This window comes from Homo sapiens, chromosome X, assembly GCF_000001405.40.
Source record: "Homo sapiens chromosome X, GRCh38.p14 Primary Assembly".
Classification (NCBI taxonomy): domain Eukaryota; kingdom Metazoa; phylum Chordata; class Mammalia; order Primates; family Hominidae; genus Homo; species Homo sapiens.
Genome location: NC_000023.11, coordinates 15,908,338 through 15,980,426, shown reverse-complemented (window position 1 = coordinate 15,980,426; position 72,089 = coordinate 15,908,338). Strand labels below are relative to the sequence as shown.

Sequence of the window (72,089 nt, the reverse complement as noted above, 5' to 3'; positions counted from 1 at the left end):
CATGAGATAAAGGCAGAAATTCCTGAGCAGAGTTACTTTACCTGAAGAAAAATAGGAGAAGCCCTTTGTCCTTCCCTCTTTTCCTTGCCTGGAACATAGAAGTAATGCCTGGAACTACAGCAGTCATCTTGCAACTCTGGGGCAAAAGCCACTTCCTAAGAATGGCAGGATAGGAAGCTAGAAGGATCGTGAATCCCTAGACATCATGCCTGAGCCCTGGACAACAGCCTGGACTGGCTTCCTTGCTAATTCTTATTTTATGAGAATAAGAAAATTCTTTCTTACTTACACAGCCACTATTTGCTGGGTTTTTTGGGGGCTTGTTGTTTCTTGTTTTGGCAGCTAATTGTATTTGTAACTGATAAATAAGTAAAACAAAGCAGGATTTACTTGCCGTCTATGACACACTAGTGGTTCAAATTAGAGCATGGCTCAGAATCACCCAGAGGACTTATCCATTAGATTGCTGGGCTCCAGCCCCAGAGTTTCTGATTCAGTAGGTCTTGGATGGCTCACAAAAAAATTGCATTTCTAACAAGTGCCCAGGTGATGCAGCTGCTGCTGTACCAGGGGCCTCACTTTAAGGATCCACTGGATTACACAATAGCATTTCATGACATAAGATAAAACATAACGCTACATAATACAGCATAGCAAAGCATAGAATACCACAGCACAGCATAGCACAACACAACATAAACACAATTACAGTCACTCATCAATAAAGGACAGGGATATGTTCCAAGAGATGCATCATTAGGTGATTTTGTCATTGTGTGAACATCATAGAGCGCACTCACATAAACTTAAATGGGACAGCCTACTACATACCTAGGCTATATGGTACACAGCCTATGGCTCCTAGGCTACAAACCTGGAAAGCATGGTACTGTACTGATTACTGTAGGAAACTGTAACACAATGTGAAGTATTTGTGTATCTAAACATATCTAAACATAGAAAAGGCACAATAAAAATACCGTATAAAAGATACAAAATGGTTCACCTGTATAGGGCACTTACCAAGAATGGAGCTTTCAGGACCGGAAGTTGCTCTAGGTGAGTCAGTGAGTGAGTGGTAAATGTGAAGGCCTAGGATGCTACTGTAAATTACTGTAGACTTTGGAACACTGTACACTTAGGTTACACTAAATGTATTTTTTTATTTCTTTCTTTTTAAAAATTCCAATAGAGTTTGGAGTACAAGTGGTTTTTGGTTACATGGATGAATTGCATAGTGATGAAGTTGAAAATTTTACTGCATCCATCATACAAGTAGTGTATGTAGTGTACATTGTACCCCATATGTAGTTTTTTATCCTTCACTCCCTCCTCAGGCCTTTCTGAGAGTCTCAGAAAGACCCTCCCCCTTTCTGAGTCTCCAGTGTCCATTACTCCACCCTGTATGCCTTTGTGTACCCACAGCTTAGCTCCCACTTATAAGTGAGCACATAAGGTATTTTGTTTTCCATTCCTGTGTTACTTCGCTTACAATAATGGCCTCCAGCTCCATCCAAGTTGCTGCAAAAAAAAAACATCATTTTTTTCTTATTTATAGCTGAGTAGTATTCCGTGGTGTATATATACCATATTTTCTTTATCCACTCATCAGTTGATGGGCACTGAGGTTGGCTCCATATCTTTGCAATTGTGGATTGTGCTGTGATAAACATATGCATGCAGGTGTCTTTTTGATAGAATGATTTCTTTTCCTTTGGGTAGATACCCAGTACTGGGATTGCTGGATCGAATGGTAGACCTACTTTTAGTTTGAGAAATCCTCATACTGTTTATACTGTTTTCCATAGAGGTTTTACTAATTCACATTCCCACCAGCACTGTATAAGCATTCCCTTTTCACCCCATCCATGCCAACATCTATTGTTTTTTGACTTTTTAATAATGGCCATTCTGTCTGGGGTAAGATCGTATCTCACTGCGGTTTTAATTTGCATTTCCCTAATGACTGATAATGTTGAGCATTAAAATTTTTCTTTATTAAATAATAAATTAACCTTAACTTACTTAAAATTTTTACTTTATAAACTCTTTAATTAAACTAATTTTGACTCTTTTATAATCACACTTAAAACACAAACACCTTGTACAGCTGTACGAAAATGTTTTCTTTATGTTCTTATTCTATAACTTTTTTCTGTTTTTATGTTTTTCTAAAAAAAATTTTGAATGTCTTTTGTTAAAAACTGAGACACAAAAACACACATTAGGCTAGGCCTACACAGAGTCAGGATCATCAAGACGTCACTAGGCATCAGGAAATTTTAGCTCCATTATAATCTTAAGGGACCACCATAATACATGTGGTCTGTTGTTGACTGAAATGTTGTTATGCAGCATATGACTGTGTAACGTAAACATCCTACTTTTCAACTTCCTATTACCCCTTGCTTTGCTTTTTTAAAAATAAATTTCTGCCCCAGTTCTGATTTCCAGACCAAATACTCCTTAGTAATCTGCACTTCAAGTGTAACATAAGTCGCAAAAAGATCAGCAGATATTATAGTTCTGCTCCTGCCTGAAGCTAAAAGATAGGGAAGAAGCTCTCTAGCACTTGCTAAGCTAGACTATTTGCCATGTCATTTCCTGGCACATAATTATACTGCTTGCTCACGACTATTCTACTTTCTGTCCTTCCGTAAATTGTAAATGACAGTTTGGAAGCTGTTGGCTGAAAATTCTGAAAAAGAAACCTTTACAAAGAGAGGCAAGGATAAAATCATGGTCAATTTAAAGTGGTTGCTGATAAGCTGGCCCTGAGAAGCATCCTCAAGTTAGCATGCTGTGAAAGAAATGGAATTTCCTGTCTCTTCCTCTTCCCCACCTGCACTCCTACCACCTAGAGTCTCAAAGCATGTGATCCACTCAAAAATCCAAATTTCACTGGAATGAATTGGAAAGCCCAGTGTTTAGAAGCCTTTCCCTGTCTGCTAGAGTAACATACAGCAGACTTTTACACTTAGGGCAGACAGAAAAGCTTCTACCATGTCCAGATGTTGCCCTATACTCACAGCCTTCACCCCTCCCCACAAATGGCATGCATCAAAAGACCATCAAAAAGAGCCATTCTGTGAAAAAGAAAATCTGCCATTTTCAGGGTCTAATATCTGGTCTGCTTTGGTTTCCTTCCCGGGAACTGGTGAAAAAAAAAATCCCTTCTGCCCTAGTAGCTACATGATTTAAGACATATTTTGTTAACCTCCTAGGGGAGATGGATCCACCTAATTCACCAATCGCTCATCCACTCTCCATTGTGTCCAGGATCTCAGCAAGTGGGATGAGATAGCTAGCCTGAGTTAAATAACTAAGTCTGGCCAGCTTTCATGGAAATACAGAATGTGGAGACCAGAACAAAGTTCATAGTCCTTATGGGAATGACATCCAAGACCTTGACCTTTTACCACTACCCAGCCCACTGAGCTAATAATCCATAGATACCCAGCATAGACTTTCATAATTGTCTATATTTCTTCAAACACATGCAGACCTCAGCACCTTCAGGAATTTCTGGTTTTAAACCTCCAACATCTAATTTTTATTTCCCAAAAGGTTTTCATTCTTTGCCCTTCCCCATAAGAAGCCTGAGAATAAGGACCAGGGCACAGAACCATCTCTCACTGATCCTCCTTCTTGATCTAACTTACCTTTTCAACTACAGTCAAAGATCTAAGATTCCCTGTAAACCAACCACAGCTGCAGACTTCTGAGGATATTCTCTATGTATGGTACTGTGCTAAGAGTACAATTGTAAGAAGTCAAGCATTAAATGGGAGGCGAAAAGCTTCAGTGCAGAGTGACTGTAAAGGAGGAAGTTATCCTCAAATGCTGGGCAAGGCAGAGAAGGCCTCACAGAGGACATGACCTTTGCTGTCTGTTCTCCTTCCCCCAAAACTGCTTTTAACTTCTTGGACAGGCCATTCTCTTCCCACCCCAAGTACCTTGCAGATACTATTGCCTCTCCCTAGACCCTGATCCCTTCCCACAGTTCATCTCTACACAACTTTCAGACAGGGGCTCTTTTGTTTCTATCTCAAGAAAACATTTTCTGAGCAAGATGTTAATGTTACTGTAGTTCAGAAAATCTAAGATGACATTAACTGTAAGATCCACAAAAAATTCATATACCACTAAGAAAAGCATACCAAAAATTAATTTCTGACCTACTATCAATCATAATGCACATCCAATTTCACAGATGTCAAATGTACAGCAAGGGGGATATATACCTTAGAACGAATGAAATCTGCAGTTTGGTACAAGTTAGCGATTTTTCAGAAAGACTTAATACTTGAGCTGAATTAGGACAAATACCTAATGCATGCGGGGCTTAAAACCTAGATGACGGGTTGATAGGTGCAGCAAACCACCATGGCACATGTATACTTATGTAACAAACCTGCATGTTCTGCACATGTATCCCAGAACTTAAAGTAAAATTAAAAAAAAAAAAAAAGAAAGAAAGAAAGAAACTAAAAAAAAAAAAAAAAAAAAGAGAAAGAAAGGAAGTATACCAAAACATCAAATGTGAGATTATCCCTGGGTGGAAGGATAGCAGTTGATGTTTTAAATCTTATTTTAATTATTTTCTTGGGATTTCCAGAACTTTCTACAATCAATATATTATCTCTTTTACAAAACAAACAAACAAAAACCACCTGAGCTGAAAGGTGATGTCACCTCCCATGATGTTGTCTTTCAGTGTGAGACAGAGAATTTTGCTCATGAGAATTCCTAGGGAAGTCGCAAGTGATGGGAAGACCCAGAAGGCCTGCTTTTTGTTAGAGAATTTGGAAGTTTGCCTAACATTTGGTGGAGAGAGACAGGGGTCGGGGGTGGAGAAATCAGCTAAGAGCTTCTGAGGCAATGGAGAGTTGTGCAGGATGCATGTAAAACCCTCCTCTATGTGAGCCCCAAAGCTGTATAAAATCTCCAACCCAACCAGCCTGCATGGATGATTTTTTGAAAAATGGTGGAGGAGCCTTGAACTCTGGTAAGCTCAGAGCAGAATCAAGGTGATCAACATGAATTCAGTTATAGAGATGGAAAAGATCCTGTGGAAGTCCGGCCTGGAATTGAGAATACAGTGGGAAGAGCCCTGCATTTGCTCAAGCTGTGCCATTGGGGGCTCTCAGCCACAGTAATCTCCCGGAGAGGGAGGTGGACTCCAGGTGAACTGACACACATAGCTTCATCTTCTACCTGCCTGGGGAGCAGGGGAACTGCCACCAACAGAATGCGCATTAGAAATGATCAGGAGGTCAAGACTCTAGAACCCAGAGAAGTTAAAGAAATTTGACCCATCGAATGCCATGTAGGGTTACATAGCTGGTGGGCGCTAATGTTTGCTAGAAATGTTTATGCTTTGCTTTGCAATATAACAAAATGTGTTTACGAGACCCAGACAGCTTTGGAAGGATTGATCAAGCTGTCCTGTGCAGGTCACTTGGGCTGAGATGGCAGAATAAACTTGTTTTCCAGCCAGTCTCAAATCAGTCTCCTAATGACTTTAAGTAGAAATGAAGGCACAGAGTGTCTTTGCAATAGGACCCAGGAGACTAACCCCAGTCAGAAGGGAAACAAAGAACACCCCAAGAAGTAGAAGACATAGGCCCTGTGGGCTGTTTATACTTTCCCTAAATGTGGGTAGCAAAGGCTCAGTGGCATGGGCTGGCAGTCCTGCAGAGACAAAGTCCTCTAGCACTGCAGGCTCTGGATTGACATTGGGGTTTCAATGCAGCATGACAAACTAAGGGTAAGCAGTAAAGCACTTGTGCAAAGCAGGCTAGGTGGGGGCTGTGGGAGCTCCACTGAAAGGGGAGCCAGGATCAGCAATTGCTGATTATTGCCGCATGAAGAAGTAAGCATGCGCCTCTAGATCTTCCAGTGAAGGAGATAAATGGAATCCTGGTGTTCGTGGTAATTTTCTGGATCTGTAAATGTTGGTAACTAACATAATTTTTAATTCTCTGAGAACAGTCTGAAGAATTGATTTATCCATCAGGCTTCCCCTTTACTACCTCCAGGTGAGGGCTTTCAGGGAGGTCTAGCCTTCCACCTCACCCTCCTAACCTCACAGGAATCCTCTATAATTGCTGAAGGAGCTGCTCTAAATTAATGGCCACAGAAGAGAAGTGCCTGCTGAATGCACTGAGTGCTGCTTGAGGCAGGGAAGGAGGAACCAGCAGAGGATGTTCTAGTAAATTGGTCACCACGTGGTAGCAAGTGCAATGGATTGCTCCATCTCAAGGGCTCTCTTCCACCAGCCCAAAACAGCCAATTCCACCCAATTCCCATGAGGAAGGGAAGCTATCCAAGCACAGCTAGGCAGGCACGGTTCCAGCAGCCGGAAGAGCCTGTGTAAGGATTTTGAGGCAGCCAAGTATTTGGTCTTCTTGGGAAACCAAAGGAATACCCATGTGGCTGGATCAGGGTAAACTAGCAGGGTGAAGAGAAGGCAGGTGACAGTAGTGTGAGATAAGGCTAGAGCAGTGGGTTGGATCCCAGGGCCTGGGAGTCTGCAGCTGGGGTTGGTTTACAGGGAATCTTAGATCTTTGGCTGTAGTTGAAAAGGTAAATTAGATCAAGAAGGAGGATCAGTGAGCCGTATCCCAGGGCCTGGGGGTGCCATGTTAAGGATTTGGGCTTTATCCAAGAGCTATGGGGAATTACTGGGTGGATGCAAACAGGGGAACAGACTGACTTTATTTGTGTTTAAGAAAGATCATCATTTTAGAGCAGAGTTTCTCAACGTGGGCACTATTGATATTTGGGGCCAGATAATTGTTTGTTGTGGGAGGCTGTCCTGTACATTGTAGGAGGCTTAGCAGCATCCCTGGCCTCTACCCACTAGATGCCAGTAGTAACGCCTTCCCCAGTTGTGACAAGCAAAAATGTCTCCAGGCATGTCCAAGTGTCCCCTAGGGGACAGTATTGCCCCAGTTGAGATCCACTGCTTTACAGGATGGGTCCTAAGGACATCAGTGGTTGTAGGGAGACCAGTTAGGAGGTGATTACAGAAGCCCAAGGAAGAGATCATTGTGACTTGGACAAGTGTGTGGTTTTGAGAAAGAATAATGCTAACTTTCCTCACAACAACCTATTTGGTAGGTACTATCGACTACATTTTACAGATGAGGAAACTGAGGAACAGAGTTCAAGAAACTTTCCCATGATAAGAGAGCCAGGATTCAAGCAGACAGTTGGGATAGAATTGGGATATATTTTAGAACCAGAATCAATAGGACTTAGTGATGGTATAATGTGAGAGAAGGAAAGGGGAAATGACAAGGTTACTCCAGTTTGGGGCTTAAGTTGTGGTGGGTGAAGGTGAGATTTACTGAGTACAGCATACTATAAGAGGAACAGATTACTGGGGGACAGGAGAGGGAGTCAAAAATTCCATTCCAGGCAATGTTATATGGGGGACCAGAACACCAAATATGAAGGATTGTTGAGCTGAAGATAATTAAGAAGAAGCAGATGCAGGAAAGCTCTCTGCCCTCCCTCTACTTGCCTAAAAGCAGGATATAGATTTACGAAGACAAAAGGTATCCTGCCTCCACCCCTTCTACCAAGAAAAACAAAGATTAATCACTGAAGAAAATGGCAGATCCATACTGGCCAAGAGATGGTACCAGAGCTTTACTTACTAGCCTTTAACTGCAGTTTGCCTTTCCACAAGTTGCCACACCCATAGAGATTCAAGATCCTTTTCCTTTGACTTTTAATTTCTCTAAAAGTTTACTATTCTTTACTGAAGATGCTATTTAAGCTGGAATTCAAAGCCACCTCTTTGAGAACTCCTCACTTTCTGGGTGTCTCCTATGTACATGGAAAATATACATGTTTTAAAAGTTCTGTTTTTCTCTTGTTAATCTGTCTTTTGTCAAAGGGGTCGAATCCAACTAAGAACCTATAAGGGTTATTCTTCCTTTACCGTTCCAGCGATGAAGGTGAGACTTTTCTGGGACATCCCACTCGTTCCAGGGCCTGTAGATAGGATCCTCAGAAAACTGGCTGAAGCTAGCAAAAGGGTAAGAAATTGTTACCAAAGTCAGCTCTCCTAGATCTCTCTCTGTCTATAGTGCTCAGTTGAGAGAAGGAGGCAAAAATTTCTCCTGGCCCTTTCTTTTCAAATTCAGATTGGCAGGAGAAAAACTTTTATGAGAATTAGCTTGAATTGTGACTTTTGGTCTTGAGGCATACGTTTGTTATTGATCTCTTCCCTCCCATGGACAGCTATTATTTTCCCTTTTGTCTCATTTTATTTCCTGAGAACTTGGCTTGGCTTTTTGCCTGTTGAGGGCACATGGGTTATCAGTCCTGCATATGCAGGCAGCCCACCGAAAGGCTGGATATAAATGTGGGTTGTACCCCATTTGCAGCTAGTATACTGACTGTTGCCAGCTCTCAAAGAGTCTAAGTCTTTCTTTCTTCCGACTGTCTTTGGGAGTGGCTCTGGATCTTGAGAGGGCTGCGTCTTTTCACCTGTTTGGAGATGCCTTTTATGCCTGTGGTTAAGCCATAAAAAGCTTATTGGTTTTAGTCTAGAGTCACTTGGTAGATATGCCTTTGGTTTAGAAAGTTTCACTTAAAAGTTTGGTTTCTGATCATCAGAGCTTGAAAGGAGCAATTTTCTTTTTCTTTTCTTTTCTTTTTTTTTTTTTTTGAGACAGAGTCTCGCTCTGTAGCCCAGGCTGGAGTGCAATGGCCTGACTGACCTCAAGTGATTCTCCTGCTTCAGCCTCCCGAGCAGCTGAGGTTACAGGCGCCCGCCACCACGCCTGGCTAATTTTTGTGTTTTTAGTAGAGATGGGATTTTGCTATTTGGCCAGGCTGGTCTCGATCTCTTGACCTTGTGATCCACCCGCCTCGGCCTCCCAAAGTGCTGGGATTACAGGTGTGAGCCACCACACCCAGCAGAAGCAATTTTCTTTAAGAGGCCACTCTGTTCTCTCCATCTGATACTGCTTCTCCTGTAAGAACTTCTTTGTGAACTGAAACCCCTCTTCTTCAATCCCTGCTGACTATGTTATCTGACCCCTCTGTCTGCTTCTTTTCTTGTGGGCACAATTTTTCTTAAGAACAATATGGAACTTCATTGGCTCCTTTAGAAAACTTAAGATCTCCCCAGATTGGTTCCTCTAAGCCTCAGTCACTTGGACTTTAGGATCCAGCTCTCCAAGGACTTTGGGGCCGCAAAAAGCAACTACTTGAAGCTGAAAAGGAAAAAGATTAATTAGAAATAAACTGGTACCTAAAATTTAGTCCACAGCCTCCATGGGATTGACCTCTGATGTTAAGCAATTTGCCCCAAGACTCCTTCTTGGAGGAAAGCTTGTATTCTTTGTGTGTGCCTTTGAAACTGAATTTTCTACCTCATCTTAACTGAGAGCCATCCCTTTTAAAGTGCTAACTTCAGTGAGATGACTCATCAGAAGGAAAAAAGCTTTCTGGAAATTGGGCAAATGAAAAACCTCAAAGGTGTTTTCCACAAATATTAGAAAAAGCTTTGGCTATCTGAGCAGGTAACCTTAATTTGTCCCATTTGCCAAAAACATAATTTGGTTCCAGCTTTTCTTTTATAAGCTAGTGACTTTTGTATTACTGTACCTGGCACATAGTTAAAGTTTTAGCATGAAAACTATAAGGTCTTTGTGCCTATCTGGATGTGTAGGTATGTTTACATATGTGTATATGTTTCTGTGTTATGTATGCATATTTTCTACCTGCAGATGGTATTGCCAAAATTAATTTGTAAAAGAGCCCTATTTAGTTGGCTTAAAGAAAAATAAGTGTAAATTACATATTCTTAAAACTTCTAGAAATATAGGAACTAACCCAAAAACTTTTCAAGTTCACATGACATGGGTAAATCTTTAGTAAATAAGACTAGTTCAACATTGTTGGTTTAATAAAAACAGCTGTGTCTTACAAGTTATCCGCTTTAAAAATAATATGAAAATTAACATTTTTATTCTTGTTCTACCTGGATTCACTACTCAAATAAGTTTATGTTATCTTTACTAGAGGTTTAAGATTATGAAACTATGAGATCAACCTAAGAACAAATGTGCAAGTGGATGTGTAGTGCTCATTACTCCATGTATATCAAGCACAGCAGAAAAAAAACATGTATTTAACTTTCAGGTTCTTGCTTTGGTGATGACTGCCTAACATGCACATGCTGTAAAAAAGTTAAGAGGGAAATAACTTGAGATGATGGCTAGCTTTGTGTAATGTCTCATGAAATTTTCATGAGCAATCCAAGCATAATTGTTATGAATAGGTAAATTAAATAGATGTAAGTGGGATGGAATTTATAAATGTGCTTTTTAATTATATTATATTATATTAATTATATTATATATTATATTATATATATATATATTTTTTTTTTTTTTTGAAACAGAGTCTCACCCTGTTGCCCAGGCTGGAGTACAGTGGCACAATCTCAGCTCACTGCAACCTCCGCCTCCCGGGTTCAAGCAATTCTTGTGCCTCAGCCTCCTGAGTAGCTGGGATTACAAGCATGAGTCAACATGCCTGGTTAATTTTTGTATTTTTAGTAGAGACAGGGTTTCTCCATGTTGGACAGGCTGGTCTTGAACTCCTGACCTCAAGTGATCTGCCCACCTCGACCTCCCAAAGTGCTGGAATTACAGGCATGAGCCACTGCGCCCAGCCTAACGTTAATTATATTTTATAATATGTCTATTTAAAAGCAGATTTCCAAATCTCTTTGGTAACTTACACCCTTAGAGTGTCAGTAAGTTAAATAGCAGATACCTATTGAATATCTAGACCATTTCCAAATAAGATAAAATGCTGATAATTGCTTACATAAGCTTTACCACTTTTGGCATCTTATTATAAGAAGAACTAAAGATATTTGAGCCTATTAGCAAACATGTCCTGTGCCACATTGAAAAATGGTAATATGAGGGAGCACATACTTTTAGAAATTAAAATGACTAAGAGTTAAGAATTCGAATTAATACATGTGATTAAAACTACTAGAAATTATAAGAGAAACAGCTCTATATACAAGGAAGATAAGATGTATTTTTGATAAGGAAAGTTGTAAGGTATGAGGATATATTTTTGCTAAAGAAAAGAGAGTAATGAATTCTATGCTAAAATAGGCTGACAGATTGTTTTAGGATGAAAAAGGAGAATGAAGGACAAAAACTGAATGCATATAGAAAGCTGGAAGAGAGAGATAAAGAGAGAGAATATCTCATGGCTAAAATGGAATTAATGTATTATAAATGTTTTAAAAATGAGCCTTAATAGGCCGGGCGCGATGGCTCACGCCTGTAATCGCAGCACTTTGGGAGGCCAAGAGGGGAGGATCACGAGGTCAGGAGATCAAGACCATCCTGGCTAACACGGTGAAACCCCATCTCTACTAAAAATACAAAAAAATTAGCCGGGCGTAGTGGAGGGCGCCTGTAGTCCCAGCTACTCGGGAGGCTGAGGCAGGAGAATCGCTTGAACCCAGGAGGCGGAGGTTGCAGTGAGCCGAGATCGCGCCACTGCACTCCAGCCTGGGCGACAGAGCGAGACTCCGTTTCCAAAAAAAAAAAAAAAAAATGAGCCTTAATATTAAAAGTACATTGGTATAAAACTAGAAGCTGGTTTTCTCTCTGTTAAAAGGACAAAGGTTTTTTGGAGCATTGGTCTTCTCTTGAAAGGTTTTCTTTACCTTTTGAGTGAGCTGGCTAGAAAACAAAGATTTTATGTCTTATCAAAATAATTTCCTTTGCTTCATGTTGTCTTTTATCAGGTCTTTGGTGACTTAAGAAAACTGAGTCCCCTCTACTAAAATAGCCAAGGTTTTTTTCTACAACTATTTAACTTTCTGTATTTGCCTTTGAAGTCTTTTAATTATCACTCTGGTTACATGAATGACTATTGTTTCACAGTGACCTGTGATCTTCTTTAATCAACTGTTTTAAACTTTTTGACATTTTTGACAACCTCCCAAAGGCAAATTCTAAATTAAGTCTTTTTAACCTCAAATTAACTTTGGGATTTTTTAGATGGGCCCCAGGAATATCACAAAAGAATTTGTTCTATCTCCTTATATTAATACAAAGAGAGATGTTAAACTAATTAAGTTTATTTTACATGTTAAATTGTATGGAAAGTATTGTCAAATAACAAGTGATGCTAAAGCTTCTACATGTTGCTAAAATGACACTTCAGTAACTGTATGTAACTCCTAGAAATCTGATACATCCTGACATAATGTTTTCAGTCATAATTTTAGTTATTATCTCAAAATATTGTATTTCACAGAAATAAAATTTCCTTGCCAATTACATTATAATGAACTTTTATCTGATCTTTCACCATTGCCATTTTAAGTCTTGTCATCCACCGTCAATTGTTTTACTCTGGTTCTTTCATGAAAGCTTTTGCAAGCAACTATAACCCTGAAGTGTTTCATCTTCAAGGAGATTCATGGAAAGGACTCTGACAAGTACAGGTTTCTAATAACTCTAAGATCATACCATTGAACTGGGGAGAATTTCTAGAACTCCAATGAAGAAACTGATTGGTTGATAAAAGTACTAACCCAATATCAAGCAGAATATGAGTTAATTACATGGGACCAAATGAACTGTTGAAAAAGAATTATGTTTTCTTGTAAACTTGTTGTTTAAAACTGCACTGATTCTTTAATGTTTTTCTAGGTTTGTTTTTTTTTTTTTTTGAGATGGAGTCACGCTCTACTGCCCAGGCTGGAGTGCAGTGGCACGATCTCAGCTCACTACCACCTCCGCCTCCCGGGTTCAGGCAATTCTCCTGCCTCAGCCTCCTGAGTAGCTGGGATTACAGGCACACGCCACCATGCCTGGCTAATTTTTGTATTTTTAGTAGAGACGGGGTTTCACCATGTTGGTCAGGCTGGTCTCAAACTCCTGACCTCATGATCCACCCGCCTTGGCCTCCCAAACTGCTGGGATTACAGGTGTTTTCTAGATTTAAGAAAACTTTTTCTTTTATTTTAAGCTATCTATAGCTTATAACAATTTGGCAAATTATACTTTTGTAAAGAGAATTAAAATATTGACTTTTTCTCCCTACCTGATCCCTCCAGAATTCAGAAGCTATTAGTGGGTATTCTGTTTTTATGGCAATGTAGTTATTTGCATAAGTTCAATAAGAATCTGTTTTCTTTTTTAACAGGACATAATTGGAAACATTGATTATATTACCAAGGCATTTGACTAGAACATCATATTTGAGAATGTGCATAGAACTAGATATGATCAGTTTTTAAGGAACTAAGGTTAACTTCATGGAGACAATAACCATTCCCTGACCCCCCAGAAAAACTGCCTTGGTACCCAATTTAAATGCGTTTCCAGCGTTACAGGTGGGTAAAGAATGCCACTTCCTAGAAGGCCCAGGAACCTCAAGATACCTTGGAGACAGAAAGAAGAGAGGAATTCACCCAAATCAATAAGCATTGCAGGCAAAGTCTGATGGCAAGTCCTAGGCTTGGTTTCTTAGCCTCAAGAGGCTTTTAAAAGTTTAACCTGAGATTTCATATGAAATCTTCCAGGAAAGCGGAGTGTAGATGGTCAATCACTATTCTTGCTGCACTTATATAAATAATCAGGCCAAGTTTAATGAGACTAGACTTATTTTGCAAATAAATTAATCCTACTCCGATTGTCTTTGGCAAAAATGGGGGTGACCATACAGAGAGGAAAATATGTTTCAGAAGAAGACTGTAGTGCAGTCATTATTAGACTCTAGCTTTTTTTGTTTGTTTTTTTAGAGATGGGGTCTCACTCAGTTGCCCAGGCTGGAGTGTGGTGGTGCAATCATAGCTCACTGCAGCCTTGAACTCCTGGGCTCAAGCAATCCTCCCGCCTCAGCCTCCCAAAGTGCTGGAACTGCAGGCATGAACCACCACACCCAGCCCCCTATTCACTGTTTTCGAGGTTTTAGTATCTATCTATAAACTAAACTGGATCCTGAATTCTTTTAGTTTCCTCCAATATCTAATTGCGACTCTCCAAACTAACATTTCTAACTTTCTTCCATCTTTCTAACTTAGAATCGCTAAGAACAAAAACTGCCCTTTTCTCAAAGCCCTGCAAGCTGAAGCTGGATGACTTGATATAGACTTCAAAGAAACCACCACAACAGTTTAGGTATGGGCAACCTTCATGCTTATTGCTGTTATGGGCCATGAAGAAAGTTTACCAGAATACCTCATGCAAACTGCAAACCAGAAAAATCCATCAAATTGCCACTGCCTGCCCTCAGTCCAACTAAAGACACTTTGTGCTCAGACCTAGAAATCTTCTCAATTGGCTGCCATCTGGAATTAAAAACTGAGTTTATAGTTTGTTCTATTAACCGTTGTTTTTCTTTTGTTTCCATAGAAATGCCTCTTATTAAATACCTGTTTGCTCACACACTATAGAGGCCTAACTTTGATAGGAGCTCACCTGAAATACCACTTCTTCAAATGAAACACAACTATTTAACTGAACTGATCTATTCTCAGGACTGAGACTGATTCAATAAGAAATGAGACAATGTACTCAAGTTTGTTCTTTTCTTTTCTTTTTCTTTTTTTTTTTTTTTAAGACAGAGTTTTGCTCTTGTTACCCAAGTTGGAGTGCAATGGCTCAATCTCTGCTCACTGCAACCTCCGCCTCCTGGGTTCAAGCGATTCTCCAGCCTCAACCTCCCAAGTAGCTGGGATTTCAGGTGCGCCACCAGCACGCCTGGCTAATTTTTGTATTTTTAGTAGAGACAGGGTTTCACCATGTTGGCCAGGCTGCTCTTGAATTCCTGACCTCAGGTGATCTGCCCACCTGGGCCTCCCAAACTGCTGGGATTACAGGCGTGAGCCACTGGGTCCGGCCAAGTTTGTTCTTTTCTGCTTGTTCCAATCTATGCTTTTCTCTCCCTTTGCCAATCCCTTATTTGGCAACTTCTAACCCAAGTCTTTCCATGGCTAATAATCCTACTTTTAATATGTGCAAACTTTCTAAAAATAAAGTTTCAATGGGGGGACTATGGGAGACTAAACTATGCTGTCCCCAAATTTGAAGGACTATTGAGCTAAAGACAATTAAGAAGCAGATGGAGTAAAGAAAGCTCTCTGCCCTCCCTCTATTTGCCTAAAAGCAAGACATAGATTTACAAAGACAAAAGGTATCCTGCCTCCCCTCTCTACCAGGGAGAACAAAGGTTAACCACTGAAGACAACTCTAGACCCTTATTGGCCTGAAGATGGTAACAGAGAACTCTACATTAACTAGCCGTTTTCTGCCAGTTATTTGTCTTAGAGACTCAAAGACTTTTTCTTTGGTCTTTTCACTTCTCCAGAAATTTACTGTTCTTTGTTGAAGATGCTATATAAGCTGCAACTTGAAGTCACTTCTTTGAGAACTATTCATTCCCTGGGTGTCTCCTATGTATTTGTGAAATATACATGTTAATGAACTTCTGTCTGTTTTTCTCTTGTTAATCTGTTTTTTGTTAAAGGGGCCCATTCCAACTAAGATGATATGGAGTTTATTCTTCCCCTACAGTTATATTTGAGGTGCCTGTGAGACATCCAAGTGAGGGGATCAAGTAAGCAGTTGGAGGAACTCAAGAATTATGCTGGATAAAAATTTTGGAGTCATCCCCATTTAGAGGTTTAGTTCCAGTCCTGGATAACATCATCTACAAAGAGTGAAGAATGAAAAAGGTTGTATGACTTCCCAGTTGCTTTTTCTGTTCTCTTTTATTCTCTTCTGAAAATTAATCAGGCTGAGTGGCAATCCTTTAAGGATATATAAAGGCCGCATTTGACCCTTCTTCCATTCCTTGTTGCTCCATAATTTAAGACACCGCCATTACCTGACATTTTTCTTTCCAAGAGACCTATAACTCAGAGAAGTCCATAGCCTGTCTTTCATATGCTAAGCCATAAACAGCTCTCAAACCTCAGGTTGTAAAATTAGTGATTAACAGTTTCATCTCTGAAGTCAGAATGCAAGGGTTTGAATCCCAGTTATGTTAGGTCTCAAATCCTGTTTCCTCATCTGTCAAATGTGCTTGATAACAGCTCCCGAGCTCATTGACTTGTTTTAAAAGAGAATGCATGCATAGCACATAGCAGGGGATCATGCCCACAGTAACTGCTAAATAAATACTAGCTGTTCTTATTAATTCAGATGAATCAATGAAATGGGACATGTTGCTTGTAAAATTTCTTTTAAGTGAGGTCAATTCAAAACACTAAAAGATGGAAAAGAGAATGATGGTCCTTCAGCATAATCAGGTAGAGAAATGCCAAAAGGAGGTAAATTTCTGTACTGTAAGAAGTTATTAGGTTGGTGCAAAAGTAATTGCGGTTTTTGCCAACCTCAATTACTTTTGCACCAATCTAGTAAGAATGTGGCTATCCTTGTGGTAAGTTGCTGTCAGGAGCCCTGAAAGAGTTCTCTGCCCCATCCTCACACTTTACATTTCCTAATGAATAAAATCTATTAGCATAGGACAAAGCCTTCCATTCCAATGTTCAGGGATTGGGAGAGGAATAAGGCAATTAATTTGATCCTCCGTGAGTTTAACTGATGACAACTTTGTTCCACTAGCTGGATTTACCAGAGGGAGGAGGAAAGGCCCTGTACTCCCTGACTTCTGGAGAACAAAAGAAAAGGAGAACTAGAAGGCAAAAACCCAGAAGAAAAACCTCAGTTCCTTTTCAGATCTGTGGACAAGGAATGATTTACCTATTTGGGGCAATAAATGGATTTGCCTCTTTGGGACTAAGATGATAAGAGAGAAACAAGCCTAGGCCTTAACGCTGGGACACAGAGGCCTTTACCCTCACTGTGCATAGAATCACCAAGTGAGATTCCAAATGATACGTATGTCTGGACCCACCTTCAGAAATTATGAGGCAATTGGCTGGGGTAGGGCTCAAACATCGATATTCTTAATAGTTCACAGTCAACTACACACCAACCAAATAGCAAAAATTAAAAGACAGGTGGGGTGGGGGCAATACCAAATGTTGGCAAGAATGTGTAGCTACTGGAACTCTCTTACACTGCAGGTGGGATGTGAGAATGTCAATTGGTATGACCACTGTGGAGAACTTCTTGATAGTTTCTTATAGAGTAAACAGACATTTACCCTATGACCCAGGCAATCCACACCCAACTAAAATGAGTGCTCACGTCCACCACAAGACATGCACAAAATACTCACAGCAACTTCATTTACCATAATACAAAAATTGAAAACAGCCTAAATGTCCACGAACAGCAGAATGGGCAAATAAAGTGTAGTAGATTCATGCCATAGAATACTATGCAGCAATGGAAAAGAATAAACCTCTGATACATAGAACAGCATGGATGAATCTTATAATGTTGAAGGTAAGAAGCCAGACACAAATACCTACTATATGGTACTACTTATATGAAGTTCAAAAACAGGCAGAACTCTTCAGGATAATAGAGGTCAGAACAGTGATAAGCCCTGGAGGAGGGCATTGAATGGGAGGTATTCTTTGGAGGTGCTGAGAATGATCTGTATCTTGACCTGAATAACATATGGATACATACGTAAAAATTCATTATGTTGTACACAAGATTTTTGCTGTATGTGTATTTACTCATTCATTAATTATTTTAAACCTCAATTACAAATGATCTGAAAAAGCTCCCCAAGTGATTCCTACATGTGGCCACTGTGTCTGCCAGAGTATTGTTCTCCTACCCACGTCACACTTTACCCTTTGGTAACACATTTCGTCATGTCACACGTTACACTTACAAAATCATTCATGACACTTTGGAGAGGCCAACAGAGAAAGCACTAAGTGTACTATTTAAAATTCCTAGCAAAGGTATTAGCTTCATTAATTCAGCTGTACTCTCCAGTTACTAATGGGAACTGAAAATTCTCTGTCAGTCCTTAAACTCTGCAGGTGAGGCCCATATGTCCACAAAGAAATCTATGGCATAAACAGCTGAATTCTTAACAGTCCCCTGGTTTAGAATTTTCTCATCTTCACTGCAAGTCCAAGTAAGGAATTATGGAATATTAGAACTATGTATGAACCTGAGAAATAATCCACTCTGAGGCCCAGACAGGTGAAGTGATTCATCCTATGTCACCCAACAGATCAGTAATCTCCTGATGCTCTCACTGCATTGACACTCTGACACTTTGCCATCAACATGCATTTCTGAATAGAAACACTGTCCCCAGTCACCTGCAGAAACAGTAGTGATAGAAGAGTCTTTGGGAGATTTGATTTTTACCCACTTAGCAATTTGCCACCCAGGCATTAGCTAAAAATGCACCTTTTATCTTTAGCATTACACTCCATCTCTTGACATGGCACCAATAATCTTGGAGTCTTTGTGTGCTTTTGTTCACTCATCTAAGGGTGCTGGATCATCTCAAACTAACCTGATCTGATAAAAGAGTGAAAGAAGCATGGAAGTGTTACAGAGTCCACTAAATGGATATAGGCTTCTAGTCCAGGTGTGCCTCCCGCCTGACCTTGAGCAAATCATTAAAACTCCAAGAGCCCCTGTTTGCTAATTTATAAAATGGGAACGTGAGCTGAGGTTCAAAGATTTCACTGAATTTTTTAAGTATCCAATGAGAAAAACATTTATGAAACCACCACAAGCCTCTACGCAAACATATAAGGCTTCCTCCCATTTTTTTTTTTTCGCCTGCCACTAAATGTGCCTGTAAAGTCAAGTTAAGAGAACAAAGCAGGAAATGTGCTGATGGATGGTTTCTCCACTAAAATATTTTCTAGCGAAAGACATCTCGTTAACAAGCCACTCTGTATACTATAACATATATTTCACAATTTATCAAACTCCTGCAGGATGTCAAAATAATTGGCCTATAATATTTCTAAAATATCGTCAGCCATCTCTGGATTTATTACATGCATATGCATTTACATAATGATGTCTGAATTTACACATCATGCATCTTTCCATACTTTAGGCTTATATTACTCTTTCTTTTAAAATCACGAGCCTTGCTATAAAATGCAAAAGTCTTTAACATTTTCTTCAGCATAAAGATAAGTAATAGAAGCAGTATTCCACTGTTAGCATGTAGATGACAGCTTAGAAACATTGATAACAAACTTGGAATTTCTCCTCCATTGGTCAGAGAGAGAAGAGATGGTTCAAGATTTGTGGCCCAACTGTGTCATGGCAGCTACCCCAACCTCAGTAAGGTGGCTATAGAATACTTGATGCTGAGGCATTGCTGCCATTACCATTTTATCTGATATTGGGAAAAAAATTTACCTACTCCAATCCAAGGTGAGTGGAGAGAGAAGAGGTTGTTCAAATAGATAACACTGGCTGGCACTGCTGATTGGCCACCCCAAAGCCATTCCCAACCCCATTCTCCCTTGCCACCTCATTCTAGAGTGGAAAGTCAAATACTTTTCCATAGTCTCTTACAGCTGAGGGTTGCCATCTGATCCAGCTCTGGCCCATAAGATACAACCAAATTTTTTAGCTTCTTTTTTTGTCCATAGTATATCTCACTAGGAATAGTTAAATTACTGTAGCTTAAAGCCGTTTGAAATATTTCTTCTCAATGTTTTGCCACTAACTTGCTATACCCTTAGTTTTGTTTGTTTTATTTTGGTTTTTATTTTTAGGGCATGCTTTTTAAATTTAATTTTGTTTAGAATTATGTAAAACACTTACATGATTGCAAAGTTAAATTTATAAAACAAGATCTATCAGAAGACCCAATTCCTATCTCTGTCTCCTCTACCCAGTTTCCTCCTTCCTCCTTTATGTAACCATTTTAAAAGTTGTTGGATTATTTTTCCATTTTAAATAAAGTGTTTATATTTAAATTATTTTAGATTTACAGAAAATAGCAAAGATAGTTCAGAGAGTTTCTGTATATCCTTCACCCAGCTTCCCCTAATGTTACCTCTTACATGGTGCGTTTGTCAAAACTAAAATATTAACACTGGTACAATACTACTAAGTATACAAACTTTATTTAGATTTCATTATCATGTTGTTGTCCCACCGATGTCTTTTTTCTGGGCTAGGATCCCATCTAGGATCCTGCCTGACATATAGTTGTTATGATTCATTAGTCTTCTCCAAACTGACATAGGTTGTCAATCTTTCTTTGTCTTTCATGAATTTGACACCTTTGAAAAGTAGCAGCCAGTTATATTGTATAATATTCCTCAATTTGAGTTTGAATAATGGTTCTGTATGATTAAATTCAGGTAATGCATTTTTGGCAAGAAAACCATAGAAATGGTACTCTTCCCTTCTCAGTGCATCATATCAGGTGGCACATGATGTCAATTTACCCCATTACCAATGAAGTTAATTTGGTTAAGGTAGTGTCAGCCAGATTTCTCCACTGCAAAGTCACTATTTTCCCATTGTATTTAGTAAATATTTGGGGGGAGATACATTTAAGCTATGCTAACATCTTATTTTTGCTTAAGCTTTCGCCCATTAATTTTAACATCTATTAATAATTCTTGCCTGAAATAACTATTACTATAGTGTTTTCCAAGTGATGGTTTTCTATTTTCATCATTCCTTCTATGTTTACTAATGGAAATTCTATGAAAAAAACTTTTCCTTCTTCTTTCATTTATTATCTTATTCAATTATTTGTTTATAGTAGTATGTATTTGTGGATATTTGTCTTGTTCTATTTATCTTATTGTATTACTTCATTGTTTGTTTTGTTGCATATATTGTCCCAGATTTGGCTATTGAGAGTTCCTTTGAGTTGGCTCCCATGTCCTTTCAACATGTCCCCACAATTTTTTAGCACTTTTACTTTCTGATGCCACAAGTTGTTTCAGGCTCTTCTTGTATTTCCCCTGTCCCAGTCCTGGAATCAGTCATTTCTCCAAGGAGTTCTGGTTACTCTTATTGAAGAACGGTAATTTGAAATCAAGATTTGGGTACTGTGTGTACTCCTTGCTACTGGAATGTCATTGAACTTTAACAAAATGTTTTGCTTTTTTTTTTTTTTTTCTCTGCAAAAGATACTGTTAAGAAAATGAAAAGATAAGCCACAAACCAGGAGAAGATATTCACAAAATACATATCCAATGAAGGACTTGTATGAACATATATATTTTTTAAAACTCTCAAAACTCAAAAGTTAGACAAACAACTCATAAAAAAATGGGCAAAGACATTATCCTCAGCCAGCCAACCACCACAGGAACAGAAAACCAAACACTGCATGTTCTTACTTATAAGTGGGAGCTGAACAACGAGAACACATGGACACAGGGAGGGGAACACACACTGGGGCCTGCGGTGGTGGGTGCGGGGAGGGAGAGCATCAGGACAAATAGTTAATGCACACGGGGCTTAATACCTATGTGATGGGTTGATGGGTGCAGCAAACCACCATGGCACACGTTTACCTATGTGACAAACCTGCACATCCTGCACATGTACCCCGGAACTTAAAATTAAAATTAAAATTAATTTTAAAAAAGACAAAAATAGGAAAAGAATTTGAACAGACCTTCCACCAAAGAAGATACATGGGTGGCAAATAAACATACAAAATGATGCTCAACATTGTTGTTCATTTGAGTAGGCAAACTAAAACCACAATGAAATAATACTATGTACCTATTGGAATGGCCAGAATTAAAAAACAAAACTAAAACCTGACAATACTGATAAGGAGGTAGAGCAACTAGAACTCTCATGCTCTGCTTGGTGGGCAACAAAATGGCATAGGAAACAGTTTGGGAGTTTCCTATAAATTTAAACAAATATTTAACATACAACACAATTATTTCATTTCTAGAAATATACTCAAGAGCAATACAAACTTATGAACACACAAACACCTGTCATGAATATTTATAGTGGCCTTGTTTATAATCATCAAAAGCTGGAAACAACCCAAATATTCTTCGTTGGAGAATATATAAGGAAACTGTAGTATACCCATCCAATGAAATACTACTTTATTAAAAAGTCAAGAAACAACAGATGCTGGTGAGGCTATGGAAAAACAGGGACACTTTTACACTGTTGGTGGTAATGTAAATTAGTTCAACCATTGTGGCGATTCCTCAAAGACCTAGAACCAAAAATACTATTTGACCCAGCAATTCCATTACTGGGTATATACCCAAAGGAATATAAATTATTCTATTATAAAGATACATATGTTCATTGCAGCACTATTCACAATAGCAAAGACATGGAATCAACCCAAATGCCCATCAATGATAGACTGGATAAAGAAAATGTGGTACATATACACCATGGAATACTATGCAGCCATAAAAAGGAATGAGATCATGTCCTTTGCAGGGACATGGATGGAGCTGGAAGCCATTATCCTCAGCAAACTAACACAGGAACAGAAAACCAAACACTACATGTTCTCACTTATAAGTGGGAGCTGAACAATGAGAACACATGGACACAGGGAGGGGAACAACACACACTGGGGCCTGTCAGGGAGTTGGAGGGAGGGAGAACATCAGGATCAATAGCTACTGCATATGGGGCTTAATACCTAGGTGATGGGTTGATAGGTGCAGCAAACCACCATGGCACACGTTTACCTATGTAACAAACCTGCACATCCTGCACATGTATCCCAGAACTTAAAATAAAATGATTTTTTTAAAAAAAGAAATACTATTTAGCAATACAATGGAACAAACTACTGATAGAGGCAACAACTTGGATGAATCTCAAATGCATTATGCTGGATTAAAGAAGCCAGATTCAAAAGGCTACATCCTGTCTGATTCTATTAATATTTACATGGCATTCTGAAAAAGGCAAAACTATAAAGGCAGAAACCAGATCAGTGTTTACCAGGGGCTGGGGTGAGGGGAGAAGATAATTAGAAAGGGGCAGCAGGGAACCTTTTGGGTCAATGGAAATGTTCTATATCATGTTCGTCATTGTAGTTATATAACTCTTAGATGTAACGTCACGTGTGTTTATCAAATCTCATAGACCAATATACCAAACAGAAGGCATTTTCCTATATAATTTATTCCTCAATAAAAAAGAAAAATCAAAATAGGGAGGAAGGCAGACAAGAAATTCCAATCACACTTCTGAAACTGCAATCCAGAGTAGCTATGTTTTGTCAAACGCTGCTCACAACACTTAACAGGAAGCCATTTAAATTTTCTACAACTATCACATTTATTTACCTATAATGATGACTATTCTTTTTGTGTTACTATGAGCTAGGCCCTGAAATAGCCATAAAACATCATGTGGATAAAGTACTTTGTACATTTCGAACAAGGTTTTACAAGAAAAGATGAGAAAAGCAGCTATTCTTCTATACCGATGAAAGGTCTAAGAAGTAAACCATGTTAAGAGGCTTAAAGGCCTGAGCTCTGGAAATCTTAATTTAAGAGACGCAGGTGGGCCGATTACTTCCTCTGAATAAAAGGCAGGAAATCTTCCCCGGCTTTGTTAAAGCGGGTGAGTCATTTTGAGTGAATCTGTTCAGACAATTCCTCTGGGCAGCAAGCATCACTCATTATAGCGGCCAGGAAGAAACGCCAGCCGACTCAAAAGAGCTTTCTCCTCTGTCCCTCTCTACACCTGAAATCAGTTATGTGCTCGCCTTAATGTCCTCTTCCCTTTCCCCAATCAAGCCCACATCTCTTCTGCACCCAGTACCAGTCCCCTACTGCCCATTCTGTACTGATTAGGCCAGGGGTCTGCAAACTCCAGCCTGCTGCATGTGTTTGTATGACCTGGGAGTGAAGAGTGGTTTTTTACGTTTTTAAATTGCTGGAAAAAATCAACAGAAGAAAAAGATTTCATGAGATGTGAAAATTATATGGTATTTAAATTACAGTGTCCATAAATAGAGTTGTATTGGCATTCAGTCATGCCCGTTTTGTTTCTGTATATCTATGACGACTTTAGCACTGCAACAGGAGAGCTAAGAAGCTGCAGGAAAGACCATGTGACTCACAAAGCCTAAAATATTTACTATCTGGCCCTTTGAAGAAAAAGTTTGCTGTCCCCTGATTTAGGCATTTTCATTCTGTTGCCTCCATGTTGATGTCTAGACTATAAATTTATAAAAAGGCAAGGTCCAGCAACATCCTCTACACACTAGATCACGTCTCTGTGACACCATAACAACTTGTGCTCTTGTACAGTATTTTTTGCTGCTGCTAAGCAGGATAAAGACATATAGCATTGCAGTATGAAAAGAAATAATTTGAGGAAAACTGGATTCCTTGTTTCTGAAACTATTCACTTAAGTATTCCATAGTAGCACACACTCTTATAGGAAATTTGTGGTGTCCAAAACAATAACTGTTCACTAAATGTTACTTCACAATATCCAGTCAGGCAAAGAATATTTTACCAATCCATCAACTCTGCAAGTTACATTGCGTTTCGAATAGGTGTGAGTAAAAGTGTAACAATCATTTCCTGAGCTGAGACGCTAAGTGATACTATTCTAAACATTTGTCTATTCACCTGTTTATATTCTGGCGATGCTCATATTTTCTTTTGATATGAATCAGATTATGGGGCTAAGTGATACAGCAAAGAGTATGCTGGAGCTGGAATAGGATTTAGAATCCAAACATTTGCATTTAAATCTTGTTTCTAGCACTTACATTGGATAAATTTCTTAACATCTTGTATCCCCAATGAACTGATCAGTAAAATAGGAATATAAATTACACCTCCTGGGACTTCTGTGAAGTATTAATAATTATGTGAAAGCATCACATTTGTGTCATGATGACAGTGATATGTTTCTTTCTGTCTTCTTTCTGTCTTCCCTCGACCTCATTAAAATAACTTCTGTACTACTGGGAAACTCAATGTGTTAAGTAAGAGGTTTCCTCAACCAGTGTGGCCAGAAAAATCATTAAAAATATCAATTGGTTAAACTTTTTGATTAATTGTTCCTATAAACTTGCTTGACTAATATTTGGCCCTTAAGCAGACAAAGACTAAGCAATTTAATATTGCTTTTATTCTGTGCTAAGGAAAATGTCTCATTTTCAATTAGCAGGATCAAAGGTATCTCACTAATAGGAGATGATGATCAATTAATTAAGAGCTACACTGCTGTAAGGAGAAAATATTCACTTCTCTTTTGCAGTCTTATCCTTTGAAATCATTGGGAGTGTATCATCAAATACAAGAGTATTATCAGATCTTATAAGTTCTGAAGTAACCATTTAAAATGTGATTAACTGTTTCCACGGAAAACATACCTATTAAGGGCCATAAAGGGACACATATAATTGGCTCTAGATGCTGCTATGAATACTATCAGCTCCTATGTACATGAGTGCCAATTTGATTGATGCTGAAAAATAAGTGTTGTAACATTTTTACATCCAGAAAACTTACTTCTCTACTTGAAGAACGCTTTAAAGGGTTTTCTTTGGTTATTGGTTATTGCTGAGATCTACTGTCGGAGAACCAAGACGATGAACTTCGGTTTGCCTCAGAGAGACATCCAAGGCTATAAAAGAAATAGGGACTACATAAGCCTCAGTTTCATTTTTAAGACTAAGAGCCACGGGTAGAAGGGCTAAGCTAAGGATGGTGGGCAGGGGAAGGGCTGGTTGGGAGCCCAGTTAAAAGCAGCCAGTTCAATGGTGACAAATTTCACTGTCACTTTGAACAATCTGTTTCCAAACCAAATATCTGTGATGAGTTCATTTAGTAACTATTCCCTTGATACCTACTGTATATTAGGCCATGTGCTAGGCACTAAGGATTTAATAGCACTAAATTCGGAGTCAGAGACCTGAGTTCTAGTCCTAAATCTAATACTAACCAGTTGCGTGAAAAGGGCAAGTGTTGCGTTATGGGCCAGGTTTTGAGATCACAAATGTTATCTCTCCATTCTAGTGCAATTCTGTAAGTATCCCTCTTGAGTGTTTTTGGTCCAAATCAAGAGGATCTGTTTCTTCTTATTAGGCACTGATTGAAAGGTTCAGAATTCTAAAAGATATTGGTTAGAAGGGTTTGTGTGTGTTTTTTAAAGTCTCTTGGGAGGCTGAGGCAGGAGAATGCCGTGAACCCGGGAGGCAGAGGTTGCAGTGAGCCGAGATCGTGCCACTGCACTCCAGCCTGGGTGACAGAGCGAGACTCTGTCTCTAAATAAAAAAAATAATAATAAAGAGTCTCTTTTAGTCTTTTAGTCCATTGAAGATTTTATACAATAGAATCTGATACTATTCACAAAGTCTCTTGGCTGTAATTATTTCCTATGACCCAGCAGTAAAGACCCCACTCCAAACAAGTTCATGGTCTCTGGATGAGTCTTGGCCACAGACAAAGAGATCTTCTCTGCTCATTAACACTCGAGCTGATTAAGAATGACCTCTGACTGGCATGCTGGTTCACACCTCTAATTCCAGCACTTTGGGAGGCCTGGAGGGGAAGATTGCTTGAGACCAAGAGTTCAAGACCAGCCTGGGCAAAATACAGAGACACTGTCTCTGCAAAAAATGAAAAAAAATAAATTGGGAGGCATGGTGGCACACACCTGTAGTCCCTGTTACTTGGGAGACTGACGCAGGAGGATCACTTGAGACCCAGGAGTTCAAGGCTGTAGTGAGCTACTACACTACTTCACTCCAGTCTGGGCAACAGAGTGAGACTCTGTCTCTATTTTGTGTGCATGTATGTGTGTGTGTATATATATATGTGTGTTCGTGTGTGTATATATATATAGATATATATATTCACACATGTATCTGCAGTGACCTCTCAGAAAGAAAATAGTAGCCTCTGCTGTCCAAAACTAATCTGACATTCACAACTAAACTTCAATATTTTTTACGAACTCATCTGATGCTTAAAGCCAGGCCATTTTTGTTCTCCCTTTGGACATAAACTCACAGACCACCAGCCTCAGACAAGTTTACCCTGAGACCATGATACAATGAAACAAAATAATGCCACTTCCTAATTTTGTTTAAGCACAAACAAAAAGGTCAATGTGTCACACACAAAATACCCAGTCACAGAATTACCCTTTCTGTCAACATCCAATCTGGACCACACTCCTGCTTCCTTAGACCCTCCTATAGTATGTTCTTCCTAATACCCTCTTACTTAGACAACCGATGGTTCCCTGTAATGAGTAATAAACTGGACTTGTTTAATCAAGTGTGCTCCCCGTGGTCTATGGCTAAAAGAGCACTGACATCTCCAATTACATTTTTCCTTCTCTCATCTCATCTGGGACACCAAGAGTGGAGCTTTCTTGTCTGATAGAAATATTATAGAGGTACAAGCATATAAAAATTCTCACCACATAGAACAAACTAGAAAGACTTGACAGAACACCTCTGCCCTCCAGTTTCTCTCCCTTTTTGTATCTTTTACATGATTTAATTATCTCTGGAAATGGAGTCTCTCAAGCCTTATCTATTAACCTAAAAAAAAAAAAAAAAAGAGGAGGCCGGGCACAGTGGCTCACGCCTGTAATCCCTGCACTTTGGGAGGCCAAGGCGGGCAGATCTCCTGAGGTCAGGAGTTCAAGACCAGCCTGGCCAACATGGTGAAACCCCGTCTCTACTAAAAATACAAAAATTAGCCACGCATGGTGGCGCGTGCCTGTAGTCCAGCTACTCAGGAGGCTGAGGCGGGAGAATGGCTTGAACCCAGGAGGTGGAGGTTGCAGTGAGCCCAGATCGCGCCACTGTACTCCAGCCTGGAAACAGAGAGAGACTCCATCAAAAAAAAAAAAAAAAGAGGGAATTGGACTATAAGGTATTTCCCAAATTATGTTCCTTGGGAAACCATTGTCCTTCAAGGCCAATAGGTGTTTCCAGAAAGGATTCTATGAGAAAAATGAGTTTTAGAAATTCTACATTCTATAGTAAATCTCCTCTTGTAGTTCTAGTCCCAGTTCTACAAGCTACTTTGAAAGTTAGTTAAACCTCCCTTTACTCAAATCTCAGTTCCTCATCTGCAAAATGGCTCTTGTAGTACCTGCTCTGCCACCTCCTTGGTGTTGAGAACCAAATGAAAAAGGTGACAGGAAAGTATTTTAAAAACAGGAGAACACTCTATTCAGGTGAGACATGGAGGCAGCATTGCATCCATTGGAGAGATCCTTAAGGCCAGGAGACTAGCCCGGAAACTAGGCCAAGAGGATGTACGTGTGAACTAGAGCTGGCACAGTGAGGAAGGGAAAGCTAGGTATTCCAGGGCTGCTGCTGGGTGACAAACCACCCAAAAACATTGCTGAAAATAGCCATTTATTATGCTCACAGATTATGTAGGCTAGAAATTTGAATGGTACACTATGGGGAAGACTTGTCTCTGCTCTACAATATCTGGGGCCTCAGCTGAAAAGTTTCCAAGTCTGGGGGTGACTCAAAGACTAGAGTCGTCTTGAAGGCTTCCTCATTCACATGTCTGGTAGTTGAGGCTGACTGTTGGCTGGAACACTTACACATGGCTTCTCCATCTTTCCATGTGGTCTCTCCATGTGGACTAGTTTGAGCTTCTTCACAGCATGGTGGCTGGGCTCCAGGAGAGTAAGAGGTTCAGCAGATACTGAACTCTGTAAAAAAAACAAAAACAAAAACAAACAAAAAAAGAGAGCATGGCCAAGTGTATGGGATGTTTATGACCTATCTCAGAAGTCACATAGTGTCACTTTTGCCATACTTTAATGGTCAAGGCAGTCACAAAGGTTCACCTAGTTCAAGGAAAAGCGACATAGACCCCATAACCCAATGGGAGGAGTGTCAAGGTCACTTTAGAAGAAGAACTTGTGGGACAAGGGACATTATTGTGACCATCTTTGGAAAATACAACCCCTCATTTTGCGGCAAGTACAAAGTCAATGAAGTCATGTGGATTCTTAGGGGCTGGCTAGAGGAAAAAGAAAAAGAAAAATCAAGGATTTTCCCACAGTTAAAGTATGAGTGGAAAAAAGAATAACCACGAAAGAGAAGGCTTAAGTCAGAGCTACTTTGTGAGAATAATTAATTCAAGAGATTTTCCAAGGTGAGAGGATCACTTGAGGCCAGGAGTTTAAGAACAACCTGGGCAACATAGTAAGACCCCCATCTCTAGAAAAAATTGAAAATTAAAAAAAAAAAATTCGAAGATATTCCCAGTAGCCCTGCCATTTGAGTCTGGAGAATATCTGAATGAGTTTACTGGCAGAGATAAAGGAGCCAAGAGGAAGACTAAAGATAGAAAATTGAGGAGAGAAAATTAATAGGACACAATTCTGGAGGAGATGGATGTCACCAAATAGTCAGGCAGACGTTTAACTTCACAAAGAGAAACTTTATTTCTCTACAATAAGACAAAATAAAAGGAGAAGATGGAAGAAATAGAGTATAATTCTGAGATAAAGAATACATTTTGAAGTAGAGAGAGGGGAAAATGGCAGATCTCAAACTGAATACCCTGTTTTCTCAGAGAAGTTAAAGGTAAGAAAATCTATTGATATTAAGATGAGATGTCTTAAAGTCCATAAGAAATAGAAATGACTAGGTAAGAAATTGAATAGGTGAGTCACATATTTCTTATTTTTAAAAGAAGTTGAAAGATTGGCAAAATGATGATTGTTGTTGATGCTGGTGATGGATACATGGGGATTTATTACACTGTTCTAACTAATATTGTGTATGTTTGAAATTTTCATAATAAAATGTTTTAAAATTGTAAAAAAAATCTATTGAGTAATGTACTGATTATCTCTGTTTTTAAAAAATGAAACTAATAACCTTGCATTTTGATGTATGGTTTATCAATAAAAATGTTTCCCTTAGGCCAATGGTTCTAAATGGAGAAAGGATTTTCTATTTGTCTCATACCTATTACTGTCTTAAATAAATGTTCAATCAATTCAAATGAACCCATAAAATCCTCTGTCTAGTGCTTTTTAAAATCCTTGTCACAAAGCTTGGTCAAGTTCCGAAATAATTTTGCTTATTTCCCCTGATGGTACATTATGGCTTCTTGCTGAAGTAAAGTGTCTTTTTATTTCCTTTTTTTATTATTATTACTTAAAACAAGTTGGCTGCAGATTGGATCGTACCCAGTCTTTTCCACAGTGATGCCCAAGTAAAGAATATCATTGGGCTTCTAATACTGCTAAATTTCTTCCTGGCATTGGGAAAATATTGAGCTGGCAAAATAAATAGCTCAAATCTCAGAAACTTATTAGACTGATATGGACTCCTGTATGCTTCATAGCCCTAATCATCAACTCATTTATATTCTTTGGAATTGAGAGAAACATATTAAGGAAGGATATTCTTGCCCTGTACGAAATTGTCACAGTCAGCTAGCAAGAAAGATTGAAGACTGAAAAAATATCTTTCAAGCAGCCTCTTGGTTTCTTGAAGCATATCAGTGATACCCAGAATTCATCAAGTTCATGGTTCCACATCTTGGACTGCAGAAAGTGACTAGGCAATGTGCCTGAATCTGACCTTTAATCAATATCTCCTTTTCTGCATTACATTAGGCATAATGAATTGTCAGAAACAGCATGTGGCTCAAACCAATGTTATTCCAAGAAAATAGCTAGTGGGTTTTAGAAATTAGATGGCAAGCAACTCAAAACCTTCAGATAATTTTTTGAGATACTCTATCTTAAAAGTAGAGCAGCCTAGCTTTCCAGCTTTAGCTCTTGCCAAACCATCCATGTGGTGGCCAGGCTCCTGTTCAGTTAAGAGGCATTAGAATGAATGAAGAACATAAGGAATACAGTGGATGGAAATCCTGAACAGGATAGAGGGAAAGAGAAAGAAGGCCAAGGACATTCATGACAGGGAGTACTCAAAAGCATGAACTCAAGGTATGAGGAACAGAAGACACCATACAGCCCTTGCTGAAGGTTCAATAATTTCTTTCACATCAGGACAGCAATGCACACATAGGAAACAGGAAATTGTTCAGCCAGACATACTTTACTGGGCAAAATAATGTCTAACTAACTTCACTCTCAGTGATCTTTGACAGTAATTTGAGGAAGGCAAAGGGAAAATTACCAATATCAAATGACAGTACTGTCTGACACCATTCCTCCTTTGGCTGACATTAATCATGAATTGCTTTCCATAAAGTAATTTTTATTTAACAGAGAAAGAAAGCATATGCCACCTTATCTTAGTGTCTTAGTAAACAGTCGTTCTGGGATTCATTTGCATGGAATATAAACTATGTATGGAGCCCTGAACCTGATTTTGATGTTGAAAAAAAGTATAAAGAAGTGTAATATGTGACAAATCAGGGGAAAAGAGAGAGATTGAGAGTGAGACTGATGTGGGGCTGATGGTGATTTTTTTTCTAACTCCCCCTGCTTCATCAGTGGCTATAAATTATCAGCCGAATATACATAGACACTCTTAATGGCCAAAAAGAGTCAGCTCACAGTTCTGCCCTTGTCAAATCATCCAGAAGAAAGCCGTGCCCGTGGATAGGCACAGCCATGTCACATAGCTCCTGTACTCTCAGGGCCTGTGTGACACTGAACCATAGCCTTGGAAATGGCAGCAAGGTCTACTTTGGTCCAGATCCAAGCCCTGGCAGAGACTAAATCTTACATTAAAAGAGTGGGAAGTTGGTGCAGATAGTATTGCAAGACCAGTCTTTAGATAATTAGCCATTGTTAACTCAGGAAAACCAATTCTAGGCATTGAACATGAAGCCATATCTTGAAAGGTAAGTATAAGTTTTTAAAAAATAGGGATGGGCGGGGTCTCACTACGTTGACCAGGCTGGTCTCAAACTCCTGGAATCAAGCAATCCTCCCATCTCAGCCTCCCAAAGTGCTGGGATCACAGGCATGTGCCACCATGCCCAGCTGCAAGTATAACTTTTGTGCCCGGGCCTCCCCGACTGTGAGAGGCAGAGTAATGCCCCACCCAGTCCTGGAAAGATGCCCATGACCTAACATTGAGAACCTGTGAATATGTGACCTTACATGGCAAAAGGAATTTTGTTGATGTTATTAAATAAAGGATGTTGAGATGGAGAGATTATCCTGGATTACCTGTGTATGCCCAATGTATTCACAAGGGTCCTTGTAAAAGCGACACAAGAGGAGTCATAGTCAGAGAGAAGGAGATGTGATGACAGAGGTAGAGGAACAGAGAGAGATGGGAAGATGCTGCTCTGCTGGCTTTAAAGACAGAGGAAGGAACCAATGACTAAGGAATGCAGATGGCCTGTAGAAGCTGGAAAAGGCAAGGAAATGGATCCTCCTTCAGAGCACCCAGAAGGAATGCAGCCCTGCAAACCCATTTTGGACTTCTGACCTTCAGAACTGTAAGATAATAAATTTGTGTTGCTTTAAGCCACTCAGTTTGTGATAATTTGTTACAGCAGAAATTGGAAACTAATATGCCAACAGCCTATGCAGACAAGATAAGTTCCATTTACTCCTGCTCCCCAAGTTAGAATGATTTAAGTCCCATCTCACTTATCAGTAGGAGTCCAGGCTTTGTTGTGAATCCTCTTCACAAACAAAGGGGAAGGCTTACTCCCACAATCTGCCTTGGTTGTTTCCTGCTGACTCAATCCCCTCCTGGTTCCAGGCCACTCCTTCCCTCCACCCTGCTGCTGGCTACACTTCCTCCGGGACTCACTTTGCATTCCTGCTTCATTCCCTTGTATTGCTTTGCCCAAAGCATGATCCTGCTCATCCTCCTTAATTACCAGACTGAAATGCAAGGCTGTTGCCTGCAGTAATAAAAAATAAGAAGAAAGTAATAATAGGTAATAAAAAAAGAAAAGAATAATGAGTAATAATAAAACTACAAATTGAAGAATTTACAACTGTCTTGGGTTGGGTTTCAGAATTCTTGTGCCTGTGGTTTATTAGGGGAGAATGCTCAGGAGAAGAGTAGTGAGGAGAGCAAGATGAGGCAGGGGAAGAAAGTGAGCGATCATGGGCTGTCACTGGGAGTTCAGTTTCAACCTGATCCTGCAGAGCACTCTGAAGTATACATTGCACCAGAGGAGAGTAGCATTTTGAAGGCAAGGAGGCCAACATTTTGTACTGCTGTGTTAGTCACTGACCACAGCCTCTGGGGGGATGGGATGACATGGCATCCCAGATGAGGAGACTTCTATTATGCCCAGGGCAATTCTCCAGAGAAAGGCAGCTATGAGCTGTTAACAGGCAACACTCATAGCAGCTAAGGGACATGGCCCCTTAAAGGGGATCTGGATGGTAATCAAGCACATCCATTACAGTGACCTAAAACAGAGCTCACAGCTAGTCCCTGAAGAGCACCTCTGCCCCTCTCCCTGGCCTCAGCACTGGTTGAAAGAGTTCACCGTATTCTTCACTCCGCCTCCCCCCTACCCCCACCGCCTGCCTTTCCCCTTTCCTTTCCCTTTTCCTTTCCCTTTTCCTTTCCCCTTTCCTTTCCCCTTTCCTTTCCCCTTTCCGCCTTTTTTCCACTGCATCAGTAAAAATGTCCTGGAGCTGTCTCTTCCCTGGAGTCAGAGGTGCCAGAAGACCTTTCTATTTCTCCCTTAAAGACATCACCCAAAGATTGGGTTTCAGTTTGAGGATTTTCCAAGATGATTGACGACCCCCATTCCCCAATCTTGGTGCTAAGATTCCCAAGAAGACATTGGAACACAATAGCCCAACATCAGTACATTTTTCCAAGTCTGACAAAAAATTGAGTAATATGCATGTATGGCACCAACAGTCCAATCTATATTGAACCAAGGTGATTAGCTGAGCTCAATTCCCACAACCTTTCACTCCTTGAGAAGGTGAAGATTAGTCCTCCCTTTCATTCCCGCCATCCACAAACACCTCCATGAGAACAAGTAATAACATGTAGGTATTGAAATCTATAAATCCCTTCTTAGGGAAGAAACATCACCCAGAAGTGTTATTCACATTGCAGGTGGCAACCCATTAGTGGTGCTGAGAAAAAAAATAATGAAAAAGAGTAGAATAGAATATATCAGAGTTCATTTCAAATAATAAATGTACATATTATTTCACAGAACAAACATTTGTTTCAGTTATATCTATCATACATGTATATTCAAATATTTGTATGTTTTGAGTCATGCTGTATTTCTTACTATTGGCAGGAGTCAAAAAAAGTTGAGAAAAACCCCACTGATTTAAACACTTTTGACTACATGGATAACTGCTTTCATATACATCCAGCACAGTTTGGTTACTTGATGTCACTGGAGGCTCAGAAATCTCTATGTTCTGCTGTAGATCTTTGCTTCATGTCTAGGAAAGGGAAAAACCTGTTTGGGTATTTGTTTTATCCAAAACAAATGAACCTTCAACCCCATTCTGTATTCCAAAGGCGAACTGAACTCTACTTATCTAAGAAGCCAGCCTAAAGCTTTGAAATTATAACACTATGAAATGAAGTGGGTAGAACTGTGTCCCCTAAAAAGATATGTGCAAATCCTAACCACCAGTACCTGTGAATGTGACCTTATTTGGAAATAGGGTCTTTGCAGGCGTAATCAAGTTAAAATGAGGTCACACTGGATTGGAGCAGGGACCGATATCCTTATAGTAAGAGGAAAATTTGGAAACAAGAGACACCCAGGGTGAATGCCATACGACAACAGAGGCAGAGATTGGAGTGATGCACCTACAAGCCAAAGAATGCTAAGGATTGCTGGCAATCACCAGAAATTGGGACGTGGCAGGGAATGCTTCTTCTCTAGAGCCTTGAGAGACAGCATGGCCCTGTGGATACCTTGATTTTGGACTTCTGGCCTCCGGAACTGTGGAGGGAGTAAATTTCTGTTGTTTTAAGCTATCTAGTTTGTTATAGCAGCCCTAGAAAACTAATCATGAATTTTCCTGCTTCTACCCTAACCACTGAATTTTCAAAAACCTTGGGAAATATTTATATGTACTTGCTTGAATATTCATAAAACATTTCTGAAAAATAAAATAATCAAGAAACTGAACATTGTTGCCTTTGGGAAATGGAACTGGGTACCTGCAGAATGAGAGAGGGAGACTTTTTGCTATAATACTACTTTGAATTTAAACTATGTAATGTATGAATAAATAAAATCGAAATTTAGAAAATCTTAGGCAAAAACTCAACCTACCTAGCAATCTCCCCTTTCTCCCCAGGGATCACCAGTGACGGATGTCCATCCCATTTTTGTAAGCAAGAAGGTAAAATTGTAAGAAGATGGATCTCCCATCTTTTACAGAGGGTCCATGGTTCACAGCCATTTCTCTTTTGCACCAAAAACTTGGGAAGGCAAAATGTCTGGTCTTATCCCGAAAATCTTTAATCATCTGCCCCTTTCATTCAAGCTATTTGCTTGAGGATAAAAATGCTCATGAGGAAAAAAAAATGCTGAAAGCTGAGATAATGATCCTATCCATGATATTCCTTAATTACTGACTTAAATGAAGATCCATTGTCATATTTCCTCATTAAAAGACATATTTTATGAGCAGATACTTCTCACGGATGATTTAAGAAGAACAAACTCATCAGATAGTTTGAGACTGAATCCGAAAAGGTATGCATAGTTAATTATGTAATATGAAGTGTTGGACGAAATGGGCCCAAGGGTCTTTCAACATCAAAGCCTCTGGTGGAGAGGCACACAATGTAACACAGGCTAGTCTGTAAAACACTCCTGTAAGACAACTCTACACAGTTTCAGTGTTCAATGTATATTTCATGAATTGAATTAGAGTAAAAGCATAAAATAAAGAGCTAGAAGAGACTTTGGAATGATCAGGTGTGCTTCCCTGTAATGCTTTTAAAACAGGCACAGGTGTCTCTGGGCTGGAATGCTGACTTCACTTTTGCCATGCTTTTTCTATGCCACACTTTTGTCATCTGAAAAATGGGAAAAATAAGAATATCTGCCTTTTAGGGTTGTTGAAGAAGTTAAACAAGGTGAAGTATAGGTAGTAGATGTAACTGGCACCCTGCCCAGATCCCATTTACCAGGCAAGGGCACCAGTCTCCTAGCTGCCTTCCTCTGCAGAATTGTCCTGGGCTGATGGTAGCCAGCTCCCCCAGGAAGTTACCCCACCCCATGGCCCACAGTCAATGACTGACTAATACAGGGGCACAAAGGAGACCCCTCCCTTCAAGGCAGGGATACCTCCAAGGTGTGGTTTGTAGTCCAGAGCCTCTCTCTGAAGAAGTGAAAACACTCCTTTGTTCAGCTTCCACCAGCCCTATCCTATCCTGCTTCCTCCCTCCTTTACAAGTTCTTTCTGCAATACATCCTAAACACCTGACTTCCTGTTCCAGGCTCTGCTTCAAAGGAGTCTGACCTAAGAGAGTAGGTAAAGAGCTTCAAAATTAAGAGTATAAACAGTGAACCCATTTTAATTATTACTTAATCAGTCAAATTTAGGGCAAGCACAAAATCAAAAAACCTTTGACATACTCTAATCCAACCCAGAAGGTTGACAGAGGTAAAGTGGAGATGCAAAACGTGAAAAGAAACAAAATTATTTTGGTGACTTATTCCCAAAGTAACAATGAGATGAGCCAGGAGCCAGAAAGAACTAGATTAGCCCCACTTAGACTTTTAAGCAAGAATAGAGATCCTGTGGTGTAAAGGCTACCAGAGACAAGGTCCCCTAGCCCAAAACCCTCCTTATCACAGAGACTAAGCACAGTCGCTGCTTATCCCTGAGTAACGGGTTTCAGCTCCCTGCCAGACTGCAGAACTATTCAAGTGAACCAATCACATCCTCCCACAGGAACCAGGGACCACCTCACCCTCTTGATACTACAAACCCTGCCTCCCACAGCACCTGGTTGTTCACTCTGTGAATAACTCATGTAGCCCTACATGACATGTGGTAGCTTCCTCCCCCAGACTGGGAGTATGTGTAACTGATAAACTGTTGTCCATCTCAGCTGTCCAGTGTTTGGTGTTGTGTGTTCAGTCATTCACTTAACCCTAGGGCAGGAATCCCATCATCACCAACAGGGTAAAGAGGGGACAATCAAACAGACTATTATTATTTTTTTAAAAGATCATTATTAGGCTGGGCGCGGTGACTCATGCCTGTAATCCCAGCACTTTGGGTGGCCAAGGCAGGTAGATCATGAGGTCAGGAGGTCGAGACAAGCCTGGCCAGCATGGTGAAACCCCATCTCCACTAAAAATACAAAAATTAGCCGGGCATGGTGTCATGTGCCTGTAATCCCAGCTACTCAGGAGGCTGAGGTAGAAGAATCGCTTGACCCCAGGAGGCGGAGGTTGCAGTGAGCCGAGATCGCACCACTGCACCCCAGCCTCAGCGACAGAGCGAGACTCATTCTGAAAAAAATAAATAAATAAATAAATAAATCATTATTACCAGGGCTTGTAAGAGTTCTTAAAATTTTTTAACTTTTCCTTTATTTCGTTAAACTTGCCTATTTTCACATATGGAACTGAGAAAAGCCAACTGTGTTTGTATGCACACGTGCATGCACGCGTGTGTGCATGAAAGAAACAAGATTAGTAAAGAAGCTGGAAGACTGTCTTTCTATGTAGCAGGCACAGGAGAAAAGCTCTGTATAAGAGTTAGGAGTGAATAAGGCAGGGTTCAGCTTGGACCAGAGAGAGAGAGAGGAATAAATCAACATCATGTTGCTGAGACAAAGGTGTGGCCTCGGTAGAAGCATCACTGCTTACCTTTAGACAAGGGTGCTTCCCATTGGAACAAAAAACAAAAATCAGTGGGAAAAGATCAGAGCTCAAAGGTGAAGGAAATGAAAGCACTTGCACAGAAATGAAAAATGAATAAAGAGCGAGTTAAATCTCATTATTCTTCAAGGAATCCTAACACTGTGATTCTTATTTATGCAGAATTTGAGGACCGAGATTGGGTTTCTCACTAGTTTTAGCTAAGGTCATCAAAAATTTTAGCTACCTTTTAAGCATACAGTTCCCTTGACCTTGGATACTCAGCATAGTTATGAGATCACTGGTGACAAGTTGAAGGAGGTGCCCATTTTTAGAGCCTTATAGGGGAAGCTTTTCTGATAATCACCAAATCCCTTCTGGGCTTTTAATTCAATTCAACTCCATCAATATACACTGAGCACCTATATTATGTGGTACATTATATACAGTGTTTCTGCACATGTGCACCTGTGGCATATGAGAAAACCTGCCCTTTGAACATGTACACAGTTGATTGATGTGCATCCCAAAATTTAAGAAATAATATGTGAAAAGATGCAAAGGAGAAAAGTTGAAGCACTATCATTAAATTGCAAGATCACATAGATTGAGTCACACTATTAATGGACCAACGAGAAGGGCAGAAGCAGTTGAAAAAGAATGATACCTCCTGGGAGGTAGGGATGCTAACCTGAACTTTGAGGATGAGTAGGATTGAAATAGACATAGAAGGCATTCCACACATCCACACACTGATGGAGATGAGCATTTGATTCAGTAAATGTTCATTAATTACTAACCAAATGACAAACCTCATATCAAGCACACAGTGGTTGCCATTTTAATTTGGCTGACTCCCTATCTGAGGGAGACATTTTTAACTACAAATGACAAAAAAATCCAATTTAAACTCATTCAGATAAAAACCACAACTGAGTGGCCCCATATTATTTCTTGGTAATTAAATAATGAAATTTGACCTTGCAGCTCATGCAGTGCCACCACAGACCTGGTTTCCACTGGTATCTTCTCAGCATTCCATGGTGTTGGCACCATGTGCTTTCATACTGGTCCCTTGACTGGCCCTTCATTGTAGCAAAATGGTAGCTCAGGTCCAAGCCTTACATCTTCACACCAACTCACTAGGACAAGAGATGTCTCTTTCTACAGCCCCTGTCTATCTTTCAGCCCCATCTTGAATCATGTTCTCACTTGCTCTTTGCACCCAGCTCCATTGGCCTATTTCAAGTTCATCAAATGTGCTATTCTTACCTTTCTCACAGCACACAGGTTTTCATGGTGCATTCTTCTTCCACTCTGCTGGTTAACACACTCATTATCTCAGCTCTTGAACTTCATGACCTAAGGCAAGCCTTCCTTGCCATTCTCACCTACCAGGCAAAGTCAGCCCCTGCTATATTCTCTCAAAACATAATGTAGTTCTCCTTCATGGCCATAAATTAACATAGCCATTCAATTAATATTTGTCTCTTCCAGAAGAAGATAAACCATGTCTTGTTTTGTTCATCATTATATCCTCAACATTAAGCAAGTGTCTGCATGGTGGGTATTCAATAAATATTTGTTGGTTGCATAGGTGGATGGATGGATGGATGAATGAATGGAGGAATAAATGGATGGATGGATGAACTTGACTTTTAAACCTTGCCATGTAACTAATTAGCTACCTCCAGCTTTTTTGTGATTCAGTTCTCTCAACTGTGAAATGAAAAGGTTGGACTAGTTGACCTGTAAGTTCCTTTCTGAACTGAAAGTGTCGAATTCGTAAAGTGTTACTGGCAAGAGAATTTCTTTAACTGCAATATTAGGGAAGTAAAGTAAAAAGTGATGTTTTGGATTACTCTGCTACCCTTTTGCAAATGTCATTTTTAATTACATTCCAACTTTGTGTGCTCTCATGCAGTAGTTAACAATCTGGAGAAATTGGGATGCTACAACTGTTACCAAGCAGCTGGAATTGCCGAAGAGCTAATACAAGTTAGAAAAATATATGCTGACAGTCTAGGAAGATGTTCAATGAAATGTTATGAAGAAAATTTTACACATGTTCCTGCCCCCAGCCCCCCATCCTACCCAACCCCAAACTGGCAATATTCAAAGTAAAGGCTTGATTTGGTTCAACATGCAGCTAAAAATAAAATTTACATCTTTGGGTGATGTTTAATACAGAGGATTATTATCATATTGAAATAGCTATTTTGAATTTACAAAACAGCCTTGTTGCATTCAAATTCATGGCAATTTGATTAGACCCTAAATATATTTTTATTCAAGGTCCTATTCATAGCCAAGGCTTGCCATCTATTTGTGCATTTAAAAAGAGAATACAATTCATGTTTTCACTTGACATGCCTATGAAACACAAGATAAAATTCCCTACCTGCTCCCTCATTCAACATCTGGATCTGAACTATAATCTGCCTATAAATAAATAAGAATTTTGATCAGGCAGCTTTGCAATCTGTTCAAAGTAGCCTGGGAATACTTGACAGTATAACAAATCTCTAAGTAAATTAAGTGATGTTAAGACAGTTTAACTACCATAAAATATTTTATTTTATTCCATGTCCACTTAAAAAATTGATACTTTTTAATGAAGTGATTCAGCCAGAGTATTGATAAAAAGAAAGCATTATATGGAACTGTCCTTGTAAAAAGAAACAACGCTTATTTAGGAAACCAAAGGCTCATTATTTCTCACATTTCCTCTTCTAAGTGGCTGGGGCAGAAACTGGCTAACTGTTCCCCAAACCCATTTCCACTTTCTCTTTGGCTCACAGTTAGACTACATTTCCCAACCTCCTATGTGACAGATTTCTGACTGGTAGAATATAGGCAGGAAGTGATGTATTCCACTTTGAAGCCTGGCCCATTAGAAACCGCCCATGTACACTATTCACAATAGCAAAGACTTGGAACCAACCCAAATGCCCATCAATAATAGACTGGATAAAGAAAATGTGGCACATGGAATACACCATGGAATATTATGCAGCCATAAAAAAGGATGAGCTCATGTCCTTTTTAGGGACATGGATGAAGCTGGAAACCATCATTCTCAGCAAACTATCACAAGGACAGAAAACCAAACACTGCGTGTTCTCACTCATAAGTGGGAGTTGAACATTGAGAACACATGGAGATAGGGAGGGGAACATCACACACTGGGGCCTGTCAGGGGGTGGGGGGCTAGGGGAGGGATAACATTAGGAGAAATACCTAATGTAGGTGGCGGGTTGACAGGTGCAGCAAACCACCATGGCACGTGTATACCTGTGTAACAAAACTGCACGTTCTGCACATGTACCCCAGAAATTAAAGTAGAATTAAAAAAAAAGAAAAGAAAAAACCGCCCATGTAATTCTCCATCCTCTTTCTTTCCACATGTTAAAGATGGCAAAGGTGGGTCTGCCTTGTTTCCTGAACACTGTGTAGGGTTGAGCCCCTCTCCACTTGCTCATATTCCTAACCACATTATGACCTAGCAGAAGAGAGACTACATTATCTAATCCCTCATTCTTCTTAGTATCTCAGGCACAACATACTACCAAACACTTCTACTAAAAATTGGCTGTAAAAGATTATTTCCTTTTCCCAGTTTTTCCTCATTTTAAAAAGAGATGAGAAAAGAAGAAGTAAAAGCCTAACATTCCATGACTTTTTTGCCCAAGAATCTGTCTATCCTTGTGTAACTTGGACCCAGAAAATAGATCAGCTTCAGGAATGGAGAAAATGTTTAGCTGCAATAGTCTTTTTACTTGCAGCCTTATTACTTACAACTGGCCGGGCGTGGTGGCTCACGCCTGTAATCCCAGCACTTTGGGAGGCAGGTGGATCACGAGGTCAGGAAATCCAGACCATCCTGGCTAACACGGTGAAACCCCGTCTCTACTAAAAATACAAAAAAATTAGCCGGGCGAGGTGGCGGGCGCCGGTAGTCCCAGCTACTCGGGAGGCTGAGGCAGGAGAATGACGTCAACCCGGGAGGCGGAGCTTGCAGTGAGCCGAGATCGCGCCGCTGCACTCCAGCCTGGGCGACAGAGCGAGACTCTGTCTTCAAAAAACCAAACAAACAAACAAACAAAAAAATTACAACAAACCCTGCTTCAAATGACTGTGTTAGTCCAGGTCCTTGTAGAAGCAGATGCTAATATAGGATTCATCATGTGATGATTTTACTGAGCAAAATGCCTGTGAGAGAAAATGGAAAGTGAAGCCAGGAGTGCTAAGGAGTCATTAGAGCACAATGCAACAAGCCCGACCCCGAGTGAAGAAGAGAGGGAAAGAAGGCTGGGTGGAGTGTCCCAGGGTGCCATGTAGTCTAACAAAGGTTTGGCAAGGCCATCAGAGAGTCCTCAAGCCAAAATCAGGCATCGGAGGAATCCCAGGTCCCTCCAAAACAAACCTGCCTTCGTGTCCCTGCCACATTCTTCCAACACTGGCTGGGAGCAGCCCTTGGGAGGCAAAGTCTCAGTTAAAACATGGAGATGAATTCCAGAGCCCAGCAGCTGAGGCCATCAGTCCATTTTGCTCCCCGCAGTTCTCCAAGACACATTCTCATAACCTCTACAGATTGTTTTTTTTAAAGGCGACATGCATTTGTTTATCTTATCTGTGCATCATTTTGTTTTAATAGCCAGTATGGAAACTTAGTCAGGATCTGAACAAACTAGTTTCAGTGATGGGTCTTGTCAAGAACCTCGTTTTTATCAGTCACCATCAGTCAATCACCTAATGCTCCTTATTGAACAGAGACTTCTTAAGTAGTCAGGATTTACATTCAGCTGCTAGTCATGGAGACTGGAAATTAAAATGGTTTAACCAAAATGGAGATTTACTCTCCTCTCATAGAAGTCTGTAGTTAAGCAGTGAAGTGATAGTATGATAGCTCTGTGGTATCATCCTGGACCCAGGCACCTCCTATATTTATATTCCTTCATTCTTAGAGTATGACTACCATCCTCAAGGATATCTCATGTTCCAAAATGGCTGCTGAGAATCTAGCCATCATGTCTGTATTCCAACCAGAATGAAGGATAAGGAGTGGAAAGCACCAAAAAAAAAAAATTGCTAGTTATGTGTCCCTTTAAAAAAAAAAAAGTTTCCTGGGAAGTCCCACTGTTTGCAGACGATTTAAGCACACAACTCTTTGGCAACACCTTGCTACACGGGAGGCTCAGAAGCGTATTATTTTAGCAGTGCATGAAACTACCCCAACTGTTTTCATAGAGGAAGGGGAGAATAAATACTGGACAGGTATTCTTTGTCACAGCCATTTTTTGGGCTTGTTTCTTAAAAAGTTTTAATTTTAAAAGACTTATGAGATTTTTTCCTGTGTTGCCAGATGAATGAATATTTATGAGAGCCATTCATCCAGTTTAATTGCTGTCCATAAATTTGCACATATTGTTTATTGGTTGCCTTATCCATATACCTACCCATTTTGTACTTTCTTTCCTCTGTGAGCAAAAGTAAATTTTCCTTTCCTTTTCTTTTTTTTTTTTTCCATTCTATTAGTACCCTTCTAGGCTATCTTCCCAGCCCACTAGCACCCTGCTCTTCGAACTGCTCTCCAAGCCAAGAGTGGTCTCTCACTGAGCGTTATATTTATAACTCCCTAATCCACTTCCCTAGCCCTCAAATATTGGGCCAGGGATAGAAAGTAACCCAAGCTGAGCAGAACCGTTTCTCTCTTCTGAGAATTTGGAACTGGGATCGAAATCACAAATCAGCCTCCACTGGTCATTTAAACAAAGGAGATGTAAATTCAGAAATGTTAGGAACAACTATCTTCTGCCATGTTTATGGAACTACTAAAAGAGCCAGTTTTTGGACAGAGGAGAGGGAAGCAGACATGACACAGCCCTTGTTTTGCTGTAGTTATGTGGATCAATGCTTTCCACAGATATTTTCCCAAATGCTGCATTCAATTAGGTGAACTGAAAGGACCATAAATAGGTGGTATAGCTAGTGTTAGGTGCTTTCCAAACTACCTTTATTATTATGACCTAACCAATACAATCCCGAACTTTTCCCTGTGTGATCTTTCTGTGTGATACACCAGAACCAGTATGAAATTTGGTGATTGTTGTATGTGTTCTCCAGCCTCCACCCAGTGCATATGTCTTTGAGTGGATATCTGTTACTTCCTGCCAATAGAGCCATCCGGCCTGCCATATGTTAAAACAGGTATTAAGAGATAAAGGTAGTGATAAGAGTTTGGGCAATTTTGGTTTGGCTCATTGAATTCAATTTGAGAAATTGAGCTCAATCGGAGTTCTACACTGGGCCAGGTCTGGAGACTGCACAGATGAATGAGACATGGACCCTGCCCAGGAACTTATAATTTGATATCATAAGTGACTCGCAAACTACAGTGTTATTTATGCACCACAAGCCATATCTAGCAAGAAAGAGCTAAGATTTCTCAGTTGGAAGATGACTCAATAGCATAGAGGCAGAAGGGAAGGGGGGGAAGCCATTGATTTCTTAGAATTTCTTAGAAGAAGAAACCCCATTCAAATTTTTTTTTACCTAGTTTTTATCTACTCCCCTATGTTTTCCTGCACTTGGTGTATAGAGATAGCACCACTGAGGAATGGATCAAAAAGAATGCCAAAGCAAGGGAAACAAGAAAAACATCTACACATAACTACTTGTGGGTGGTTTTTAAATCAAAACTCAGAATTATGCCAGGTTATGAAAGTCTATAAAAATTTTAATGCAGATACAAGAAAAGAGCAATACTACTTTTTTTTTAGTCTTCCCTTTTCACTCTGATATGCCTTGCTGTTAAAAAACAAAGAACAAGAAAACATTGCGTTCCCTGCCTTCTGGAACTGTTTACCAGCAGGACGTGAGAAATCATAGAAATTGCTGGAAAAAAGTGATAACAGTCAGTCATATCTTTTATAATGGACTATTAGATTGGTGTATTTGCATGTATCATTAAAATTTATTGCAAATTGTCTGATGGAATGACAATGCTACAGATAGAGTACGCCTAATACAATTAGAATGGAGACTGGCTTCTGGGGTAAAGTTACTACATATTTTCCTTGGAGGAATAAAAATGTATATCTTCTGCCATGAGAATACCAGTGAGAATAAAGTAGCTATTCTAAATGTTTATGTCCAATTTAATATTTTTCTATCATAACAAAATTCTTATGAATTTCACATTAGCCTATGATTTAAAGCTAGATATCTTCCAGAGTGATATTTTTTTAATACAGAACACAGAATACCCAAGATCAGAAACATTATCTTTTATTCTTTGATGGAAAAGGCAAATGTTTTAGGGGTAAGATTATCAAAGAAAGCCAATGCTACGTTGTACAAGGAATTATAGGAGCATTCACCCGAGCAATGCTTCTTCATGGCAGGTGTTAGTCAGAACTAGATATGAACTCCCAAGTGGGACAGGACAAGAGACATGCCCTCGTTTACAGATGCCCGGAGTTCCATCCCAACCTAGAGGTTGGTTTTCAAGAGAGTTTGTGGTGCCAGATTTAATTTTTATACTTCCTTTTCCCATAAGTACTTTAACTATTGGTCCAACACTCCCTATTCCCAATGGAAATCCTCCTCAGTGAATACTGTTCCCTTCTATTCCTTGAAATGAGGTAACTTCCCCTTCACTCCTTGCATTGTTGTCACAGTTCCCAAAGCATTTGACTTTCTCCAGGGAAACCATAAAACCATATGGAAATCAAATCCAATGTAATTCTGCATCCAGAAGGGAGTTTAGGGAATACCTCCCCAAGGCTGTAGTTTTACACTAATTTTTTAATGAAACCTAAGCATTTTGAAGACTTCATTTTTATTAGAATATTGACTTATATTAAATATTATGCATATATTCTATAAAACTATGTGATTAATAAAAAGAAGAGAGAGAGCTGGATAAAAACAAGTTGCTTTAACATGTATTAGAACAATAAGAATAATTCAAATCTGCTCCTGGCATCAGAAAAACTTTCTAGAATATTTTTCAGAGATGTATTTTGGTTATTTGAGATGTAATGATATGACAGGTTTTAGCTATAATAAAGTGGATCATTATAAATGGAGTATGGCTAACTCAGAGAATGCCAGAACCCCAGAAGAAAGAAAACATCCAAGAAAAATATATGCTTTGCTACAAACTCAGAAGCTTAAAAACAATTTTAAGTTATACTTGAAATGTCTATGGCATACTATATTACAAATGAGGAAATGGAGTGTAAAACAAAGTGAATTGCTGAATGGTCAACCAGTTTAAGTATATCAAATGGAATATTCACTGAACTGGTTACATAGTGTTACTTACTCTGGAGAGAGCTTTTGTGGAATACAAAAACTGAAAACAATCCTGAAGCATGTAAAGCTAGGTGGACCAATGCATTCTGCAGATATTCTCCCAAGTGTTGCATCCAAGTGGATGAACTGGAAGGATTGCAGATGTCATTGTAGATGATCTAGTGCCAGGTGCTTTTCAAACTACTCTGTTGGAATATTTTGCTTTTATTACAACACTGTCATCATTGTTATCACCATTGTTATTATTTTTATCATGAATTTTCAGTCATTATCCAAGAACAATGATTGATTCAACCCACTGAAATGTATTAGCTGAATTTAAACTTGAAAGATGCAGCCTGACTCATGAGAAGAGAATAATTATGGGAGACATGTTTTCATTGGAAAAATTCTGAGTTAGTAGCAAGAGCCCTGTTTGTTAAATTTCAGATACAGATAAACAATGAGTATGATTCAAGAATAATTGCAGGGTATCCACGGTTACAGAAAATCTTGTCAACACCCATTGTTCTATTTATACCTTGGGAGACATGTCACCAAATTTCTATAAATAGAGTATAAATTCATTCATTTCAATCCTAATCATGTGCACACCTCCAGTCTTCTCAGAAATAAAAGAAAAAAAAAACTGGACTCTAAAGTGAAATGGGGGAATATGTAATGCACTGGGTTTAATGGGCCAAATGTCTCAGGAAGAATCAACACAGCAAAGAAAAGTAAGTTTATAAGGTGGAAATGGGGCTTCCTAAGATATCTGGCAGGTGAGTGCTTGGGGAAAAGTGACCCTGAGAAGCTGAATAACCTTAAGCTACTTGTAGTTTCTCCTGAGCACCCATTCAGTTTTAGATACAAAACAAAATGAGGATTAGAAGATCTTGGGTTAATTGTAGCAGGAAAGAGGATTTTTTTTAAAGGAAGGCCATAAGGTCAAAAAGAATGAGAGAGTAGATGGCAGCAAATGAGAAATGGCCATAAAACTTTGAAAGCTGGGAAGCAGATGGCTAAGTGGCAGCTGATTTAGAAGAAAGCTAAAACCTAAGTTTCTGCAAGGATTCGGAGTCAGGTAGCAGTGGCAAGAAAAAGCCAGTTCAGGCTGCAAGATCTCAGGGATGCTCAGGAATTGGAGTCACCAGGTACCTCTGAAGGTTGAGTGGCAGAAAGCTTTAAAAACAAAAGCCGTAGCTGAGGGCAGGGGTGCTAAACTGAAAATGGAGGAATTTACTCGAAGTTATTACATCCCAAATAGTGATATCCTCCCAGCTCCTTCCCCAACTTGGCTCTGAGAACATCAACAGCCACTCATTTACTGTCCAGATAAGAGAATGATCCCTGAGAAAACACCTAAGATACTAACATATGGGGATCCCCAAAGAACATCCAGGTGCCCTCTTAATCGCCTTACAATGAGATCCACCAATTGACAAGCCCCATTTATGTATGCACTGTTTCCACTAAACTAAGCTTATATTGAGTCTTTACTAACAAATGTATTTATTGAGCCCTTGCTAAGTGTGAGGTGTGTGTTAAACACATTATATACATTTAATCCTCAAAATAAATCCATCGAATGTGTATTATTATCTCCAGTTGCAGATAAAGAAACAAAGCCTCAAGTAAATTAAATATGTTTTCAAGGTCACCTAGCCTGTAAGTAACAGAGTGGGAATTTGAACTATTTGAACCACAACACCTCATGGCCCCGCTCTGGAGTATCCACCAGCCTCCTTAACTATATCCTTAACTATATCTTTAAACTATATTCCTACTTACTTACAAAAAGAATGTGTAATGGGGGTCAATTTTATCTCTGACTCAAGTAAGAGTTGAATAAAATGTAGCGCTTCTAAAAAAAAAAAAGCATTGCTGTACATCTTCCATTTCCTTCTCAGATTTACTCTTTCCCCAGCTCCTCTCTGTTCAGTGTCCTGGGAAGTCGAATCCTATGGACGGCATTAATACTCCTACTTGAATTGGCTAATAGGTGGGATTGGAGTGAGAGAGAAGATTGATTTAGATCAGGTCATTAATGTGCCAGCTCCCTCCATGTGTTGGCAGCATAGGCTGTCTACAATTCTCCAATGCAGATTACGACACCCATTGGGTGGTCCACAAAGCTCTCTCTCCTCTTGTTCTCCAGACTTAATGGTGGTAACAGCTCCACTGTTCTACCCTCAGGTACTGCATTCTCCCTTACAGTTTCCCTACACTCTGCCCGCACCTTTGGAAACAGTCCTTTTATTAAATTCTCTTCAAACCACCTAATTTGAATGTGTCATGTACCTCCTCCCAGGACCCTGATTGATTCAGAGCTTTAGATACATCTTAATCTGGGTTGACTAGGAAGTAGATGACAATAATATATTTTTAACTAATAACATGCAACATCTCTCTTTACTATAAATCTCTGGAATCATATGGTTTTGAAGGGTTTTTTTCTAGTTATATACTCATTATAGAAAAATTGGAAAACAAAGAAATTTATCACTGTAATTCCACAGGCTTCAGTCAATTGATATTAATACTTTGGTGAAAAAAAAGAAAGAAAAAAAAATACAACAGCCAGCCACAGTGCACGCCTGTAATTCCAGCAGTTTGAGAGGATGAGGCAGATGTATCACTTGAGCCCAGAAGTTTGAGACCAGCCTGGGCAGCATGGCAAAACCCTGTCTCTACAAAAAATACAAAAATTAGCTGGGTGTGGTGGCATGTGCCTTTAGTCCCAGCTACTCAGGAAGCTGAGGTGGGGGAATCTATTGAGCCCGGGAGGTGGAAGCTGCAGTGAGCTATGACCATGCCACTGCACTCCAGCCTGGGTGACAGAAGAAAAACACACACACACACAGCAGAGTAATAATTTGGAACTTCCTCAAACAGATATTCTGTAGATGATGTTCAGTGTTTCTAGAGAGAAGAGTAGGGGTAGTGTAGGGGAACAACAGAGTCTAAGGGTGCTTGGTACTCCCAGCCTCTCTTAACGTTCCCAGTAAAGCAACACCACCCTAAAATCCCACACTTCACTCAGCTGTACTTTGAGTTCACGCCTTCCTCACCTCCAACCAACTTTGCAAAGTATTCCTTCCAACCATGTGCAGTGCTGTGTGTGAAAAAAATTCTGTAAGCGCAGTTTTCTCCATCTTGGCAACATTGCCAATGATGTTTTAGGCCTCCAAAGAGTTTTTACCCACTCTGCTTTTTAACCATTGGTAACCTGGACTAATGTCCATGCCTTTTTTCCACTGTGGCACCAAACTAAGCATGGTACCTGGAGATCATTTCAACATTGTCAGCAGCGGTGAAGCCAAACAAAAACACAATATGCAATTTTCCAGTTATCCTGTAAAAATTTCAGCTTATCTTGTTTTAGTCACCTTCACCAAAGTCTCCACGTGAAGTGTTCACAAAGAGATGTTAATCTTGATCCATAGCTGGAACAAGGGGGAAAAATCAAATACGTGTTTATGCAATAAATACTTTAACTTGAATGGATGGAATGGGCTACAGATTAACAAGCCTCATTGACAGCGTTATTCACTCTTCTCCCTGTGAGGTGGAAAAACAAACAACTTGTATAACTGGGGAGTCAAACGCTTACAGCTGTTTGACTTCATACTGTTATTGCTAAAAGCACAGGAGCAATGGTGACATCTTGTGTCAGGTTAAAACGTAACAGGATCTTAATTCCTTGTGGTATCTACTAAGAGCCCCTCGGATGTGCCCTGGCTAAAATTCATCTTCATCTGCTCCTTTTAGCTATTGATAAAATAATAACACAGAGGTTTTCTCAGATGTAGAGATTAATCAATTTGCAGGAATGACAGGGAAAACTCTACTTGGCACCTGACTCATCAAACTGCCACCTCAAGTACAGGCCACCTAGGAGTCTCAGTCTAGTTCTTCAGCTCAGCCTTTCCACTTTGCCAGAATATCCCTGGCAAAATACACAGGCTCCAGGTTCATCCACTTATCAATCTGAAGCAGCCAGAGGGTAGCTGTGGAGCTCTAGTAATTGTACTTATTTATCCTACTGTTTTGAGCATTTCCCTGATCTTATTTCTTTGGCAGCACTTTGAACATCACATCACATGACTGGAACCTCTTGAGCCCAAAAGATGATGAATAAAATTCACTGCTTGTAGTAGTCGGCTGGGAGGCCAAATCTGTTTCATGTGCTCTCCATGAGAGCAGTGGTTCTTAATGTTGGCCACACAAAACCACCTGGGGAGCAATATCTGCATCCATCCCAGACCAATGAAGTCAGAATTTCTGGGGTTGGAAGCCAGACATTTTTTAAAAGCCCCCAGGTGGTCCTGGCATGCAGCTTTCACCCAGCTCTCTTGCCTTGGAAACCCAGCCACCGTGCTCTGAGGAAGCTCAAGCCACATGGAAAGGCATGAGTGGGAGATCCAGTCACTGTCCCAGCTCAGATCCCAGCCGACACCCAGAATCAACCGCCAGTTAACTGAGTGAGTGGGCCTTTGAATGATTCAAGCCCCAGCCTTCCAGCCACCCCAGCTGACGTGAAGCAGAGCAAAGACAAACTGTCCCCACTGACCCTGGCCCAAATGGCAGATTTATGAGCAAAATTAATGTTTTAAGCCACGAGGTGGTGGTCTGTTACACAGCAACAGATAACTGGAACAATTTATTCCCATTTTTAGATGAGGAAATGAAGGCAGCAAGGGTGGGGGAAATAACTTGCCCAAGTCCAGGCAGACGGTAACTGGCAGGGTCAGAATAGTCTTGTTCCAGGGCCCAGGCTCCACCACTCAGATTCTTCCCCTGGCTCAGCCCCCAACTGAGAGCAGGGGACTGTAAAACCTGAAACTGTGTAGGACTCTGCAAATAAAGAGCTCTGCTCAGCACCCTCAAACTCAGAGCAACGCAAGAGCAAGAGGAGACCAAAGACCTCCCTCTACCACAGACCACCCTGCTGCTCCAGGACCTTACAGGTCCAGTTGTTTAAAATGCACAGTGAATATGACAGCACCCAGCAGGAATGACAGTTCCTGAGGAACTCCTGGAATCTCTCAAGAGGCCCTTTACAGTGACCTGACGTCCCAGACATGGGTGGGAAGAATAGCCAATGGTATGTGCATTGGTTTTGTTCTTCTAACTCTATTTGTATAAGCAGAATGGAAAAGCCTGGAGAAACACAGCTGGCACATACATTATTTCTTTGTCAACATTGTCCATGTAATTAAGATAACCTTGTTACTTAGTTTTATAGCCTGTTTTATTTTTCACTTAAAATCCCTAGTAACCATTAACCTATTTCACCAATAGTTTTTGAAAAAAAATATTTTAATGGCTTATTTTATAAACTGGAAGTACCATGATTAATTTTAACCTCACTCCTATTGGACATTCAGGTTGTCTCCATTTTTTTTCATATCATAAATGATGCCATGATGTGCATCCTTGTGTCAAAAGATATAGACTTTGATGCAAATCTCTGATTTTTTTCTTAAAAACAACAACAGGCTGGATGTGGGGTCTCACACCTGTAATCCCAACACTTTGGGAGGCCAAGGTGGGAGGATCGCTTGAGCCCAGGAGGTCAAGGCTGCAGTGAGCCATGATGGCACCACTGCACCCCAGCCTGGACGAGAAAGTGAGACCCTGTCTCAAAACAACAACAACAACAACTTCTTAGAACTACTGTGTCAGGGAAAATCCTGTTTAAAGAATATTGATTAAAAATTATAGTATTTAATTTTCCCATGTTAATAATTTGCATTTAATAAATAAAAATTATTTCTTTATTTATTCTAAATGTATTGCCAAATAGCTTTCTAGGAAGGTAAGTCTTTCCTCAAAATAGTTCTCTATTCTTGCCATTTTCAATTCCTCTCCTCTCATTCTCCCTTACATCCACTTCACTTATGCCCTTGACCCCCTCATTCCACTGACCCCACTCTCTACAGTGCACTAGTGATCTTTACATTGCTGAATCTATGGCCAAATCTCCTCTTCCCGTGAGCAAACAGCAGCATTTGGCACAACCCATAAACTCTTCTCCCTGCTACATGGTCTTCACTCGGTTTCCAGAACCCTACCCTCTATTGGTTTTCCCATCTCACTGGTTGGATCTTCTCAGTGCTCTTTGGATGGTTCCTCTTCGTTCCCTGGAATCAATGCTGGCTGTCTCTTCTTCTCTGTCACACCCTGAATGATCTCATTCTGTCTCAAAGCTTTAAATTCTACCTACATGCTCTTAACTCCCTCCCAATTATATATCCAGCTCAGACTTCTCTCCAGACTCCAGGCTCTTACTTTCAACAATTCCATGCAACAGACATCTCAAATTAACATTCCCAAATCTTTTTCCCCCTAACCTTCTCTATCAGCAGTCTACCCTATCTCAGGGAATGATAACACCTGGCTTCCAATTGCTCAGGCAAAAAATCTTGACACTTTCTCAAGTCCTCTCGTCTTCTGTCACCCCATATCCAATCATCAAGAAACCCTGATAGCTTTATCTTCAAAATATATCCAGAATCTGAACTTTCACCACTTCACTGGTACCGTCCTGGTGCAAGCACCTTACCTCCTGCCTGAATAACTATAATAGCCCCCCAGCATGTCTTCCCGCCTACACCTGTCCCTGCCACACATACACACTAGCAGCAAGAGGCATAGACCCTTCTATGACCTAAGATTATGTTGCTTTCTCTGCTCAAAATTCTCCAATGGCTCCCCTTTTCCTCCCACATCCAGTGCCCCTTATCCTGTTGCATGGTTTTGTTTGGTTTTGTTTTTCTACTGCTAGTATCACTGTTTTTTTTTTTTTTTTTTTTTTTGGAGACAAGAAGACAAGCTTTTGCTAGATTGCCTAGGCTGCTGGCCTTGAACTCCTGGGTTCAAGCGATCCTCCCAGCTCAGCCTCCTGAATAGCTGGGACTACAGACATGCACACTACCATGTCCCAGCCTAGTTTCACTTCTTAACACATTATATTGTGTCTTCTGTTTATTGTCTGTCTTTCCCCACCAGAATATAACCTCCAGGTGGGCAGGAATCTCTGTCTGCTTTCTTCCCTCCTGTATCTCAAGAACCTAGAAGAGTGCCTGACATAATAAAGGCAGTCACTGTATGTTTGCTGAATGAATGAATGAATGCTATTACTCTTCACCTTGAAACCTCTGTGACCTTTTTGGAAGGATACCATAACTCTATTCATATACCCCCTACAGAAAGGGCATGTAGACAAGGTTTGTCTGCCGGGCCTTCCCTTCTTCATGTAGGGTGTACTATCCTGTAGTTTCCCTTCAGGTTGCTCAGGGCCCCTCCACTCAAACCTCCCTTCTTTCACAGTGGTCTGGGCTTTGAGATTAAGCCTTCCTCCTTTTCTGCTCCCATTCAGCCAGTCTCCTTCCTTCTTCCCATGAATATCAGCAAGCTATCAGCAGAAAAGCTTTAGGTTAACCTAATTCCATTTTTAAAAGGTCTTTGTGATGTCCTGTTCCCTTCTTCATGTCCCCTCCATGAGAATCAAGGTTGAGAGACAAGCCTTAGCATTAGCCACATTCACCTTATCCATTAGCCCTTTAGCATCACAACTTTACTCCCAGGTGACTTCAGCACCACTCTGCATTGGATAGATCATCCAGACAGAAAATCAATAAAGAAACGGCAGACTTGAACAACACTATAGACCAAATGGACCTGACAGACATAGACAGAACATCCTATCCAACAGCAGCAGAATACACAATCTTCTCCAGCACACATGGAATATTCTCCAGAAGAGATTATATATTGGGCCACAAAAGAAGTCTCAATAAGTTTAAAAAGGTCAAAATCATGTCAAATATCTTTTCAACCACAATGGTATGAAACTAGAAATCAATGGCTGGAAGAAAACTGAAAAATTTGCAAATAAGGAGAAATTAAACAACACATTCCCGAACAACCAATGGGTCAGAGAAGAAATCAGAAGGCAAATCAAAAAATATCTTGACACAAACAAAAATGGAAATACAACATACAAATTTATGGGATGCAGCAAAAACAGTTCTAAGTTTATAGTGATCAACATCTACATAAGAAAAAAGAAAACAAAAAACAAAAAAAAACACCAGGCACGGTGGCTCATGCCTGCAATCCCAGCACTTTGGGAGGCCGAGATGGGCAGATCACGAGGTCAGGAGATCGAGACCATCCTGGCTAACAGAGTGAAACCCCGTCTCTACTAAAAATACAAAAAAAAATTAGCCAGGCGTGGTGGTGGGTGCCTGTAGTCCCAGCTACTCGGGAGGCTGAGGCAGGAAAATGGCGTGAACCCGGGAAGTGGAGCTTGCAGTGAGCCGAGATTGTGCCACTGCACTCCAGCCTGGGTGACAGAGCGAGACTCCAACTCAAAAAAAAAAAAAGAAAGAAAGAAAAAGAAAAAAGAAAGATTTCCAAAATAAGAAGAAAAAGATCACCTCAAGGAATGTTTTTTAAAAAATAAATAAATAAATAAAAAAGAACAAACTAAGCCCAAAGTCAGCAGAAGGAAAGAAATACAAGCATACCTCAGAGATATTGAGGGTTTGATTTCAGACCACTGTAATAAAGCAAATATCACAATAAAGCAAGTCACAGGAATGTTTTGGTTTTCCAGTGCATATAAAAGTTACATTCATACTATACTATAGTCTATTAAGTGTACAATGGCATTATGTCTAAAAATAAGTACATACCTTAATATAAAATACTTTATTGCTAAAAATGCAATCATCTGAGCCTCCAGCGAGTTATAATATTTTTGCTGGTGGAAGGTCTTGCCTCCACATTGATGGCTGCTGACTGATCAGGATGGTGGTTGCTGAAGGTAGAGATGGCTGTGATAATTTCTTAAAATAAGACAACAATGAACTTTGCCATATTGATTGACTCTTCCTTTCACAAAATATTTCTCTGTAGCCTGTGATGCTGTTTGATAGCATTTTACCCACAGTAGAACTTCTTTCACAACTGGAGTCAATCCTCTCAAACCCTGCCACTGCCTTATCATCTAAGAATATGGAATATTCTATATCTTTTATTGTCATTTCAACAATGCACACAGTGCCTTCACCAGGAGTAGATTCTATCTCAAGAAACCACTTGCTTTGCTAATCCATAAGAAGCAACTCCTCATTCAAGCTTTGTCATGAGATTGTAGCAATTCAGTCATATCTTCAGACTCCACTTCTAATTCTAGCTTTTTGTTGTTGTTGTTGTTTTGTTTTTTTTGATATTTTTACCACATCTGCAAATACTTCTTCCACTGAAATCTTGAACCCTCAAAGTCATCTATAAGGATTGGAATCAACTTCTTCCAATTCCTGTTAATGTTGATATTTTGACCTTCTCCCATGAATCACAAATGTTCTTAATGGCATCTAGAATGATGAATCCTTTCCAGAAGATTTTCAATTGACTTTGCCCAGATCCATCGGAGGACTCACTATCTATGGCAGCTATAGCCTTATGAAATGTATTTCTTAAATAATAAGGCTTGAAAGTCAAAATGACTCCTTGATCCATGGGCTGCAGAATGGATGTTGTATTAGCAGGCATGAAAACAACATCTCTATCAGAGCTGTGCATCTCTATCAGAACTTTTGGGTGATCAGGTACATTGTAAATGGGAAGTAATATTTTGAAAGGATTTTTTTTTTCTGAGCAGTAAGTCTCAACAGTGGGTTTAAAATATTCAGTAAATCATGTCAAAAACAGATTGTGAGTAAGGAGATTGAATCAGTAATCAAAAGCAAAGAAAAGCCCAGTGTGGTACGGGCATAGACCAGTGGAAAAGAATAGAAAGCCCAGAAATAAACTCACGGATATATGGTCAACTAATCTTGGACAAAAGTGCCGAGAATACACAATGGGGGAAAATAGTCTCTTCAATCAGTGGTGCTGGGAAAACTGGATACCCACATGCAAAAGAATAAGATTGGACCCTCATCTTATACCATACACAAAAATCAACTCAAAATGATTAAAGACTTAAATGCAAGACCTAAAACCATAAAGCTTCTAGAAGAAAACATGGATAAAAAGCTCCTTGACACTGATCTTGGCAGCAATTTTTTGGATATGACACAAAAAGCACAGGAAACAAAAGCAAAAATAAACAAGTTGGGACTATATCAAACTAAAAAGGTTCTTCACAGCAAAGAAATAATCATGAAAATGAAAAGGCAACCTATGGAATAGGAGAAAATATTAGCAAGCCACATATTTGATAAGGGGTTAATATCTAAAATATATAAGGAACTCTTAAAATTCAATAGCAAAAAATAGAACCCAATTTAAAAATGGGTAGAGGATCTAAATAGATATTTTTCCAAAGAAGACACGCAAATGGCCAACAGGTATATGAAAAAGTGCTCAACATCACTAATCAGGAAAATGCATATCAAAACCACAATGAGATGTCACCCATACCTGTTAGGATGGTTTTTATTTTTAAAAAAATGGATAACAAATGCTGGTGAGAATGTGGAGAAAAGGAAATGCTGGCACATTGTTGGTGGGAAGTTAAATTGGTACACCTATTATGGAAAATAGTATGAAGACAGAATCCTCAAAAAATTAAAAATAGAACTGCCGTATGACCTAGCAATCCCACTTCTGGGTATTTATCCAAAAAAATTGAAATCAGGATCTCAAAGAGATACCTGTACTCCTATGTTCCTTACAGCATTATTCATAAAAAGCCAAGATATGGAATTAACCTAACTGTCCATTAGTAGATGAATGGATAAAGAAAATGTGGCATACACATTCAATAGAACATTATTCAGCCTTTAAAAAGAAGAAAACCCTGCATTTGCCACAAGATGGATGGACCTGGAGAGTATTATGCTAAGTGAAATAAGCCAGACACAGAAAGACAAATACTGTATGATCTTACTTATATGTGGAATATAAAGTAGTCAAACTCATAAACTCATAGAAGCAGAGAATGGTGATTACCAGGAGCTGGGAGGACAGGGATATGTGGAGATGTTGGACGAGGGGTACAAAGTTTCAGTTGTGCAAGATGAATAAGTTCTGGAGATCTAATGTATAGCATGGTGACTATAGGTAACAATACTGTATTGTACACTTAAAATTTGCTAGCAGGGTAGATCCGGAGTGTTCTCACCACACACACACACACACACACACACACACACACACACACGGAACTATGCGAGGTAGTATGTATGTTAATTATCTTGATTGTGGTAATCATTTCACAATGTATACGTATATCAAATTATCAAGTTGTATACATTAAGTATATATAATTTTAAACTGTTATTCCTAGGAATATTTGCATTTCAAAAATAAATGCTCCAAAAGGGAAATGCTTACTTGTTAACAAACTCTCATGATATTCCAAGCCTCAGTTATTCAAGATTTGGAACAGAACAAGAATATGATTTTAACAATAAGAAAAGATAAAAAGAGGTAACCCTTTTACTTATTCATTCATTTATTAAATATTTATTGAGCAAGTACTATGTGCAGACACTGGGCTAGGCATTGGGGCTAGAGCAGAAAACAAGACAGACAGGATCACAATTCTTATGAGCTCTGGTTCAATATCTGGGTTTAAATGCTTTATGTGATGTGATAGCCTTAACATGAATTCGCATTAATTAACTTAAATTTCTATCCAATAGAATCCAGCATGCTCTCCTTAATTTTTATACACTGATCATTTATTTTTCTTTCTTTCCAGAACACAGATTTGGGCCCGGAACACAGATTAGTGAGGTCTTTTGTTCACTGGATGGTAATATAATGTCTTGATTTTCTTTAGGATATCAGATTTTTCTTCCAAAACCTATCTTATGGGTTTTTTTTTTTTTTTTTTTTTTGAGACAGAGTCTATCTCTGTTGCCCAGGCTGGAGTGCAGTGGCGTGATCTCAGCTCACTGCAACCTGCGCCTCCCGGGTTCAAGCAATTCTCCTGTGTCAGCCTCCCAATTAGCTGAGACTACAGGTGCACACCGCCATGCCCGGCTAATTTTTTGGATTTTTAGTAGAGACGGAGTTTCATTGTGTTAGCCAGGATGGTCTCGATCTCCTGACCTCGTGTCCGCCTGCCTCGGCCTCCCAAAGAGCTGGGATTTACAGGCGTGAGCCACCGCGCCTGGCCAGATTTCCACTAATCTGTGTTCTGGGTCAGGGAGGAAGTATAACTTCTCCTCAACCCTCATAAGTTCATAGTTAGGACTGACCCCTGTAACAAAAGACAGATTAACAACAGAAAAACAAGCAATTTTATTAACCATGCAGTGCACATCACATAAAAGAAATCTCAGTGACAGGTAACTCAAAGCAGTGGCTTAGAACTCTGGTTTATATAGCATCTTTAACAAAGAACCATGAATTTTAGGGAAGTAACACACAAAGAAAAGCAGTTTTAGGCTTCCAAAGGTGGGAAACCATGGAAAGGTCAATACATGGGAGTAACCTAATGGAGCAAGTTTTGTTAGTAGATTCCTCTGGTGCCATCTCTGAGCTGATAAGAGTTGTCTCCAGTAAAGGAGAATTTATGTCCTCTCTTTAGGCAAAAAGTGAAGGGGTGGGGAATAGAAAGAGCTCTTCCTCTGATTGCTGATTCTTATTTGCCTTTAGCTCAAAAATATTTATGTCAAAGAGGCATATTTTGAGGTGACACATTCTGGTTTCCTTCACAGCCAAACAGAAAGTACAAAGAAATTTTATGCTATTATCTCAGCATGAAAGAACTGACGGGGGTGGGGGGTCGGGGGGACGGGGTTGTTTGTTTGGTTGGTTGGTTTTTTTTTTTTTTTAAACAGAGTCTCGCTCTGTCGCCCAGGCTGGAGTGCAGACAATCTCGGCTCACTGCAACATCCACCTCCCGGCTTCAAGAGATTCTCCTGCGTCAGCCTCCAGAGTAGCTGGGATTACAGGCGCCCACCACCACGCCCAGCTAACTTTTGTATTTTTAGTGGAGATGGGGTTTCACCATGTTGGCCAGGCTGGTCTGAAACTCCTGACCTCTGGTAATCCACCTGCTTCCACCTCCCAAAGTGCTGGGATTACAGGCATGAGCCACGGCGACCAGCCGAAAGAACTGTTAAAAACAACCCACAAGATGAGGGGATGAGGGTGACTCTTTGTAAAGAGTCTCTTCATTAAAACCCCTCCTCATAGCAAAAAAAAAAAAGAAAGAAAAAGAAAAAAAAAACCCACAAAAGGCTGGGCGCGGTGGCTCACGCCTGTAATCCCAACTCTTTGGGAGGCCGAGGCAGGCGGACACGAGGTCAGGAGATCGAGACCATCCTGGCTAACACAATGAAACTCCGTCTCTACTAAAAATCCAAAAAATTAGCCGGGCATGGCGGTGTGCACCTGTAGTCTCAGCTAATTGGGAGGCTGAGGCAGGAGAATTGCTTGAACCCGGGAGGCGCAGGTTGCAGTGAGCTGAGATCAGGCCACTGCACTCCAGCCTGGGCAACAGAGCTAGACTCTGTCTCAAAAAAAAAAAAAAAAAAAAAAAAAAAAAACCCATAAGATAGGTTTTGGAAGAAAAATCTGATATCCTGAAGAAAATCAAGACATTATATTACCATCCAGTGAACAAAAGACCTCACTAATCTGTGTTCTGGGCCAGACCCATCCATGGAAATGTCAGAAATTGAACAAGCCAGAACTGATCTCTTTTTATTCCACCTGAGTCGGTTTTAGGGTAGGATCATGAGTTCCACTGGTCAGGCTGTGAGCCCCCTCTGTTCCTTATTTTATAATGTGATGACTGGACCTTTCACACATCTTCCCTGATATAATTAGTGTGCCATCCTTAGAGGAAGACATTGCTATCTCCATTTTGCAGATGAGAAAATGAGGTTTAGAATAAAGTAATTTGCACAACACTTCCCCTAGCACCAGTGCTGATGCCAGCATTTTAAAACCCAAATCTTCCTGCTTCCGGAGCTTACATTATTTTCTCTATAACACACTGCCTCTTGGGTCATAAATTTATGAGATCATAATAAATATCTTTCAAATTCTGGTATCAGAATGGAAGGCACTCTTCTTTGTTTGGACAAGAAGAATCAAGAGAGGACTTAACTCATTCTTGGAGTTGACAGCAGTGAAAATAACAGCAGTGATAACAGAGCATGGGCAAATCATTTATTTTTTTCCTGCATCTAAGTTTCTTTAGGTGATGAATCGCAATGATGAAATGAGAAAAAGAGCAAAGGGACACTAGAAAAATTAACCTAGTGTTTATGACAATTCGACAAAGGAATAATAAAAATTCTTATAATTCTTTTTTGTTTTTAGAGATGGGGTCTTGCCATATTGCGCAGGCTGGAGTGCAATGGCTATTCACAGGAACAATCATAGTGCACTACATCCTTGAACTCCTGGTCTCAAATGGTCCTCCTGCCTCAGCTTCCTGAGTAGCTGAGACTGCAGGCATGTGCCACCGTGACCAGCTCTCTTATTAATATATGTCTCATCTACATTAGCAAGACTATTATGCAAACACCCAGAAACAATAAACAACCAAAATATTTATAGACAGTGGTATGGATAAATGAATTGTGTACATTCACCAAATGAAATGTAAGGGCACTAGTTGTGGTGTTTTGTTTGTTTGTTTGTTTGTTTTTTGAGACAGAGTTTCACTCTTGTTGCCCAGGATGGAGTGCAGTGGCGTGATATGGGCTCACTGCAACCTCCACCCCCCGGGTTCAAGCGATTCTCCTGCCTCAGCCTCCCAAGTAGCTGGGATTACAGGCGTCTGCCACCAAGCCCAGCTAATTTTTTGTATTTTTAGTAGAGACGGGGTTTCACCATGTTGGCCAGGCTGGTCTCAAACTCCTGACCTCACCCACCTTGGCCTCCCAAATTGCTGGGATTACAGGCGTGAGCCACCGTGCCTGGCCAAAGGCACTAGTAAAAAGAAATGAATACCAACTACAAACGATGATACGGATGAACTGATAAATGTTAGAAACTTGAAGGAAAAAAACACTACATACATTATTATGACATTTGCATAAAGCTCAAAAACAAGCAAAACTAAACAAATTGTTCAGAAATGCATCTGGTAAGAGTAATTTTTTTTTGTTTTTGTGTACACATTTAGTCTTTTGTAACAAAAGCAACTTGTACACGTTTAACATTTAAAACTGAGCATCATCTTTCCTTTCCAGTAAATCAAAATTTAAAAATAAACACGGACAAAATTACAATAGAGCATGCCAATTCCAAATGAGATCCTACAGGTTCTGCTGATTCTTCTAGCAAGTGGCAGGGCTCAAGTCATCAGTAGGAGAGAATTCATTTTTAGTGTCATCTTAAACTGCAAGGATGCCTGGTAAACATCAAAATTATTTTTCACCAAACTGATGCTTAAAAAAAAAAACCACAATTAAACATACCAAAGGAGAAACCATGTTGTCAAAATGCCCACTTCACCCATCCAAACATCTCAAACCTAACCTTTACTGACTTCCTAGAACCCCATTTTAAAAAATTCTTTTTTATGTTTTTAAACAAGAGAAAGTAGACGGATGCATGTTGGTAAATGCTAATTGTCCTTATTCACAAAGAGACACAGTGTTCTTTCTGAGAAGGAAAAAAGCTAGAATTCTATGCTCTACCACACAGGGGCCTAACACCCTTCTGCTTCCAGCAGAGCAAAGGAAGCAGATTTTTCTTTTTTCCCGCAGAGCTCAGTGGTGTTGATTCCATACAGTTTTCGTTGAGACAGAAAGGGATAAAAATGAATTGAAACAGAAAGGGGTAGAGACTCTTTTCCCATTGTATATTGCTCAAGGTGCCTCTTCTTCCTCTTCCCCAAGCAGTGCAGACACTTACAGATGTGAAATTACTTTTGCAAAATTATGAGAGTAAGATAAATCTGACATAGTTGACTCCATCTTGCTTCTAACCTCCAAGCTGTCCTTTGTCATTCCTGGGTATAGGCTAAGCTAATTTGAGGAATAATTTAGTTTAGAGTTTAACCAAAGCAAGGATGATAATAGCCCTTCCCAAAACTAAACCACCACCACCTTTGTAAAATGAATCAAAGCCCACAAGTTTAGGATTATGAGAGGGGCCAAAATTCTGTTAAATTGTAAGCATAAACAACTGTTCCAGGGTTCACAAGATTTGTAACTTCCCTAATTACTTCTGTAGGTAACATCCTTACTGTAGAACCTAAGGTTGGCCTTTCGAGATATTTTTTCAGACTTCTGCATTTCTGATGATGGGATGACTCTACTCAGATGACTCTACCTGGACTGTGACTGCAGCTCATGACCCAACTGGTCCTACAGCCCCCACTTAGAGGCTGACTCAGTGCACAAAGACCATTTTCCACACCTCTATGATTTCATCCCCAACCAATCAACATTTCCCATTCCCTAGTCCCCTGCCCACCAAACTATCCTTGAAAACCCCTAACCTCCAAGCCTTTAGGGAGACTGATTTGAGTAATAACTCCATCTCCTGCGTGGCCGGACTCGTGTCAATTAAACTCTTCCTCTACTACAATACCATGGTCTCAGTGAATTGATTTTATCTGTGCAGCAGGCAGGAAGAATCCGTTGGGTGATTACAGATGACTGACAAATGCTGTTACCCCAAAATTTGGGATTTGGGGGATCAATTCTGACCTCTTCTGAAAAAATGGTTGGCAGAGTTTGTTATATTTCTGTTCTACTGTCAAAATCTTCTCACTGGCTAGTTCATTAAATCTATTTCATTTTTTACTTCATCAATATGTTCAATAGCTTCTTGTAGTTTTTTTTCTCCCTTCTTCAGCAAGCCCAGAAAGGCTGATGTCTCTGCCTGTCTCAGAGGAGAAAGTGGTCTTGGTTTCTCCTTTTGAGGCATGAGTGGAGAAAGGCATATGGGAGCTGTGTTGTGAGGAAAATCCAGGAACCAGACCACGAGTCTCCTGACTCCTTAGGAAGAAGCTCAGAAAACTCAGTAGTTTGTTTTTAAAGAAGGGGAATGCAAAATTCAGGAGAGCAGGTATTTTGGTGGGAGAGGCAGACATCATGGAGAACAACCCAGATATTAATGTTCCAGCCTCTGTGTGTTTATATGTCAATAGTCTTCACAACTTACATATATATTATACATTATATTTATTATTTATTTTATATATATAATATAGTGTAATAAAATTTTAAGATAAAATATATTTTCTGTCATCATATTGTGGGGCAAAGTCTTAAAAGATCTTAAGATCATTGATTTTCCTTGATAAGCTAAGGATTTGTAAGAATTGAGAAGAGAAACCAGGTAAATCTAAATTTTGGTGCAAAGGGCCCAAAGTGCATTTCTCCAGCCAACATTTAGAGCAGCCCCCATCAGCTGATACAGCAGTTTCCTGAAACCCAGGATCCCTTTCCCAGCTTGACTCCAAACACCTCAGAATTACTGAACTGGCTCATGTTAGCTAGCCGGCTGGCTTCCACCAGATAAGACCATTTGATATATCATGTAACCACTTTAAGAGTTTATCTTTTGATTCACCAGGAAAAATCTTCAGTCCAAAACATTAAACGGGCATTTTTCAAAGACTGGGAAAATAATGAACATTATCAGCAGTTTCCTGCCATTCTTTGTGTCCTTGATGCTCCACGGTGAGAGTTCATGAACTAAATGGGGCGTATTGGAAAAGCCTTTTGGAGCCTGGATTTATGATTGGGAGTTTTCCTTCTGAGTACAATGCCCTGCACATCTAAGATTTGTTTTCAAAGAGAAATGGAACTATCTGACATATTTCTGACTTGGTTTTTAATTCCTCTTGTCCTCGTGTTAGTCTCATATAGAAAGTGTAGAGGAGAGATGAGGAGTAGGGAGGAGAAGAGGTGGGGACAGGAAATGGAAAGTAGCAAGAAAAGGGGAAATGTAGAAGAGAGGGAAGGGGGAGGGAGATGGGGAGAGGGAGGAGGGAAGAGGCATGGCAAGAGGAAGTGGGAAAGGGAGTTGGGGAGGATAAGTCACAGACTGAGCAACCACAGTTCCTCACACTGTGCTTGATTATTTCCGTAGAGGTCAATCCATTTACTTCTTATAATCTGTGAGCTGAGTCAGGAAGCTTGCAACTCAGTAAGGCAGAAGCCTTAGATTCACACAGCCAATAATATTGGATGCTCTGGTTTCTCTTCAGAACAAATAAATATTTGGCCTTTTACTAAAGATTTCCATGGAGAGGAACAATTATTAATTAATAACCAAATTTTTGAGGTCCTGCTTAGGCAGGGCCAAGTAAATAATAATAAATAAATAAATAAATAAATAAATAAATAAATAATGATTAGATTAAACTCCAGATCTTTCTGACTCTGAAACCAACTTTCTCCTAGTGCCCACCTCTGGGAACTGGAATTCCCAAAGGCAGTAATTTATTAAGGAGCGGGGTCCGGGGCAATACGATGGGGACCCCAAATATGCAGGGTATGCAAGGGCAAGATTAAAGGAAACTAACAAGGAATGGTGCATTACCTTGGCGTTAGCAACTTCCTGAGAACTAAGCTCTGGGAGAGGGCTACCCAGGCACCACAACCGTCAATACAAGAATGCACTAATGACAGCCTACAGGGAGGCAGGGTAGGGGTCACAATATATCACCCACCCTTGTCTACAACCCTCCTCCAAAGCTCCTCCATGGAAAACTCTCATTTGCCACCAAAAAGAAGAGTATTTGATCATTTTTGACTAGGCTTGCTAACAATTTCATTGAACAGAAGGTAACAAAAGAAATGCGACAGACACTTCATTCTGAACAGTCAAGAACAATTGATTAAACAGAAGTGTGAAGAACCTTTGAATAAAGGGATTGATTGTGTTATCTGAAAATCCAAAGGCAAGGAAGGTAAAACTGGTTGTAGACTTTAGGAAAACACATTTCTACTGATGCACAGAAAAGATAGAATCACAGAAGAAATAGTATCAGGGGACTCTAATCCAAGCTAGAAGCTCTGAAAATATACTTCTGGCTATTTAATAAGAATACCATAGGCCAGGCATGGTGGCTCACGCCTGTAATTCCAGCACTTTGAGAGGCTGAGGTGGGCAGATGGCTTGAGCCCAGGTGTTCAAGACCAGCCTGGGCAACACAGGGAGACCCTACTTCCACGAAAAATACAAAAGTTAGCTGGGCACGGTGGTGCATACCTGTGGTCCCAGCCACTTGGGAGGCTGAGGTGGAAGGATCGCTTGAGCCCAGGAGGTTGAGGCTGCATTGAGCCGTGATCATGCCACTGCACTCCAGCCTGGGCCACAGAGCGAGACCCTGTCTCAAAAAAAAAAAAAAATTGTAATACTGTTTAAAACTAGAGAAATAATTTAATAAACAAATTTTGCTGTGAGCTCAGGTGTTTAAAAGGATAAGAAATGACCACAACAACCTTTCCCACCTCACTTGGACTCTAGGGAAGGTTTCGAGCATCCTGAACAAGGTGAAATTCTCACATACTTGAGGTCAAAGCTCTGAGCAGGAGGACTAAGGGCTCTCTTGATTCTTTCCTCTGGGCCCCAGCAGAGTGCCACAGGCATAGGTTGAGAAATCCCCATCAGAGCCTGGAGGGGTCCAGGAGAAAGAAATGGAAGATGGCTGCTCAATGATCACGGGTATCCAGTCCTTCAGTCAACAAAAAGGGAGCTCTTGACCTTCCTACACAATCCATCCCAAGTTCCCAATGCAGGTGAGCAATTAGGGATGCAGAATATGCTAGGAATAGGAGCATGCATTTATCATCCAGGGTCCTGCCAGGAAACAGATGGCAAACTCACATGGGGTAAGTGAGAAAGGTTTAATAAAGAACTCTCTATAAAGGCAAGGGCAAGGTTAAAGGAAACTAACAAGGAATGGTGCATTACCTTGGGGTTTGCAACATCCTGAGAACTAAGCTCTGGGAGAGGGCTACCCAGGCACCACAACCATCAATACAAGAATGCAGCTAATGACAGCCTACAGGGAGGCAGGATAGGAGTCACAATATATCACCCACCCTTCTCTACCGCCCTCCCCAAAGCCCTGCATGAGCTGCACATTGCCAGAGGGCAAATGAGCCCTGATGTGGTCCATGGACCAAGGCAGACAAGAATGAAGAGTAGACCAGAGGGGCAAACAGAGAGTAGCCAGCACAATCATTCTAAAATTATGAGCATATGCATGGACTTAGCTACAAGGATATTCATCACAGCATTATTTGTAAAAGCAAATATATGGAAATAACCTAAATGTTAGATAGGGAGAAAAAAATGATGCCATACCCACATGAGGGCAGAGACTATCTTACCTATTTTTCTGTATAAACTGCAGCAATTGGAATAATGCTTTGCATAGAAAATATTCATTAAATATTAAAATGCTAGTGTGGGCCGAGCATGGTGGCTCACACCTGTAATCCCAGAAATTTGAGAGGCTGAGGTGGGTGGATCGCTTGAGCCCAGGCATGGAGGCACATGCCTGTAGTCCCAGCTACTCAGCTATCCAGGAGGCTGAGGTGGGAGGATTGCTTAAGCCCGGGGGGTCAAAGCTGAAGTGAGCTGTGATTGCACCACTGTACTCCAGCCTGGACGACAGAGTGAGACTCTGTCTTAAAAAAAAAAAAAAAGGTAGTTTAGGGGTACATTTACTGACATGAAAAGATGTTCATGATTCAGTTAAACAAGAAACAGGTCACAAAAATATGTGGTAATGATCTTATTTTATTTGATAGCTGGCTTCATAGATAGATACAGAATACAGATTTGGAAAAACATACATGGAGATGGTTAAAGTGATGAATGATGCTCAGAGGGAGACTGTTTTGTTTGGATTGGGTTGGGTTGGTTGGGTTGGGTTTGGTTAGGTTTGGTTTGGTTTGGTTTGGTTTGGTTTTGTGCTTCCGTTTTTTATTTCTCTGTAGTGAATACAGTTGTTTTCGTAGTAAGAAAAATACATCTTTTTTTTTCTATTTTACTTATAAAACAGTGTTGGTTTTCCTGGTGTTTTCCTTTCCCTTCCCTGCATTATCTCTTGCTCTATAACCTTGAGAGTGGCAGCAGATGGCAGGGCAAGCATGTGGATGGAGGGGAGGGGAGGGAATCCCACCATATGGGAATCATGACTCACAGCTTTCACAGCTTGTGGAGCACTGAGGACCAAAATACATACAGAAGAGTGGAAGGGGCTTAGAAAAAACCTCCTGCACAAGGCTCAAATCCTAGGAAGCTGAGATTTATAGTACATGCTGAGGATGACTAAAAAGTATTTTTAAGCTATATTGGAAGGAAGATGAACAAGCAGGGAAGAGCATCACTGCTAGGTAAAGATGTTGCATTACCAGATCGCAGGGAGGAGAAGCCTTCAATTCCCATTTTGCTTTAATCTCAACCATAAATAAGACTTTCTTCTTTATCTCTTTCTTGGCCATCATCATCACCAGCAACATCAGCATCATCACCACCATTAACATTGTCACCTCCTCCAAAATTACCACTATTATCATCATCATCTCCATCCAGATAGTTAAACGTCCTAAGAACAGCAAATGTCTTATCCTCTTATATATGCTGGAACATTCACATAATCCTACATAGTTCAGTAAACATGAATTGACAAAGATGAAGGCTCTCTTATTAAATGAGAAGATAACATGATGCTGCTAGGAAGAGGTAATATATTGGATGAAAAGTTTGTAAACTTTGAGCCAACATTTCAAAGGGAGAAAACTTTTGAATCATGTATCCCCCCATGTTTATCTGTATTTATTTACAAATTATATACATGTTCTACCACTATAGTCCAATATTATATACATTATAACATACACATAAATTAAAATTTTTTAATGTTGCCATGAAAAAGATAATTTTTGGGTGGTTTGCACACCCTGCATGGGAAACCACTATTCAACATGACCGTATCAGAATCAAAAGTTTTTTAAATAAACCTGTAAAAGGAGCTGTAACCAACAACAGAAGATTAAATACAGATGAGGATCAAATGCTGCATTTTGAATTCCCAAACTGAGCCTAAGTTGAGGAATTTAATATGCAAGCGCAATCTTGTAATGCCAAAAAATCACCACCAGATGACTTGTAGCTCTAGTGATTTAATATGGGTGGACTGAGCAATAAGCAGCATTTAAAGAAAAGCCAACCTTGACAATTATTCAAATGTCCCAGATGGTGCCCTGTTCCCTCTACTATCACTATTTAACATTGCTGTACTAAATTGCTGTATTTTCTTTCTAGGGATTTATTGGAACAAAATAAGGTCTCAGAGGGCAGGAGCAATATGTGCTTGCTTCCATCACTTTTGGAAACTGCCTCAATACCCAGGCAACCAGAAATTTTCAATTACCCAAGAGAGCCCTGTTTCTCATCCCTATGGGGATCAGTATCATAGGGTCTGAGTTACTAGTTATTAACCACAACAGAAGGGGAAGAAGGAGGGGACCATCCTTGTTAATTCACCAGTCTGGTCTCCTTGCACAATTCTACTCAAGCCTAGATACTGATGTCATAATTTGAGGTCAGATTAGGGAACTTCTGCAGAAACCATCACCCCCACAGAAGGGAGATGAGGCAACCAGAATGTGCCCTGAGTAAGATAGCACTTCAGCCCTAGTGGCTTTATGGAAAGTGGTATAAGAATAGACAGAACAAAGACTTTGGAGTCAGACAGATCTACGATGGAATCCTCCATCTGTTGCCCGCTGCCTGTGTGACACTGGGCAAGCAACCCAACTTCTCCATTATAAAATGCAGTTAGGAAAATGTCATAATATATTTTAGGCTTATTGTGAGCCCTGGATATAATATTTTTGGATCATCAGCCACAGGATCCAGGCTCACCTTCTGCTTGGTCCTGCATAAATTTTAATACCTGAGGCACTAGTTTAAAACACAGATTGTCAGGTTTCTCCTGATGGCGTAAACGCAGGGTGGGTCCCTGCCTCTGGGGAATCTATATTTTTTAAGAAGCCTCGGCAGGGTGAGGTGGCTCACACCAGTAATCTCAGCACTTTGGGAGGCCAAGACGGGAGGATCACTTGAGACCAGGAATTTGAGGCAAGCCTGGGCAACATATTGAGACTCCATCTCTACAAAAATAAAGATAAAAATTAAAAAATTAGCCGAGCATGGTGGCATACACCTGTAGTCCCAGCAACTTGGGAGGTGGAGGCAGGAGGATGGCTTGAGCCCAGGAGTTCCAGGCTGCAGCAAACTAGGATCGTGCAACTGCACTCCAGCCTGGGTGATAGAGTGAGACCCCATTCCTTAAAAATAATTTTAAAAACAGAAGTCCCCTTCTACCACCCAGGTGATTCTGATTGTGAAACAAGTTTAGGAACCCCCGAACCAACAGTTATTTACCATTATTGTGAGCATTATTGATTGGTATTTTTGTTACTTCCTGCCCACCACTGTGGCACAGCTTCCCGGTCCCAGGGAACCATGGTCATAGAGCTGGCCCACTTTCTTCCACCAAAAGGACTGCATTTTTCTTTCCTTTTTTTTTTTTTTGAGACGGAGTCTTGCTCTGTCGTCCAGGCTGGAGTGCAGTGGCAGGATCTCGGCTCACTGCAAGCTCCGCCTCCCGGGTTCATACCATTCTCCTGCCTCAGCCTCCCGAGTAGCTGGGACTACAAGCGCCTGCCACCAGACCCGGCTAAATTTTTTTGTATTTTTAGTAGAGATGGGCTTTCACCGTGTTAGCCAGGATGGTCTCAATCTCCTGACCTCGTGATCTGCCCGCCTCGGCCTCCCAAAGTGCTGGGATTACAGGCGTGAGCCACCGCGCCTGGCCGGCACTGCATTTTTCTACTCTACTTCCCTCCCCCAACCCTCACCTTCCAATCAACCTGCTCTTTGCCATTTGTCTCAAGTGGATGGATCACATGAAGGCTTTGAACTGAAAATGACTTGCTGAGTTATGTATGCAGACCAGGGATATTTCATAAAAAGGGGCATAAACTAGAGAAATTCATTCTAAATAATGACAATCCTGGCTCAGTGGGAGATGTTTTGAGAAAAGAGATCTCTTAATTCCTTCCATGGCCTACTTGCTGATTCACTTGCATGTGCATAGGAATCACATGGAGATCTTGCTGAAATGCAGATTCTGCCACTATATACCATATTTAAGGTGAGCCTCTGAGACGGCATTTCTAATAAGCTCCTGAGTAATGCCATGCTGGTGGTCCAACGACATTTTGAATGTCAAAGGATGGTTAATGGTGAAGCAAAGAGAGCTACATCCCCAAATGCTTAGAAACTTACCAACACCTACAGCCTAAAGTGATCATGAATGCTGTAGAAAAGTTTACATTTTTCCCCTGAAGGTTCACTCATTTGAGCCTATAAAACAAATTGATGATACAAAGATTAACAGAAAAAAATGCCATAAATATTTATTACATGCTGGGAGTCACACAAAATATGAAAATGCAAAAAAATGGCCAGATGGTTGATGCTTTTGTACCGTCTTAAGGTTACAGAAAGAATAGGGGTTTAGAGCATGCAAGTCATGGGAGGTAGAGAAGAGGAAGAAAGGCATGGAGCAAAGGCCATCTTTTTATGTAGATGAAACTTCCCAGGGAGCAGCCCTCAGAAAGAATAGATGGTAGCCTGTGGTGAATGTTTCTGTCAGACCTTTAAAGGCGTCAGGCTCTCAGTCAATCTTTCCTAGATGTAGACAAGGGAGGAGCCTCAGAGAAAGCCTGGCTGTTTATTTCACCTATGCAGATTTTCTCTGCAGATGCAAATCTCCTCCACAAAAGGCAGTTTTGCTGGGCTATTCCTGTCTGCAGGCCCTCTGAATACCCATCTCGAAATATGTCAGAAAAGTATATTTGCAGGTGAAATATTTTTGGTTTGCTTTAATGTCTAGAATCCATTAATTTAGTAAAGCACCAACAGATAGAGCCTGTTCCCAGTAAACACACACACACACACACACACTCCACCAACAAACACCAAATCAGAACGTTAAAAATCATTACTTTCCACCAGGCAGAGGGCACTGATGTCAAAGAGCTTCAAAATTTATTTTAAAAGCATTTATGCAGTAATTTTAAACAATTGTTTAGCAACAATTATAAAAGTTAAGCAAAAGCACATAATGCTGTTTTACACATGATAGACCATACAAGATCACCAAGATAATTGTTGATAAAGCCAGCACTCCTGGAACCATGAAATTTTCATTAGCCAGTGTGGCACAGTCAGCTCTACAAATTTGAAAGGTTTGGAAAACATTCAACTACTGGCTACTGCTGTTAATGTTCTGTAGCAAGTTAAAGCACAATGTGAAACAATAAAATACTGAATGCAAGAGCTGGGAACAATGGAGCACAGTCCTGGCATTATGCAATCTGAGCAGCAACCTAATTGTAACTCTCAAAGGTCTCTACAAAGCCACTGGCTGGTCTAAACTGTTACACAGTTCAAACTCCTTAGCAGCAATTGTCTTTGGGAAAACCAACTCTACCTTGGATGTGTGTGTGTAAAGCTTCAAGGGACATGGATATTCAGGGTCACAAATGTCTTAAGTGATCCTTCAGTTCCACCCATCACCTATGAAAGCCAGCTTTGGCGCTTGCACAGATCCAAAGCCTCTGCCTAAGGCAGCTGGAACCTCTCAGAACAACATGGCAGTGTTTGTTTATAACCCATTTAAAACTGCCACCACTCTTGAGAGGACACCGGCTATGCCCCTGGCCCGGAGTCCACTTGCCCTTTGTCCAGAAAGCCTTCCTCCTCTCCCTGGAAACTTGACTTTTTAGCCTCCAGCTGCTAAGCTACCAGTCTGAGCAAAACAGCATCAAGCAATGTCAGGCAGAAACGTTAACTGTGTCTGCGGTTCTGCCCGTACCTTTGGGAAGACAATATTATACTCAACTAGAAGGCTAATCTTCTTCATATACTCCAACTCATTAGATTTTAACCTCTTGTGACTTTTTAAAGTAGAAAGGACAAAGGAGAAGCAGCTTGTTTATCGTCTAGGCTGAGACAATGGGACAACTGTGTAGTTTATCTCTGGTATTAAATGTGTCGCTCAGGTTTATTTATGCTTCATTTTAAATTTTTATTTATTTACGTATTTGAGATAGGGTCTCA

The 72,089-nt window shown here is 40.1% G+C and overlaps 2 pseudogenes, besides 2 other annotated features; one reads left to right on the top strand and one right to left on the bottom strand.

The window, feature by feature from the left end:
* Positions 37,186–37,393: a silencer, noted in NCBI's record as "fragment chrX:15961157-15961364 (GRCh37/hg19 assembly coordinates)". NCBI's record gives its function as "represses an EF-1alpha promoter that drives an FKBP-Casp9 reporter gene in an ReSE screen in K562 erythroleukemia cells {active_cell/tissue: K562}" and the evidence as "EXISTENCE:reporter gene assay evidence [ECO:0000049][PMID:32094911]".
* SETP15 (SET pseudogene 15) lies at positions 62,580–62,952 on the bottom strand (annotated as a pseudogene).
* On the top strand, positions 64,124–64,238 carry RNU5F-7P (RNA, U5F small nuclear 7, pseudogene; annotated as a pseudogene).
* Positions 70,849–71,761: an enhancer, noted in NCBI's record as "NANOG-H3K27ac hESC enhancer chrX:15926789-15927701 (GRCh37/hg19 assembly coordinates)". NCBI's record gives its function as "activates a minimal SCP1, AML or CMV promoter by ChIP-STARR-seq in naive H9 embryonic stem cells {active_cell/tissue: H9 hESC(naive)}" and the evidence as "EXISTENCE:reporter gene assay evidence [ECO:0000049][PMID:30033119]".